At 46.4% G+C, this 70,968-nt stretch overlaps 1 protein-coding gene across 1 annotated transcript; it reads right to left on the reverse strand.

The window, feature by feature from the left end:
• Positions 1 to 13,966: 13,966 nt before the first annotated feature.
• On the reverse strand, positions 13,967 to 50,752 carry GLRA1 (glycine receptor alpha 1). The gene is made up of 9 exons (XM_035559753.1): positions 50,697 to 50,752; positions 33,660 to 33,790; positions 30,855 to 30,922; positions 22,167 to 22,390; positions 20,515 to 20,597; positions 19,399 to 19,536; positions 18,666 to 18,880; positions 17,830 to 17,976; positions 13,967 to 14,281 (listed from the first exon to the last, which is right to left on the reverse strand). The coding sequence occupies exons 1-9, from the start codon at positions 50,750 to 50,752 to the stop codon at positions 13,967 to 13,969; spliced, it is 1,377 nt and encodes a 458-aa protein (XP_035415646.1).
• Positions 50,753 to 70,968: the final 20,216 nt, after the last annotated feature.

The following is a 70,968-nucleotide window of genomic DNA, read 5'->3' on the forward strand; positions in this document are numbered from 1 at the left end:
ACACGTTGCACTTCAGACTATGAAGTGCTATTAATAAAAATTTCTTTAGCTTAAAATCTGTGAAAGCATCCATAAACCTGAAAAAACACTTCTGGACAACTCTGGCTTATTGGCATCTGGGTTGAGAAAGGTCTGAGGATTGTCAGCGAAGAACTGAAAAGCCCCTAAGGTGAAGTGTGCGCTTGTTTTCATATTACTCATGCTCAGTATGTTAAATAGTAAGACCCAGCAAGTTATAATCTTATGAGAAGATGACAGATAAAATATATACAGAAACTGTTCTTGGGATATCTTGTGCAGAAATACTTTTCAGAAGTAAGTTATGTTGACAGCATCTCAAAATACAGGCTGACTTAGATGGTTTTTGTCTTCTTATGGTTCTGTGACTATCTAGTAACCAGCTCTGCTGAAACAGCCTTCTGTAAAATGTCGTATTGGCTTTTTTGTTTAAAGTTTAGTAGCCTTGGGCCCTTTCTGGTTTGCGCTTTGACTGTGTTGTTAAAACCTCAATACCTATTGTTTGAGGTCTTCAGTGGTGTATGTTGTAATGGTGAAGTCTCTGAAGAAGGTGTGATTTGGTTTGCCTCAGCTGGCTGCAGTGGGCTGGAGCACCTGCAAGAAGGATAACCTCTAATACGAAAAATTGTAGCAACTGTTCTTGAACAGAAAATGCTGCGGGGAGTCTTCAAGTGAACAGGACGCCTTGCTAGTGCCTCCGCTTTAATGCAGGTAGTGAAACTTTGTTCTGTGACGTGTTCTCTGCAATATAGGAAATTTTAGAAAAGTTGGTCAAACTTCTCTTTAGGCCGCTTTCACACCCACGCAATCATGTGCCCAGTGCAAGGACCACCTCGTGATCCGTACCTTAATGGTCTGCCCTTCTGAGGCCACGGGGCTCTTCAGTTTATGACTAGTGTGATCTGGCCTCTTAGGACTGTTCTTAATAGTATAAGATGAGCAGAAAGAAGAGTTTAATGTTCAGCCATACTTAATACTACCCAAAGCAGAACTGAAAGCTATGCTACCTTTGCATTTTCGTAGGTTAATTGTGCAAGGCCCTTAACTGGGTTTAGTTAATCCCTTTTGCTTGTGCAGAGGGAAGCTGCTTTTGAGTCCTTTTAACTGTCAGCTGACTTGCATGGGGCCGTTGTATAAAGCTGAACTGAAATTTGTGTTTGGGACTGTGTCCTGCCATGAGATTCAGGTTGGGAAGTGGGGCTTTGCAAAGAGAACTTCCTACTGGAGTAAGAAACAGCCTGTGCGCGAGATGCTGTGTGGTAACAGCAAGCTCTGACTTGAATCTGAAGGAGGAACTGTCTTCAGCAGCGGTATACAGAAGGGATGCCCTTTACACTTGATCCACTTTACACCTGAGTTTGCTTTCCTTGGTGAAAAGGATGGTTCTGGGTGCAAGTAGGAAGATCCAGAGGTGACCTCCGGAGCTGCTGATACTGTACCTGACTGACAATCTTTGTGAACAAAACGTGGTTCTTAGTTCCTCTTTCTTTACACATTGCTGCCTGGGGCTAAGAGCAGATGACACACTGGCAGTTTCCCTAATTACTTCCTGCTAAAGCATGCACAAATTATCTCGGTGATTATTTCACTTCCAAGCAGCACCGTTCTTACTCTGGCCAGTAACTTGAAAAACTACTCTGAGATCTTGATAATCTTGTTTGTGTGTTGTGCGGAAGATGAGGTAAGGGGGTGTGTGTGTTTGGGGGGGATGTTAATGGCTTGTTTTGAGATACAAAACAATAATTGAGTGAAGTGCTTTCAGACTATTTTTTGAAGATAACCGTTTGAGTGCTGGTGTGTTCTCAGAATGGATGTAAAGAGCAGAATGTTGCCCTTCCATCCTGGCATAGAAGGCACCTTGCCATGCCCAGTGGGATCTGCTGCTCCGTCAATGATATTTCAGACTTGACAAAGCACCTGACTGTTGAAAAATACTTTTGTCTGTTAGATTTGATGCGAGTGGCGGTCCTTTAACACTTCAAGAAATCCTTTTGGGTGTCTGCATCAAGGTCAGCTCCTTTCCCAAAGGCTTTAAGGCTATGTATAAATAATGCTGTACCCAAACATGCAGAAAAGCATGTGAAGTACACCCTCCTTCCCCTTGTATGAGAATTTAAGGCCTAGTTTGGGTCTGCAGGAAGTACCACCAGTCTTCTGAGACTGAAATCCAGGGTACTGTAAACATATCGACAACAGAACTTTGTGTTTGGGTAACTGTCAGTGCTGTTTGAAAGACCAGAGCAATGTCTTACACAGGCTGGAAATGTGAGACATTCATCTTGACACTGCTGCTGCCCAGACTTGATCTTCAGTCCTTCAGGAATTCCTGTGTGGGGTGGAGCTCAGGAGGTCACAGATGGGAGAGATTATTCAGAATAAAAGGTTTAACAGTAAAACTGGTCCTTTGCCTTGTTTTCATGAAGTGTTGTATTAGCACAAATGCACCAGCAGTGTGGGCTGTAGCCTTGAATCTCTGGCACTAAAAACTATAGGGAGAGAATTTGAGAAAAATCTTTATTTTTTTTAAAATTGGCATTAGCATGAATGTATGATTCAATAAACATCTTATGTACATGTAACAGCAGAAACTTTACATTTTACTTTCATACTGCTGAAATAAACTTTAAAATAGAAATCCTACAAGCAAGAAAAATAACCTGCCACTCTGTGTGGCAATGCAAACTGTAAGGTACGGGTTTATTTCCTCATGGCTTAAAAACGCTGCTTCTAAAGAAGCAGATGCTTTGTGCCCTGACCAATGTAGCAAAATGTCCTTAGTTGAATTGTGAGGTCTGCCAATTTTGTTTTATTTATATAATATAACCACTCCCTGTAGAAAAGGGAGGCTTATTTTAAAGGTAGGTAGGCAGGAAAGTACTTCATGATTAAGCTAACTTATTCTTCAAAAAAAAATCTGTCTTAGGTTTTAAGTGGGGGGTACCATGCATTGTCTGTATTTCTCTACTCTTCCCTCTGTTCTTGAGGGGAGAGGAGCATGAAAACTACTAAGCATTGACTTCTTTCTCCGTTATACCTCTTGAAAACTGCTGGTAATGATCCAGTAGAGTTCAAGAGCACATGAGTATTGCCTCCTCTTTCTCTTCCTTTTCTCCTAAACTTGAGTGTTTAATTTTTACTCTGAATATTTTTCCGATGATCCCCTGTGAGAAGCTGATATTTTAGCAGCCGCCTTGCAAGGAAGCAAACTAAAGCAGGCGAATGTGAACTGTTTCTATCCCTCTTTTATAGAAGCTTACTGGAAGTTAAAGGAAGTTGAATTTTATTCTCTTAGCAGCAGCTACCTCTCTTTTCTGTGCTTAAAAGATGATTAAAATAGAGTAGCTTTAATGCCATGACTTCATTCTTAGATTCCGGTAAGACTGGGGAATGAAAGGAAAAGGCTCCAGCCTTGTTGCCACTTGTATTCTGTATGAACAGTGTCCTAATCTGTGTCCTAATTTTCAAACAAATTGCAGAAGTAGCTTAGATTTTTTTATTCACAAAAGCCCATTGGTAAAGGGGCGCTGATGGATGGGTTTGTCAGGAGGGATATAATGCTGTTACCTGCCCTGCCCCTCTGCAGGAGGCTCTCTCCTACAGCTGAGGTCTCTCTTGGCAAGTGCTGTGTTTGCTCCCTGAGCTCCACCTGAGAGTGGCGGGTGACTGGTATTGCCCTCTCTGGGGGCACAGTGACTGCTGGCACGGGGACGGGACGGCCAGTAACATCTTAGGCAGCAGCTGCTAAATGCAGCCCGGCTCATCTGTCACAGCCCTTGGCTGTCCCCGGTATAAACAGTATCAAGGCGCTGTTGTATTTTGGAACAAATGAGCTTTTAAGTCAAGCTTTTGAAACAAAGATTTTCTTCATACAAATGGCTTACAGATGGGAGAGATACGGGCAAGAGAACAAAATGCAACTTGGGAGAAAAAGGAAACCTAAAGTTTTTGGGAGGTACCCCGAGATACAAGATTCTTTGGGGTTTTTGACAGATGAGGAGGATACTTTAAGAAAACTTCAGGAAACTGAGGTGGTGTTTATTAAGGACACAAAGAAAATCCCCTTTGTGCTGAAATGTTCCCACTTCTATTTGTTTCATATGTTTTCAATTAGAAAGTATTCCTGCTGCGTATTTTTATCTCCCCTTGAAAGTAAAACCAGATGTGCAATGGTTGTTTTGAACAGAAATATCTTAAGTATTTTTATTTTTCTTCTAAAGATAAATTCATTTACAAAACAACGTAAATGGATGTGCGTTTGTAGTTGGAAGGGAGAAATTCCTGGGTCCTCCCCTCCTTTTTATATCACTTATGCATAAGTTTTTTTCACTACTCCTCATCTCAGTTTTAATATAATAAGCGTGATATGCTGTACACCATGGTGGGATGTGAGTAGACAACACAGTCCATAAAATGTCACTATCCACAAGGATGTTATGCCTGCTTATGGCTGTTTGATCTCGCATGGGTTGCTACGAACAGCTGCTTGGGACAGGTTTGTGCATCTTTCAGGATTCAAAGGCTGCTTCCAGGATGGTGTTCACCAATGCTGCAGGGATGGTAATCTGCGATGAAATGCGCTGTGACCTTTGCATGTCAGGCCATTTTCAGGTGAAGTCCTTGGTGTGTCGCTTCTTCAGATCTCTCTATAAATCTCTTAATTCACTCAAAGTTTTGCTGTAGCTCAAATGCACGTGTGAATGGCTTTTAGCACAGTTGCCTTCTGTTTCAGTTGTTGAAACAAATTCATCTCTCTCCTGCAGCTCGGTAAGTCCCTGAAAGAAGAGGTGAGCTCTGGCAGCCGTGGTTGCTCTCGGTGTACTGCAGCCAGGCTCAGGAAACACAAGCTTCTATCTCCCACATATGAACTCCATTTCACAGCAGGGTTGAGATGCTCCAGGCGGTGCATTTCAGATAATTTATTCCACATGCGTGTGCTGAGTTAAGTCACTTGGCCTTTGTGCCTTAATGTCCATGGCTGTCACTTGATGCAGCTCTGGAGCTGGCCCATCTCTCCTGACTTACTGCGCCCGTTGCAGGGAGTGCAGTGCTGACTGTACAGCGAGACTCTGACCCTGCACTCAGCAGCAGGACCAAGCTCAGAGGCAGAGTTCAAGCATAACAGATCACTCTTCTCAGTGAGGAAAAGGTGGCTTACATACCCACCATTCAAATTCTCATGGAACATCACTGTTTTAACTTTATTTCCAGGAAAAAAAAAATCCGGTTTGGACACTTCCAAAGCTGACAGATCCCTGAATTAACCTCCTGCCTCAAACTAAGCTAAGGACGGATGTACCAACCATGTGTTTGAAACGCACGCATCTTTCACTGGCCCTGATGAGTTTAGTAACCCAGCTCAGAATCCTGCTCAGTGCTGGAGGACTGCAAAGGAGGCTGGAGATGCTGCTGTTAGTCCTCCACTTCAAGTAGGCTACTCTAGGGATTTGTCAGCTTGGGGTATGCTGCTTCTGAGCTTCTTTTCCCTGCTTGCTTCTTACTGAAGCCTGGCATTGGAAGAACACAAGCATTTTGGACAGAAACATACTCAGGTTTGGGAACAGCATGACAGGAAGGAAACAGCGCAAGTTCAGTGTAGGCAAAGGCAGAGAAGAGTTTCAAAACCCTTGTTCAGTTGTTTCCCCAGCCTAGGTCAGCACAAAGCCACAGGTGTTGTGCTCCCTTCCCATTTTATTTTTTATCAGAAAACAAACACCTGTGGGCCTGAGGGAAAGTGGGTGTGTACATCTGAACAAGGACTTGCTAAGAGATCTCATGATATTCCTGCCCATGAAGGACGTACCAGTGTCCCTCACATTAGGGTGCAGTTACTCAGGGAGATGTGCTTCCAGCACCACTCTTACGTTATGGCTCTTGCCCCTTCTCCTCCACTTCCCTTTGTTATGTGCTGTTTTTTTCAAGGGTTGGTTTCAGAGATGACAGTGCCCAGGATTATCCTACCTCTTCCCCCCATGGGACAAGTCAAGCCTCATGAATTCTCATCCTAGCCCCTTGAGGAACAAGCACCTGTAAAGTACTGTAAAGCCCCAGCCCACACAAGGACTGCATGGACTGGGGTTGCGAGCCTGCCTGCACTTAATGAGTAGTAACTATTAGAAGCTCCTGTCTGTTGTTTGGGTCCTGATCTGCTCGTCCTTTCATCCTCATGCTCCCTGCCCTTGCCTTGCTCTTTGGTACTGAGCTGAACTTAGGCTGCCTCTGCCCGCTTCTCACTGCAGCCTCAGGAGCAGAGCTGGCCTAGAAGCAGTGGTCACAATGCGTTTGTGTCCAGCTCTGGCATGTCACAAGCTCCAGAGCTAGTCCTACTCCTTAGGGCCTCGTGTTGCTTCTTTACCCCTTGACAAGTACCTGTGATTACGATGCTTTAAAAAAATTGTAAATGCATATGCAGGAGAGGGGCTAAGGTACTGCCCTTGGACGCAATCTGTTTAACATTGCATAGTTTTAGTTCAGTAAAGGTCATTGTGTGTGGATTAGGTATCAAGCAAGAAACCCTGAAGCCCAAGCCCTGCTGCTGCCAGCGCTGGAAGTCGTGGCCTGTTGGTCTCCGCAGGGCTACAACAGGGTCGGGCAGGGCCACTATCAGGCCTCCAATGTTGTTGTCACTGTGAGGGTGTTTTCACTGCCAGGTTGATCCAGGCTCTTAGCTGCTCCCTTAGCTGCTCCGTACCTGGAGCTGTAATTTAGTGCCCAAATTCTGCGGTGTGCTCAACCCAGGCCAGCTGGCTCAGCTGGTCTGCAGCCTACAGCTGGATTCGTGCTCGTGGCAGACAGGAACCCCTGCACGCTCTGCAGAGAGGACACGGCCTAACCCACGGGGGAACCGGCGATGCCCTAAGTGCCTAGAAAAGCCAGATATCCTTCCACAGACCCATCATGGCAGGTGATTCCAACCTGCTACAGCACTGCTGTGGCAGCAGCTCCCCAGAGCCCTAGCCCCACAAGTCACTGAGCTCTGTGCCCTTCAGACTGGGGAGCTGCGGGCCGGCTCTGCCTGTCCCTGCCCGTGCCAAGCCTGACTCACCTGCAGGAGCGCTGACACGCTCGCGGTGCTGAGCAGGTGCTGAGCAGGAGCACGTAGTCAGTGGTGCTGCCTCGTGCCCCAGCCGGGCGTAGCCAAGGTCCCTCTGCAGGTCAAGAGCGTGCCCTTGTTTGCCGTAAGCTACTTATACGCTTGCCACTAAAATTGTATAAATAAGAACTAATTTCCAGGCAGGCTGATGTTTTATTCGTGGTGGTATCATCCCACACCCAGTAAAAGATGGATGATTTCATACTGGAAGTGCCAACCTATTTGAACCTGAGGCTGGGAACTGGTGGTAGGATTTTTATCCCCTCCCCTCACTGTGAACTTCCGCTGCAGGGAAGTAGCTGAATTCCCTCTCCCTTGTGCTTTTTTTTTTTTTTTTTTTTCCTTTTTGTGACTGGTTTCTCACTGCTAGTAGCAGCAGAGCAGTGACAGCACTAAGCACAGCCTTCAAGCCCCACCAGTGATGCTTTGACTGTTGGAGGGATTGCTAAACTGCTATGAAGCCATCCCTGTCTTCCCCCAAAATGGTATCACTCCCTTGTGCTGAACCTGTTCCCAGTGCATGCACTTTCCCTGTGCATGTCCTGGGTCAAGCCCCGGCTTCTTCATCTCCACCGCTGCCAGGAGCTGGCCCTATCCCAGGATGGGCTTCAGGGCCCTCTCTGCGATATTCCCAGGAGCAGGAATACTGCAGGGATGAGCCCATCATTTCTACTTGAAGCCTGACTCTAAAGTGCATGAGGGCTGCAGCCCAGGCTTGCTTGACTCGATGGCCGCTTATTAAACACAATTTAATTCCTGTTAATAGCTTCGACTATTGCTCATACACATTGGCACTTTCTACCTTGAATGCCAGGAGAAGACAGTGTTGAGGCATACAAACAAATCTCCTATTGCATTCTGCTTCCTTCCTCTTCTCTCCTAATCTACACCAGGATCCTCGTTCGACAAGTGAACCCGTAATTTCCTTCGCTAGATGCTGAAATCCTCCCCCTTTGAAGACTGCCTTGCAACTCCTGTCCTCCACCAGGGTACGGTACCAGGAGCTGGCAGCACGACGCTGGGACAACGTGACACGGTCAGCGAGGACAGAAAAGAGCCGGCAGGGAGGCAGACCCTACAGATCAGGACGCCTGCTGCAAGGAAGAGCCCGGGTTGGGATTTCTCACCTGGCTCAGCCTGGGCATCCCATTTCCAAGCTAACTCCAGCATCACCCAGTCCAGGCTGCACACATCAGTGCTCCTCAGCATGGGAGCACCCGAGGGCTGCTCATCCCAGCGCTTCCCAGCGGGAATGGCCCCGTGCAACAGCTCCCCATGCAGTGCCTGCTTCACGGCAGCCTGTTCCTTCTGGGGCCATCTGCTGCACGCCGTGGTGGCAGGGTTCTGGGAACACGACAACCCCGTTGCCCATAAACTGCTGCCACACAGCTGGGGCACTGAAACACATGGAGCTATACAGGGAAAACGGCCCCAAAGTGTGCCTGCTCTCCAGCTTGTACACAACTTGCTTTCACACAGTGCAGACTCATAGAGGAGGTCGCTGGCCCACCCTTGCGTTCCCCAGGGGTGCTTTTCACGCACGCTTTGCTATGGGAGCGCTTTCCTGGTCACCGTTACCCTGCCTGCTTTGGGGGAATAGTTATTCTCCGATTTCTTTGTGTTTCCCAAGACACCTATCCCTGCCAGGCCCTTCAGAAGTCGCAGAGCTGAGGAACATAACCTCACAGAAATGAAAGTTCAGGAGGAAGAAGGGGGATGAATGCAGAAAAAAATGCTTTTTTTTTTTTTTTTGGTTACCTCAATTTGAGTGAGGTAACGGACTCCTGGCCTAGATCCATTTGAGCAAAAGAGGTGTGATGAAACTGCCAGTAAGAGAGAATTGTTCAGAAGGAGAGAGGGGCTGAGAAAACTTAAAGGACCTGAAGTAATTTTGAAGGTGTCATTCATTAATTTTGCTATTCATTAACTTCATTAGCTTCTGCTTTGGTGCTCATTTCCTCACCCTGAAGAACAATCAAGCGCTTAATTTTCTACTTAAATAGTGTGCTGTCTCCAGAGAAATGATGGGAATCTATCGAGAAGCGGGAGCATCGTAACATACCCTTCACAACTCCCTTAGAGAAGATGGGAGTGCAGGGTGCCTTCCAGCAGGGATCAAATACTTTTCTTACTGAACTGAGCTTTTTGGGACACTACTGTGAGGCCAGACCAGCCACTTGCAGCCCCTGGATGGGAGATGTGCAGTGTCCAGCTGGCAGGCAGTGACCCCAAACCTACAGCCCCCCATAGGGCCTGCTGTGGGGCAGGCAAGGCTCAGCCTGCGTTACTCACTGCTGCTGGAAGCGAGTCTTGGAGTGATGGATATTGAAAGAGATTGCGTTGTCTTTATTTGGCATAACGATAAGATCTGTGTTTTATTAAGGAATGGTAGCACAGTACAAAAATATGATTGTATAAAATCTGTGAAAAATGATACCGTTTAAAATATCTTTTTCTCCTATCACATGTTCCTTTCTTTTTAAAAATCTCTATATTGTAAACGCTTGCAATCTTTTTCTACCAGCACTAGGAAGCCAAGAATGGTCCTCCTTGGTCCTTGGATTTGCCTCAGAAATAAAGATCTTCAGAAGTGGCAGAAGAAACAAAACAAAATAAAAACCTTCCAGAAAAGTCTGTGGAAAAAAGAAAAAAAAAAAAACACACACAAAAACCCCACATTGTTTCTATTCACAGGACATGAGAACATCCAGCATTTGGTATTGTTTGATGCTTGTAGGAGTAAAGTCCCCCAGCCCTGACCAGCAAAGGCTTCTAGGACAGGAGGGGTGCGGGCACTAGGAGACCCATGAAATGAATGGCCCTGCCGCGTATTTAAAGGCAAGCTGATGCTGTGCCAGTGTCAAGGCAAAGCCTTGCAGTCTGCAGCACACCACTTGCTTACTGGTCTGTCCTGGACCCTTTTCAGCACCTCTCATGGATGTCCATGGGATTGGGATTGGGATCCTAGCTGGAAACCTGCTTTGGTCAGAAATTAAACAGTGAAGGACCCATCTACCTGACTGAAAAAGTAAATTTATCCTACCTTATATTTCTTTTCCACAGTTAGCAAAAATAATTCCTGCTCACGAAGTGATACATTTTCAGCAACATCTGGAAATAATGCTTTTTTTGGCATGAGGCTATGTTTTTCCAAAGAGTCCAAGCAAATTAGGACCTTATTTTCTTTCTACCGCCAGCCCGACCACTGATTTTATTCAGAGGTTTTGTTTCTGAGCCTGGTTTTTACAGAAAGCTAACAAGTACTGAGTTAAATTCCATCAACATGCCTGGAAGCTACCCTGCAATATCAAATCCTGTACGTTTACTAATAAATATAGTTGTTGGCACTGCTGAAGCAGCCTACTTAGGAGATAGATTATCAAAGCAAGTTCTGTTGCAATGCTGCGACTAAACAGGGAAGTACAGATGGGGAAAAATGTTTGATTTTGAAAACTTCACAGACTTTCCAGGGGCTCCTAGGACAACCTAAGGTCTTGTCTACGTGGTGAAGTGATCTGGCAGAACATTTGTGGGCCAGCTATCAGCAGCATCTGACCTTTGCCAAAACCCTGCATGTTTCACGTTGGGCTGTACGAGTGCTGCTCCCTTTCACCATGTGGGCAGCCCTGGGGCTGGAAAATGGCCCGAGTGGAAGCTGGCTGCTTAATGAAGAGAAAACAGTATTATGGTGAGCATAAAACATGCCTAGGGGTTGGCAGAGTTGCAGTGGATGCGGAGGCAGGCTGGTAAGTGTGCAATTCTCGTTTCTGTCCCTGAATTCCCATGGACTCCACTAGCAGCCAGAGTGCTTGTATATGAGCAGGAGATACAAGCACCTTTCTGACAATTCCAGTCCCTAATTTGCCTTCCTTTGGCCTTACCCAGTGCCAAGAAGTGACACCGGAGCTCCAGTGAAGCAGTAACCACGAGATTATCTATGTCTCCTGCCCCCCCTCCTAGCCAGAGCAGAGCGAGATGAGATGGGAACATACGAGATGGACGAGGCAGGAGGTTCCTCCTCCTTGCTCTGGTCTTACCCTTGGGCTGTAGGATCAAGACCTAAATGGGTGGGAGCACAGTGCATGGGATCTGTTAACAACCGACAGACAACTCCTTGCAGCAGCTCCAGCTAGGCAGAGGGTGGGCACAGAGACGTGCTGGGGTGAAGTCACCCTGCGAGGAAACCTGGAGCTGGCTGTGCCCTGAGGCCCTGGGGACACCCAGGCATAGCGTGAAGCACAACCACACTGCTGACTCCTGCGTGCAAGGCTTGGACACAGAGGCAAGGACCGCTTTTGTCCAAATAACAGTGAATTGTGGTCATTCCCCTGCTGCCGGGCAGGGGCAGGTAGCGGAACTCCTCGGTTTTGCTCGTTGTCTCAGCCAAGGACGAGCTGGTTAAAGCGATTGCACAACCCACGGCTGGCACGACCGTCTCTCGCGCATGCAGGAGGGGCTCAATAATTCAGTGAGCAAACCCCGAGCCGGCAGCAGGCTTGGGCTCCAGCCAAGGCTCAGAAAGTTGTCCTAGCATCAAATAACAGCTCTGCTCAACAGCTTGTGGTCTCCCTCCTCGGGAAAGCACAGTCTGCCAGGGGAAGGAGAAATCCCCAGCCCACAGGTTTTCTGCTGCTCGAATAGAGGAAAGAGGGGCAGGGGCTGATGTACTGGGTCATACTGGTATCGTGTGACCTTTCCCTGTCCCAGCAGTGCTAATGGAGACAGAAAGCTAGGTGGCCTTTGCCAAAACATTAGGAAATATTGCCATTTGCCCTAGTCCACACAGTGACCATCATGATTTTTTTTCCTTCTTCTTCTTTTATTTCTTTTTTTATTATTTTTAAATAAAGTGTATTTAGTGCTGGTGAAAGGTGCTGAATTGGCAGCATTGGGGATGGGTGTCCCTCTGCCTGGCCATGGTGGTTTCTCCCCTCGGCACCGAGCCCGTGCTAGCACCCAGGTCTCCCGGAGCTGCCTGGACCACCGGCGGCTGAGGGGGGGCTCCCACCTCCCGTCCCAGGCTCTGAGGCTGATGACCTGGGCCAGGCTGGAGCTGCAGTGCCGGGGTTGGCACATCACCATGAGCTGCTCCAGCTGCTGTGGGGACACAACTTCTGCAAGCAGGAGCCTGTCTGCTCCTGATGAACCCGTCTGCTCCTGAGGAAGGCATCAGGACCGCAGCCCAGGTCAGCGGGCCTGAGCATGAGATGGAGGGAGAGTGCAAGCCCCCCGGGTGCCGCTCATCTCTCTGTCTTTCTGTAGTGCCTAGTCCAGACCCCACGCCAAGTGCTTCAGTGCAGACTGATTGTCTCTTCCTTCCCACTCCCTTTTACCCGCCTTGCTAAAGTGCAAACGGACGCAACTGAATCGCCCCGGGTGCTGCAGCCCGGCTCACGAGCATGGTCCCACAGAACCAAGGGGGGCCTCAAGCCCCCCACTCACCCATGCCAGACCTGAGCCAGCCTTTCAAATAATACCCCTGCAATAAATGGCGTGTCCCCCCCACCCCAAACGCTGGCGCCAACCCATGCCACCACTTGGCCAAAGGGAGACCCCTTTGCTCCCCCGTCAGTGGGCACCCACCGCCCGCATCCCACCCTCCCTCCCCTCCTTCCCTATCCCCAGCACTCCGTGCCAGCCACCCCGGGGCTCTGCCGGGTGGCAGAGAGGGGCAAAGCAGCCTGCTCCAGCCTCCCATCCACGTTAAAGCTAAATGCAGCACCAAAATAGTTACAAAAATAGAGTTTCGGGTCCATTGGCCCGACTTCACTATTAATACTACTGCTATGAAATGTCTGAAAATAACAGCCTCTCTCTCTGTACACACCTTCCCCCCCACCCCGTACCGAGAATATTGCCTTTCGCCCGTTCCTGTTGTGACAAGGCATGAATATGCCTGTTTTCCCTACATTTTAAATATAATTTATGCTTTAACTCACCCCACACTTCTATCCCCCCATATTGTAAACAAACATGGCAGAAAGGGGTTTGGGAAAAGGAAAAAAAAAGGGCTGTTTTAAAAAACCTTCATCATCGAGTGGTCTGAACAGTATTTCTGACTCCTGGGAGTCAAATCTTTCCAGGTCGTTTAAAAGGACAGAAGGTACCTGTGACTTCTGATGAAGGCTCTGATGTCCTTCTCGAGTTTCCCATTGGATGCTCTCTGATGGGGATGAGAGACAGAATGTATTTGCTTTCCTCTGTCCAAAAGTCACAAAATGTTTGATCGGCAAACCCGTGACTAAAAAAAGTAAATATAGAAAATAAACAACAACCCACAGCCTCTTTCTTAAGTTTCCCCGTCTATCCAGTTTTCAAAGTGCAAAACCTAGAGAAGCATAGAATGATTTTCTTGCTTTTTTTTTTCTTTTGTTAGGGCTTTTTTTCCCCACGTGCTTAACTAGTATGGCCTTTCTATAGCAAAAGTCAGATAAAGCGTAATTGCAATCATTTCTGCACATGGAATTATGGATCATTCCAGTGACTTGAGAATCTAAGCTGTTAATAGGCTAAAAAAAGGATTTTTTTATCTTTTTTTTTGATTGTTTTCTCTTTGCATTATAATTAAGCATGAATATATATTAATATATTACACTGCTTGGATTGCAGCTGGAGCAATCCAAACCTTCCTATGCTGTAAAACTAATCCCGCCCTTGCACTCCCCAGATCAAGAGCTGTTTTTTCTCCTCCCCGTGCCGCTTATCGTCAGTTCCCACGATTAAAAGTCCCTCCCAGCCCCCCTCCCCCCCCCTCTTTTTTTTAGTAGATATTGCCACATTCTTAAATTCATGCATTGCTGCATTGCTATTGCACATATATAAAGGATTGCTCTCTCCCTCCCAGCTGCTCCCCTTCCCTCACTGGTTGTGCACATCCTCCCTGCGGACGATCTTGTAGATGATCCAGTAGAAAATGTTGAAGATGAGGAACGCCATGGGGAAACCGATGCGCGAGATCTTGTCGATCTTCTTGGCTCGCTGAATGAAGAGCTTCCGCATCTCCTCGGGGGAGCGGGATGGCGGGGGGACGGGGTTGGCCGTGTTGTTGTTGTTGGCGCCCTTGACGGAGATGCCGTCCTTGGCTTGCAGGCACGCTGGCCCCATCCCGTAGGCGGTGAAGTTGAACCTGCCTTCGCTGGCTTCGTCCTCCTGAAACAGATTGAGCATGGGACTCTACTTAAAATGAGATATAGACAGTGCACCCTTGCTATAAGGCTCTCCACTGGCAGCACCCTGCTCTCGAGGGGGAGACGCCTCCGTCGAGCCCCGACCTCGACACTGGTGGGCAAACCCAAAACCCTCTGCTCCTGGGAGGTCAGCCTTATAGAGGGGTGCCAGCTGGGTGATGCGCAGAGGCAAAGCAGGGGATCCAGGCACCCCGTGGAGAGCAGAACGACTCCAGCCTCCTTGGTATCTTTGACATACTCGAACAGTTTACGGTACCGCGTTTCTTTTTTCCAGTTGCATCCCCTGTTTTGCTTCTGTCCCTCCCTCCCCCCGCTCCTAGCAGCACCTTCTTTGCTTTGCCTGCGGGGTACAGCTCGCCCAGAAGGAGGGGGCTCCATGGAACTCACGCAGTCGAAGCCACACCAGGAGGCTTCCTACAGAGTTACATGGACGTGCGGGCGGCACGGCCTGTCCAGGAAAAGACCTCTGCAGGCAGCACGGGGCCAGCCCTCAGCTCGTCTGCCTGTGGGATATCCCCGAGCCCCTCAGCCCCTGTCCCATGAGCCCTCTGCCAGGTGAGCAGCAGAAGTGTCCCTTCCGTGTGCCAATGCTAAGACACGGCTCCTTGTGCTAATTCCAATTAATGAGCAGAAAAAAATCCCTTATTTGCCAATCTCAAAGCAAGTGTTGTTACTGTTTTTCCTGGCAGAGGCCTTGCAGCCCTATTCTCTTGCACACAAGGATGCAATCATGGAATCACGGGGAAATTTCCCGTCCTTATTTCTTTGCAGAGTGTCTTTTCTGGATGGCCCCCATACCGAGCGGGTAGCTGCGTGGGATGGATGGACTGTGCTTGCTTGGGGGTGGGGAAGCAGAGGGAAGAGCACACTGGTGTTATCTAAGCAAAAATAAACAACCCAAACAAAATCAAGCATTTTATTTCTTTCTTTCTTTTTTTTTTTTTTTTTTTTTAAACATGGAGGCAAACTGTCGAGCTGTATGACCTAGCAGCAGGCCTATTTGTTTCAGAGACCTGGCTGAGCCTGATTAGCTGATGATGGGTGATGCAGGCATTGCCAGGTGGCCACAACCTGCGCTGCTGGTGGGGAAGGGGTACCTGGCCCCCCTGCTGCCCGCAGCAGCTCTGGCTGTGCTGCCATCAGCCCGTGCATCTCTGGCTGGTGGCACAGGGTGGATGCAGGAGGCCCTGGGCTGCTGCTCTTCTTCCTGCAGTGCTGGGGTTGGTAGCAGTGACTGGCATCACTTGGCCCTGGGGAATCAGGGAGAGCTTTCAATCACTATCAGGAGAGCTTTCACATCGCTAGCCAGGCTGGGCTGGCATCCTTGGCCTGGCTCTCCAAAAACACAAACACTCAAAGAGAGATTTGTCTAGTCAGACTTTCTGGTCTATTTCTCCCTCTCTTTCCAGGCAGAAGGACGTAAGAGGTGGAAAGGGCCAATCAAACCCTGGCAGCAGCTATTTAGCTATTTTTTTAATAAATATATATTTAGCTATTAGCTTTTTTAATTATTATTTTTGTTTTTTAGAGAGGAAAAAAAAGAGTCTTTCTGACAAGAATGAGCTAGCATCTTGCATCTAACTCTCAGGAAAGCAAGAAACAGATGTATCTGGATTCACTTGTGTTAGTGCCAGACTGTTCATTGTGCTACTGCCAGACTGTGACACATGGTCTGGGGTGCTGAGCTGTGAAGAACAGCTAGTAGATTTTGGTTTGGGCAGGCCTATTAATGTGAGTCTGACCCAGCTTCTTCAACCAGGACAGATCACTGCAACATATAATTTGTTTTCAGCCTCACGCATCACGTCTGAACCAGGCAGAGCTACCCAGACACATCAGGACATTGGGACAGAGCAATTAGGTTCTGTGGCAGCTGTACTAATCCATTTACATATTTGCAATCAGCTCCTAGCTTTCTGATGAGCCTGCAAACCTTGTTCATATTGCTTTTTCAAGTGTTTTTGTTTATGCTTTGTTCCAATTAAAATTGCTGTGAGATTAGGCAGGGATTGTAATAACAGCCTTGTGTTCAACGGAACGTCTCTGGCAAATATCTTTTAAACTCATCAGTATATTAATGTGTGGTTTTTTTTTTTCTCCTTATTGTTTTATCAACACTAGTCCAGAGTGATCTGCGTACAACAGCACAACTTCAGAGAGGATGCTTAAATCTGGATATATGGATACAAGCACTATGAGGCACCCAGGTTGAGTGGTTTTAGCTTTGGTTCTATTAATCAGGACACATTTTCTGAAACAAAAATAGCCTCAGTTGACTATGAGATGGCAGGGTCTCACTCTGCTCTGACAAAATTAACGGGTGCTGATGGTCCCATCTGTTACTTCTTTTCCTCTGCATTTGTGCAATACTCTTTATCCCAGGTCCTGGCTGGACTAAGGAAAACTGAACAGTCACCTCCTGTTTTGCAGACAGAGGCAAATCTACAAAAAGCCAGGGAATCAGGCATGCTGATACCGTGCCCTTTAGCCAACGCTGCCTCCTGGAATGCTGCTAGTTCTCCAGGCAGGCATTGTGAACTGCTGTATGATGGGTTAGACCCTGGGAAAGGTTTCCAATGGCTGAGACAGAGAAGTTCTGGAATGAGTGGTCTCTGTATGGGATTGTTCAAAGGGGGCTCTCTAAAACATGGGCTAGACAAATATTTATAAGAAATATTTTAGGCAGGGTAGCTTCAACCTTGGTGATCTCCTAGGAGCTATCCTGAGATCCTCCTCAGCTCAATCTTCAGTGTTTCTTTCTAAAAATTACACTGTTTTGTCATGTTAGCTTGAGGGCAGTGTCTCAGACCTGGTGATAAGAACTGATACTGCCACCTGATTCTGCTAGTTAATTAAGGGCAGTTGTTAATTGATCACAGTCACCTTTATGTTTCCTTCTAGTGCATCCTTCGAGATGTGATCTCAGCTGCAGTACCTCAGCCTAAAAGCTAGTAGAGTCCAGGCTGCAGGGGGCACAATCTATGTGACAAGTGCATGCTCAGGTTGGCATCAGTCATGGCAATGAGCACGGAGCGAGGCTAAGGCTGTGCAGAATGTTCTTTCCTTCCGAGAGGAATTTGCAGTCAGTTTGAGCAGCAGATGCTTTCGAACACAGAGATGACAGAAACAAAAGAGGTGTCACTTACCTCCGGGCTAATGTAGGCTGACTTTCAGGGGGATGCTGTTCTCTGACAAGCATCCCTCCCAGCTCCCTGCCTGCCTCCCCCCAAGCCCTCACTGTGTCTTCTGAAGAGGAGAACTCAGACCAGAACATCTCTCTGTGTGAAAATTGTTCTGATGAGAACAACCCTTTTGGCTTAAAATGCTTGGCTAGCTAACAAAAAACAGCTTGCTAGACCCCTGTGGTCAGCAGACTGTTAAAAGAGACACAATTCATCAAGTTTGCCCTCCTTTTTGATGCATGACTCCCTTTACTATCTGACCATGTGCTGAGGACTTCCCTGGCCAGCTGACCATGTAGTGATGTTCTGCTGGGACAGATTCCAGCCGTGTCCTTCATGCCTTATGTATTACCTTGTGATGCCTCCTCTTCCTTCTGAACCTGAGCAGCTCTTTGTGCTGCCGGGACACAAAGTTGACGGCAGCATACTCTAGAAGTGCAGAGAACACAAACAGCAAGCACACGGCCATCCAGATATCTATGGCCTTCACGTAGGACACCTAGGAGTCAGAGGGAGAGAGAGGGATGTGATGGCATGTTCATCCAAATGCCTTTTTGTTTGTCATTGTTCATGTTACTTCCAGGTCTTTGGAAGAATTTGAGCAAGCCATGGTATGGTTGACATCTGCTCTTGGATAATAAAATCTACCTCATTTAACACGAATGTACTAATAGGTCAGTGAAACTTCTTGTGGACTAATTAGTAGCAATAATTTCACAGTTTAAAATTTATCCACGTCTTCACTGTAATGGTTTACACACAGGGAAAATAGAAATCTAAACTGACTACACCAGAAGCCCTTCATAGCAGCCAAATTTAGAGCTATTATGAAAGTATGAGGGACAAAAAAAAAAAAAAAAAAAAGTGGATAAAAGCTGAACTGTATGGTGCATATCCCTGTCTGCTTGTTGCAGGTGTTTGTAAAGTGCAGAGCTCCTGGCTTCTGGGAGCTGAAGTGGATCTTGGGATGAGCACTTAGGGAAAGTTTTACTGCTTGTCATGGAAACTAAGCTAAATTATATGTAGGAGGAGGCTGGAATTTGCTCTGCTTGCCCTTAAAGTGGAATAGTGCAATGGCAGCAGAATACCTCTTGTGTTGAGCAGGAGGATCCGTGTTGTGGCTTACACATATTCTGTCCCCAGAGAGTGATCGTTTTGCCCCTCAGTGAAGTTAAGGGTGTTCCTTACCTTGGGCAGTGACGCTCGGGAGCCTGAGCTCTGAGTGGTCATAGTGAGCACCGTGGTGATCCCCAGGCCAACTCGAGCTGGTGCAGCGTCCATATTGATCCAGAAGGAGATCCAGGACAGGATGACAATAAGGAGGCTGGGGATGTACATCTGGATCAAATAATAGCCCATCTGCCGCTCCAGGTGGAAACGAGCTTCTATACAGGTGAATTTGCCTGAGAATGACAGGAGATAAATGTAAAGTTACTGGTAAGGTACGGTGAGCCTCTTGGTTTCAGCTGTTGTCTGGGGACTTTCCTCACACTGCCTAGAACCAGAATCTTGTGAGATGAGGACATACACATCATCTGACCAGTTCAGAAATATGTACATAAATCATCATAGCAAAGCAAGCTTTTGACAGTATGTCCTTTGTCAGTTAAATTTTACCTGCTCCCTTGCATCAAAGGAAGATGGAGGGAGAAAAGGTCCAAGCCAAACTCCCTTGAACTGATGCAGATGTTATGGGGACAAGATGGTTCCAATTTTTGTGTCTATTAGCTTTTTATTGTCTATATACGTATATATTTACTGGCAACATATCTACGTGTGTTTCTAGTTATGTTGTTCCTGGCTGGGTAGAACAAGGCTTATGTCACCAGACTGCCATCAGACCTAGCAAGAGATTCTGGCAAATGCATGGTCTTGAATTCATCTCTGATGAATATAGGGGCTAAGGGTGAAGAGTACTGACCTGTGTTGTAGTGCTTTGTGCAGTATCTCAAGTCTTTTTCTTCTTTGAGGATAAACTGAGGCAATGTCAGCCCATCAGCAACTTGCACGGCTCCTTTTTCTTGCCACTCAAATATTAGATCATTCATTGTGTAGCCAACTGTTGAGAGGATGGAACAAACAGCATGTGAAATAAATACTAAATACTGACATGGGAAGGGACAGACTTGTAGAAGAGAGTTATGCTTGGAGGCAGAGGCTGAACCTGGTGTTCCCAGGCAATGCTGTAATGGGTGGGATTTCGGTTGAAGCAGAACTGCTTATGCATGTGGTAAAAGCTAGGGCAATGACCTCTGCTGGGGCAGTGATGGTGTTCAGTGAATAGTCTGACATTTTTACTTGAAATGAACTGGTTGAGCTATTTATGTTTTCAAACCTGACCTCTTTCTCTGAATGAAGTTATTCATCTTCTTTTCCTCCTTTGGGATAAGCAGCATGTGCAGGGGGCAAATATTCAGCTAGAGAGAAAAACGTCCCATTTGCAGCTGAGAGCACTTTCACCTTTCTCCTCCAAAGTGAAAGGCCAATGTAAATACAAGCAAGCCAGGGTTTCTATCACGGGACCTTCTGAGGTTTAGCTTCTCTAGGAAATGTCACATGTGCTGAATGAATGGAAATCCTGAGCAAATACTTCTTGGGATGGGGCAAAGAGTGATGAACCCCTGAGTGGGGGGTCTCTAACCACACACTGGCTTGAAGCAGTTTAGAGGCTGGTTCTTGTTTTGGTGACATCTGAACTGACTTTGCCCTCATTTGTTCTAAGAGCTTTGCTGTCTCTGATGGCAAACATTATTGCTGGCGTTGGCCAAAGATGTAGGTGCAGATGATTGTGTGGGGTTTGCAGAGGGCATGCCAGCAGGGAGGAGCAGCAGAAACAAGGCTGGAAGAGAGGTGCCCCAGGCACACACAGCAGAGCAAGCCTGTCCCAGCTGTCCATCCTCTGCTCTCTTCCATGCTGGGAGAGCCCAGTGAAGGCTGATCTGGGAAGGAGCTGCAGCTGGGGAGGGAGATGGCAGAGGAGAGGGAGAGGGGAAACACATTGTCTCCTCTCTGAGATGGAGACATGCGCAGGACTCACAGCTTTCTAACTGCATGATGCACGTCTGTACATCCATGGGGAAGTTCTTCAGGTCCATGGGGCAGGCCAGAGTCAGCGTGATCCTGAGGACAGAAGAGAGCACAGGGGAGTGCCAAGCAGTCTGGGGTATGGATGAAGGGGTGAACCCTCTCAGACACCCAGCATTGCATACAGGCTGGTACCTTGCCCAAGACACACTGGCGTGCTGGAAGTAATGACTGATTATTTACCCCTTCCCTGTCCGAGCTTTCACACATGGTGTTGGAAAGAAATGTCAAGAATTGTGTCTGTGAAATAATTTCCATCCGAGTTGCCTGCTGCAGGTGGTGTTTCATTGTAATACTGCTTTGGACAGTGCAGAACAGAGAGCTCCCACATCAGACAGTTTTGCTGCTTCTATCTTCATTTCTTGCCTCAGGCTCAAAACAGTCTGGATTAACAGCAAGCCCAGACTTATCCTACGGACCCCCCAGATACATTTCTAGAGACTGGGACTGTTTGGAAATCTTTGAACAGAACATTTCTGTGTCAGGGAAAAAAAAAAAAAAAGGAAGTTTGGTCAAGTTCACAGGTTTCTGTGGGGGAAAACGGAGACTTTGGTAGGATTTTATGCAAGGAAAATGCCCTTTGGTAAGTCAGTAGGAATCTCTGTATCTTCCTGAATTCCTGCTGTACTTCTTGAGACCTTTAGTTTTGCCTTTCAAGCTCCATTTTCCACTAGGTGCTGGCTGCATTTCCTGTGGTATGTTGCTGCGCTGCCCTATACGATGATCTGTGCTCAAATTGTTTGTTTTGTTCTACAAGCTGATATTAAATGATTTGATTCAGATAGCTAGACTTGTGTTATTTGGTTTGATAATGCTGAAAATGCTGTTCGCTAGAGTGTTCAAATTTTTCAGCTTTTTGCCTTCATCTAGAAATAGCAGAATTTCCTGGGGGACAGGAATTGAATTTTTCTATCAGACCTACAGGGCATGTTGTGACAGAAGATGTTGTGAAAGAAGACAGAATTGACCTGTTCAAATGTTCTTTTTATGAAAGCAACAGCATTTTCTGTATTTAAACAAGCACCTGAGCAGAAAAGAGCCACCACTAGCTTTTGTCCACTTTGTTTTTCTCATTGCATCTTTGGCAGGGGACTCCATCTCTGACCAATCAGAGAGATAAGCCTTCAATTATGTCTTTAAACAAGCCCCTTGGGAAGAATTCATGTTAAATATCTGCCAGATGTGACACAGGGTTGACTGTGGCTGCAGCTATGCCATGAGACAGACAGCACACACATGCTGGACAAGTGTGTGCTGAGAAGGGATCAGGGAGCAAAATCCTTGGGGGTGTTTTTGGGTGAACCTAGGGCTAAGACTGCTGAGCTTTGGGTCCATGAGACAAAGTCCACCTTCTTGTGAGAGCCTTAACTAAGGTTTGACTATTGCATATAACCATAGCCCCAGCAGGAGGACCTCCAGAGGTCCCTTTCCACCACATGGCTATGACTGTTAATGGAATGCTCCCCCACCTAAAAAAATACAACTCAATTCCTTTTATCCAGTGGCATGCTCCAAGTCTCCATTTCCTCATGTTAGGCATATACAGGAGGATCTCAGCTCCACCCTCCTCCATTTGGTGGAGCCCTCCCCAGTCAGTCACCTCACCTGATGCTGTAGAGGACGTTTCCATTTCTGGAGATCCTCAGCAGCTTGTTGTCTGTGGTAATCTCATGGAAGTGGGCTCCTTTCTCATTAGCAAAGAACAAGTCAGGCTTCCAGATGGAGTCCAGCATGGAGGGGTCCAGGTCCAGAGAATCATCAGGGTATTCATTGTATGCCAGCCGTGGGTCATTCCATTGCTGTCGCAAGAAGATGTTCACCCGGTAATCCTGCATGGTGTAAGCAGGGAGCAAAGAAACACAGTCAGTGCTCAGGGCAGGTTGAAAGTGCTGAGAAATGGTGGGCATGTGCTAAAATTGCTCTCAAAACCAAACAGCTAAACCTATGTTCCCAAGTTATGGCAAGCCTTCTGACATTATTTCTCAAGGAGCTGTTGTTATTTTTAGCCCTGTAGCTTACAGCTATCTCATAGCATGTGCAGTTGTCTATCTTTGCATCCTTCCATCACAGCAATCTTCAGCTGTGTGTGAAGTGTCAAGACCTCTAGTCCAGACCCCGGGGCTGGAGAAGCAACGCTCAGTTGCAGATGTCATAAGGGCTGGTATCAGCAAGACAGCTGTGGCAGAGAATTGAGAGGAAAGGGACATGGAAGCCAGCTTCCTTTCAGTGTTGAACCATCCCATTTTCTGACTATTTGTGGTTCCTTCAGACTTGAAAAAAAAAAAAGGTAGAGTGACAAAGGCAGTCCACGGAAGGGAGACCTGTGTGTGCACTAATGTAAGGGTAACTCAGCTGAACTGATGGGACCAGATGCCCTTAATGAGAGTATGAACACGGAAGGGATGCGCATAGAGTCTCCTCTTCTAACCATAAGCAGGTGTTCTGTTTTCCCCTCTCCCAAGTTAAAATGTCATAAATGTTACAGATTTTGTAGGCTAGACATCTTTAATTGTAGGTAGCCCCCCAGCACCACACTAAGTGATATCTGCTTCATAACCTTCTGTCTTACAGCTCCCCTGAGCTCTCCTGGACAAGACTGGCTGCTGAGGTCTAGCCCAAACGTCCCAGATGCTCTCCTGAACAATTAAAGATAGTTTCTTCTCTCCCAGGGTGATCTGGTGATCTGCATGCCTCTTTTCTGCCGAATTTCACATAGGAAAGTTAGCCAGCAAATCTAAATGGGGAGAGGACCTGGCAGCTATCAGGAGAGGGATAAAAGCTCGACGTCCATAAATTAATCGACATTTCTAAGTATAGATGCAAGCTGTGTCTAAAAAGCAGCAGATAATAAACCAATTCCACTGCCCTGGCCCAAGTTAATAGTTACTATCATGATTAAGGGTTTCTCTGGTGCCTTTCTAATACTGATGTACTTTGAAGACTTTTATTAAGTGACAGGTAATGGAGGGACTCTGATGTGCTTGCCAGTAACTAATACCTCCTGCAGGCACCAGGACCTTTTTTCAGTGAGACAATACTTGGATCCTCTGAAGGGCTCCCCCAGACTCCACCAACAGATCTGTTCTTTCCATCTGGAGAACACAAGGCTCTGGAGTGGAAGGGTTCATTTAGAGGACAGTCTGACTCTGCTGCCTCAAGTGCTTACTTGACTAGGAACCTACAGCCTCTTGTTCGGAGGATATGACTCTTTCATGGTCCGGTCATACTGGAGGGTTGCGAGAGGATTGTGTCTTGGATGCTTCATGGTTTTGGTCAGGGAAGTTCATAGCTTATGTTCTACAATTTTATTTTATTTTATTTTATTTTATTTTATTTTATTTTATTTTTTCAGGCAACTTAGTGCCATCTGCATCCTTGGAGCAGAGAAGCTGCTAATGACATTCGTGATTATGACAACAGCAAATGGACCAAGGACTTGACGCTAAAATGAGCAGACTTCTGAACATGAATAAGAGTTGCAACACTCTCTCCTTCTGCTGATATTCCAGATGTCACCTTCATGAGTCCTAGTGGGTCCCTCTGACTTAATTGTTCATCTCCGTCCCCTCCAGATAATGTGTTTGCAGAAAATGTAAATAGCTGCAGACAGCTAGGATAGAGGATCTTAGTGCAATCATGCAAACCTGACAGAGGAAAACAACCCTGAATTTCCACTTCCTATTGGCACACAGCAGCTCCTGGAACAACTCATATACTTTCAGTTCTCCCTTGTCTGTGTGTAAAGATCTGCAGTCATTGCAGTCAGGGGAAATCAGTGTCACTGACCTAATAGGTAGAAAGCAAAAGGTTGTTTTGCTTATTCAGCTACAAATAAGCTGGATGCTAGCAGGTCAGCTCTAGATGGGGGCTTATGTCATGTACAACACAAATTAAACTCATGTTTGGAAGAAACTTCAGGGGTAGCTGCCCAGAAGTGTTCTCAGCCTGATGGAGTGTTGGAAGGTGGGGAATGGAGCCAATCTCTCTACAGTGGTCTGTGATACCGCAGGCAAGCTTTGCTGCAGGAGGAAATTCACTCATTTTATTCCTCATACTGCATGTGTTTGTGTAGAAGCACTTCAAATGTGCCTCATTGCATGCAGCACCTCGTGGAGCAGACTGAAAGACCTCACTAGCACACAGTCCCTCTGATTCTAGCATGCCATCCCTTAGCTTATCACCGGCAGGCTTGGTTTTATCCCTTTCCCCTCTCAACTCTAGTTTAAAGCCCTATCTATCAGCCCTGCCAACGCCTGAGCAAAAATCCTTTTCCCCCTCTGAGAGAGGTGCATCCCATCTGGTGCCAGCAGGCCCGGTGTCGTGTAGACCTTCCCGTGATCAACAAACCCAAAGTTCTTCTGGTCGCACCAGTCTCGAAGCCATGTGTTAATAAGATGAGTCTGCTTGTCAGCATTGATCCCCCCTGTCAGAAGGACAGAGACAAACACAACCTGTACCCCTGGTCATTTAACTAGCCTCCCCAAAGCCCTAAAGTCCCTTTTAATCACTCTCGGACTTCTCCTTACTACTTCATCATTACCAGCCTGAAAAACTAGTAGCGGGTAGTAGTCGGTGGGCTGTACCAGGCGGGTGACTTTCCTGGCAATGTCTCTCCCCTGAGCCCCGGGGAGGCAGCAGACTTCCCTGTGGGTGGGTCCAGACAGCATATCAGGCCATCTGTCCCTTTCAGAAGGCAGTCCCCCATGACGATAACCCTTCTTTCTGTCATGACAAAAGATGTAGCGATGCAGGGGGTAGATTGCCTTGCCATAGGCACCCCTTCCAACTGGGATGGGCTTTTGTCTACATCGCTGTTTTGACTGTCGTGTTCTAGAGCCTCATACCTGTTATGTAAGGGCAGATGGGAAGGGGAGGTGGGCAGGGACAGGGCTTGCCTACCACCCTGAGCAGCAACCTGCTTCCATTCCACCCCTAGGCCTAGGTCCCCTCCTACTGCCTGGCAGGATGGGGGCACTTTTGTCCTCTGTGTAGCAGAAGAAACTTGTGCTGTAGCAGGCTGGCGAGGACACTGCCGCCTCACGCCATGGCTGAGGCACCAAGGCCTGCTCGCCGCGCTCCCCAGGGGCTGCGATTGCCCGGCCGGGACGGGGGCGCTGCTGGTTCCGCCCACGCCTCCTCAGCTGCCCTCATGAGGGCCACCGGGCCATGGTGGCTCTCTCGCCTGCCTCGAGGAGCCACCACAAGGCCTGGAGAGCATGTCTGTGGACATGGCATAGCCAAAAGTATGGACTGCAGATTTCTGGACTAGCTAAAGGATCCTGTGTATTGAAAACTTTGTGCCTAGGTACTGCAGTCAAGCTGAGAGGCAATGAGTTGGATAACACTCATTTGTAGGCTACCTGGAGTCTTATAGTGTTTCTTCTGGATACAGTTGTATGAGATCTTACTTAGCATCACCAAGAAGTCCACGGTTAGTGCTACGTGATGGACAGAACAGAGCAATTCTGATGTGAACACTCAAGGAAAAAAGAAAAAAAAAGTACTGGGTCTGCTAACTCAGCAAAAATAAATAAATAAATAAAAATCTTTCTCCATTTCCTTCTTATCGCTTGAGATCCTCATTTGTGTGCTGATCACATCCAGGCATTGATTATCTCATGCAGCCTGCTCCTCTGGCTGGCTGGGGAGCAGCAAGCACCAAGCCCGTGTTATGGCATTCAGGAGCTTTGCAATTTGGCACTAAGACCTTTTGCTCCCAAGGGGGAAATGATGCAGGGCAGGAAGAAAATAATTGAAGTGATCAAAGTGTTCAATTTGATAATGCTGAAATGAAATTCTGCGTAGTGGCCTCACGAGGAGCCAAGGAAGGCCTCACGAGGCCTCACGAGGCTTCACAAGGCCTCACAAGGCCTCACGAGGAGCCACTCTCTCCCAAGACACAGCGGCCTTGGCACCCGATGAGCAGTGTGGTGATGAAAGCAGTGGCAGGCTGGGGTAGGACTGTGAAGAAAGTGGAGAGAGGCTGCCAGGAAACCCAAAAGGCTTCAGTCCCTGCCTCAGCAGTTCCCTAAGAGCTGTCTCCACAATGTACAGGGGGTGAAAGCCTTCACATTTTGCTGATGGAAGAAAGAAAGCAGAAAGTGGCCTCCCTCAGGTGGGGATCCCACCTGGGTGGCAGAGCACAAGGGCCTGTATTCACACTGAGTTCATTCTCTAGAAAGAGATCAAACAAAGGTTTTTACTTTTAATTCCTGGCTTGGGCACAGGTTATCACCCCACAGGGGAACTCTGCCACCAACTGATTACAGACACATGCAGGAGCAACCCTTGTTAGGGTTAATAAGGGACCTGTAACCTCACCTCAGCTGTAGCCAGTCTGCCTATTTGAGGCCTGGCACGCAGGCTTCTCTTGGCCTGGGGAGGAAGCATGCTGCTTGAGGAAGGTAGGTGCCTGGGGTCTTTTGTTGCAGGCTTTGGGTGCTGGTATTCATAACTTCTGCTGATCTTGGGGTGAGTGGGCCCTGTATTAAATGCATGACCTGTATACTGCATCAGTTACGTCTGCTACTTGCTGTGCTGTGGCTTGTGAGGCTGGAGTGAATTGCTCAGTCTGTTTTGCAGGAATGGTTTGCTATCTGATTGGAAAACTCTTGCACAGATGTCTATAAGCAAGTATTTTGTATTTGGACAGTTGCAGCCTCTAGCTTCTCCTCTCCTTAGGAGGTGCTGGGAGAGCAAATGTGACTGTGCTGCAGCTGTCGGGAAGGTTACATTTGGTTTGCTTTTTTCAGCTGGCATGACAATGGCATGGAATCAGTGGGGATAAATTTGCACATATCCCTGTGTCTGGGGGAGCCTGTACTAGTAGCTTTGTAGTTCTCTATCTTAGACTTGTTTGCTGCTTGTGAGCCCTTTAAAAATACGGGATTGGGACAGGTCACCTTGAGCGCTGAGTCAAGTTCCTGGCAACTTTAGGTGATGATATTCAAGAATATTCCTCCTTTGCTGTATACAAAATGCTCCCAGCTGCCTAAGCCAGTTAGATATCAATAAACAAAACTGAGCTTCTACAGGAAGAGAGATCAAGGGCCTCACTTTATTCCGAGAGTTTTGTTATAGCAGGGAGTTTGTTAGATGAAGTACTCAGATAATCCTAGCATTGTCTCACGCTAGGAGATTCAGTTTATTCACTGAAGAACAGGACTGCATTCCCTAGGTGCTTGATCTCTATTTCACTTCGAATGAAGTATTTGTAGCTTTGCTATAGTTTCCTACTCTGATAAGGCTGGGGGGCGAGTGTGTGTTTGTTTTCTTTTTTAAAGAGCAAAGCAGGGATTTAACAGCTTGTGAGTTTTCTGTTTAACTCTTTAATAAAAGTAAGACAGTAGAGCGGATGCATCATGTTTGTCATCTGGACTCCTCTGCTGTTGGATGCGCTCTTGTAGTAATGTTTTGGGACAGAAGGAGGCTGTCTGAACCTGTCTGGCTGGTAGTGTCTCCTCTTGAGGCACTTGTTGGGTTCACAAGGATGTTCCCAACTGTGTGTTCCCTTGTCCTTAGAGTTAACTACAAGCAAGGTTGATGAGTGTACTATACGAACCACAATCTAATATAAATGTCCCATTAATTATGGGCACCACTAAAGGCTTTTATGATGGGTCTCTAGCTCTGCAGGATGCTGAAAGGAGTTGACTTTCCTCACCTTAATTCATCCCTGCTTTAGGGAATTCAGTTTGGAGGATCACTGTCTCTTTTATTTTTATTTGATGTGTTTATTTTTTGCCCCTCTCCCTGCCAGAGTTTTCAGGCCTCCGCTGCTTGCCTTGCTCCTTCTGAACTTTTTGTGGCAGAGATGCCAGCTTTCTGCCTGCTCTGTGAGGTCTGTGCCTTCTCTCAGCACTAACTCTCCCTCTTTTCTGAGGTCTGTAGACCTCAGTGACTGTATCAACTATTTGTTTCATTCTCTTTTCCAGTATTTTACACTCTTCCTGCCATGATACCTCAAGCTGTAAGTGAACCTTCAACTCCAGTCCTCTGCATGGTGACCTCATGATTTATGCTGATTTGTGAGATGCAGTCAACGTAAACTCAAATGTCGGTGGTGTCTTCTGTACAAACTAACAGTCCCATTGCAGTTATATTTTTAAAAACTTTTCTAATTGCACTTTTAGTGTCTATAAAAATCTGTTATCTCTCTTCCTTTGGCTGCTAGTGAAATAGTTACCAACTGCAGGATTCTGCAGTACTCCAGGACCTGAATGTGGTCAGGCTTTGGGTGCCTAATGGCTGTGATTTACACCACAGTGTTGTTCTCTCTCGTGGCCGGTGAAGCAGCTGGTGGAGCATTATGGTAATCAGTCCTGTGGGTCAGTGATGGACTATGGCCTTCTTGGCCATGTGGTGAAAGGCTGAATCACCTCTGCTGCACTCAAACCTTTCTCCCTCAACATAATTAGATCACTTGTTCCAATTGAAAGTAGTCAGGTCGTAGTGTCAAAATCCTTCCACAACAGGACCTTCTTTCCTTCCCAGAAACTGTTGGGGAGCTGACACTGCCTGTTTGACCTGCTGCAAAGAGAGCCCGGCTTCTCTGCAGAGTAAATCCCAAATTAGCCTGTCCCACAGACTGCTCTCGCTTACTGGGTTCTCCTTTTTAAATGCTTCAGTATCTGTGTTGCCTGTGTCTTTGTCAGCATTTACAAGCAGAAACGCAGTCCCCAAAGAAGCACGTTATATTAGGTTGTGTGCAATGCTGTGTCAGCCTGACATCTGGAGTAGCTTGTCAGAGCTGGCTAGGGTATTTCTAGACAAAGCAATGTGCCTAGAGGGTGTTCTTGGGTTCCCATGGGAATTTATTCTTTTTTTTAAATGAAAGATAGAATATGTAATGGGGGGCATCTGGAGAGGATAGCAAGTCCCTGCAGCATGTCTTGGAGGTGAGCTACATTTCTTGCTCTTGTGCTAGTCTATGCTAATTTTATGGAGCATTCTGTTTACTGGGATCCTGTGGCGTGTTCCTATGATGCATCTTGTGGTATAGGGCATATTTTGAAAAACATGTCACTGTGTAACATGCTCTGTATGTTGCATAGGGATCCCTTGTGGGCCTGCCCCTCTCTTTTGCAGGCTGTGGATCTTGTCTGCTGAATTTTTGTAGGATTGCCTGTAACACCATAGGAGGTGTCCAATAAAACAGTACATTAGGAACAGATGTGTATTTCAGTTCTAGCTCTCTCTTTTACACTATATACAAATGAATCCATGAATGCACTTCTCATCTATAAACTCAGACAAATTCTGCAATCCAACTGTGAAATATATTTTTGTGCTTGGACAGAGTTGCAGCCATTTTCTACTACTGGAACTGAATAACCCCCCACCCCAAGCACTTCCAGAAGCAAGGTATGAGGAGTAGTGTTAGAAGGGACTTATAACCGTAGGTATATGGCTGCTGATCTCCTCTGACAGCGGTGTGCATGACAAGAAACTCATTGAAGTTGCTGGGTGCAACCCATACATCAAGTCTATGACATCCTGGCTGAATGCACAAAACACCTGAAGCTGGAATCTTGTAACCTTCATTCACCATCTTTCTAGAAAAAGAATTACCAGAGTAATTCAACACCATATTTCTGGATTATCCTTAATTAGCATGGAGGTAAAGCACTGCACCTCCAGAGCTTTCCTTTGCTGTTCACTGATCATGTCACAACCAATCTTTAATAGGTTTTAGATAGAGCAATTATCTCCTGCTCTCCCGATTCTCTCCTCCTAGTGCCCTGCCAGTTAGATCCAGCCTTTAGCCATGTTCACTAATTTTGTCTGAAGTTGGCCTTAACTTGCAAATATTGATTTTTTTTTTTGTTAGGTAATGATTTTTTTAACATCTTCCAGAAAACCCATTTCTGATCTTTGGGAACATGAAATCTGGTGCAGACTGGATTTGAATTCAGCTGGCTTCCCTTCACTTAAGAGGTTTCAATCAACGCTTATCTAAATGCACTTAATACAAAGCAGCTGCAAATGTCTCTGAGCTTTGGAGCCTTTGTCAAGTCTTTAGGAAAATGTTCATTTGTTCCCTTTTGTGACCTTTAAACTTTGCCTTTATGGCATTTTCATAGAATTGCAGATGGATAGAGGCTGTGTGATCTTAGGTTACATGCAGTGAGAGTCTTGTGTGTTGGCCATGAACTTACTCAAACCCAAGGTAAACTTGGGAACACGCAAATCCTTTCCTCTGGTCACACTAAAGCAGAGGCGGCTGCTGCATTTGCTGGGGGTGCAATGAGGCTGAGCCGGTAGCTGAACAGCTGTGCTGTGATTTTTACTTACCATAGTTGTTTCTGCAATCGAACCGAAGCTGTTGATGAAAATGTTGCAGCTGACATTCACTGGTGGGCCTGCATGACAAATACAGATTGGAACAGTACTTCGTGTGCTCATAAGCCAAAATGTTTCCATTCTGCAATATTAAAACCTGTTGTGACAACAGCATAGCTGAGGGCTGAGGATGGGAATGAGGTCTGGATGACCCAGCTTAGTCTAGCCTTGGGTCTGATGCCAGCTTGATGTCAGGCAGTACTCTTGCTTCACTTCTGTTCCTCTGCTTGGCTGAATGTTTATATACCACTTCTGTAAACTGTTTCTATAAAAAAGAATAAATCACAGCCAGGAAGGGTAGCTTTTTAGATATCTCCACATTGCTGTATAGGTGCCAAACTCACCTTGAACATGATGGCAATGGAAAGGGCCAGGAGAGAGATGAGAGAGAAAGGGGGCTCCTACCCTGGGGGCTCCCAAGGGAGCTGCTACTGGTGTTGCCCAGCACGGGGTGGAAAAGGGCGCAGAGAGCAGAGGACACCTCAGGAACCAAGGTCGCCCTTTAACTTTAGGGGAATTAATCTCACATCATCCCTGAGACATCCTTCTGGGAAGAAATAGATCTCTGGAAACAGCAAGTGTGGATTTTTAGATAATTCCTCCACGCTTATGGGGACCAGGATAGTGTCTGCATTTCAATTGCTGCCTGATGGCTCAGCCTTGCTCAGGGAGCGATGCTTGCCTGTTGAGGCCACATCTGCAGTCTGGCAGCTGCCTTGAGATGAAATACTGGGGGGGGGGAGCTTTAACGAGAAGCTTGTGCCTGCAATCAGTGCAGTCTTCCTCCTGTGTTGGAAATTAATGGGATGTTTGGAGCTTGGTTTGCTCCTATCAGCTTCCCTTCCCTCCTCTCCTGCTTTGGACTCTTCTGAAACTTTTTGCCTGTCCTCTGTGGGAGTAAGGCTGCAGTCATGTTACAGCAGTGCTTTCCATGGCCCAGGATTTTCTTGGTACGGATCCCAGGCAATTTGAGTAGGTTTCTGTCTGACCAGCTTCCAGACAGCCCCTTGCCAGCTCAGCAGCAGCTCACAGACTGTTCAGTCTGCACAGCTCCTTCTCCAGATGGGTAAGCGCAAGCATGGGCTAACATCAGCTACAAAATGGTGCCTTTTTGTTCCCCTCCCCTCTTATCCCACAGGCTTGTGGCTGGCAGGCCCAGTGTTAACAAATCCGTGTAACAGAGATCTGAGCTCATCAGCCCCTGTGCTGCAGTCTATCCAGCAGCTGTAAGTGCACATTTGATCAGGGTTTAGCAGTGGGTTTATGCTATCCATAATCCTCGGGAGGAAGAGGATGCTTCTCTGGATTCTGTGGACCACGTAGGTAGTCTACGTACATGTGGCTTCCCCTCCCAAGGGACACAGAAGAAAAACTCTGCACTAACATCCTGGGTGACAGCATGAGCTCGTGCCTCTGGCGTGCATGGAAGATTTTGGCCCTGCTCATCCTGCCCCTGTGCTGGTGTGCTGAGCGAAGCTGAGTCTGGGCTCAGCGCAGTGCACCCTCGGGACAGCCCAGCTTACCCTGAGGGTGGAAAAGCTGCAGTCCTCTTTCTGTTAATCTCCCCTTCCCCCCAAATCAATCTGATAGGGGTCTTTGGTATTATTTTCATTTAGATCTAAGCCATTAAAATGCCCCCTATGAATTAGTGCCAGTTAATTCCAATGACTTGCTTTGGGAGCTACAACCCCAAGCTCCGTAACGCACCTCCTGTACCTCCCATATAAATTGGAGCCTGATTTACGTGTGGGAGGCTAAGCCAGCAAAACTGCCCTGTGGGGAAGGTGTAGTTCATTGAAACAAAACTGAAATTAAATTATCTTGAATAAAATTACAATAGAGCTGCCTTCAGCAAGAAGATAATGTACACATTTCATTAAATATTTAAGTTTAATTTCTTTGTGTGTGCGCATAATTTAGCAGTAGGACAGTTTACAGGGTATTTTTAACTCTGTGTGATCCGGATGAAAAGGCAATGTTTTGTGTTGCCTAGTTGATTATTAGGGCATGAGCAGCCCCCCCAGCTTTGGGTTGAAGAGCCCAGCGCAGGGCTCGTTGCAGGAAGCTGGATGGCAGGTGCTGTCACCATGATTAATGGTTCCTGGGAGTCCTGTGTTAGCCTTGCCAGGGGCTCTGCGAGGGAGGAGGGGGATTCACTGGTAAGAAACAAAGGAAATGAATGAAATGAGCGTTGAAGAAGGCTGCACAGTGGCTGAAAGGGGCCTGAAACTGTTGTGATGGAGTGGTGCTGAGCCCCAGCCTGGGAGACCTCTGCTGAGGGGACAGGGCTGGGTTGGCTGGAGCTGCCCCTGGCATCCTGCTGAATTCCTTCCCGAGCTGCTGGGAGAGCTTCCTCTGGGCTTCAGTGGGCGCAAGGAGGGAGCGTTACCCACTGCCAGAGGGTGCTGTGGGCAGCGATGTAAGGGAAAATCCAAGTTTTCCTCCTAACCTGCAAGAGGTTCAGCTCCTGCCAGTCCAATCAGTGACCAGCAGGGATCCCCGACCCCTCGCTGTGTCGATGTCAAAGTGCTGGCTGCATGCGAAGTTGGTACAAGGTTGTTTTCATTCTGAATGGAAATGAGATGTCTTTCCAGACATCTACAGGGCATCCGTGTGCCAAATCTCTCATTATCATACATATTTCATATGAAAACAAGGATTGTTTGTATTCCTTGTACAATTAGGGAGGTATTCATGCAGTCTTCAGTCATAAAAGGAAACAGCCTCAAAAGCAGTGTTTCTTTTTTTTTTGCATACCTTTGAAATTTGGCCTGATCCTGGCGTCGTATCCTGAAGTCCTCCCCATCAGCTTATCCAAGAAATCAGAAGGAGACATGGGTTTGGGGGCAGATCGTGCTGCTGCTTCAGCTTCTTTGGAGGCTGCCAGGCTGTGTGAGTAGAAAAAGAAGAGATTTTAATTCATATCCCATGCTGGGGAGAGTTTGGGGTCCAGAAACAGAGCAATCAACATCTCATTCCCACTGTGAGGCAGGATGGGTACTCATGTGGATTCCTAATGAGGCTGGTCTCTGCTAATTTGTTTGCCCAGCCCAAACATCTCTGAATGCAGAATCCCAGCTGCCACCGAAGTGGAAGAGAAATGATGAGTGGAGAAAATCCTTTTGTGAGTTTAGGTACAGCTCCTTGGCATGCCACTAAATTACAAATGTGAACTCTGGCGCTGGGTTCTGCAGGAAAAATACACTCTGAGATTAGCCTTGGACAGCAATTACTGCTTAATTACACTGCAAATAGCAAGGAGCATATTTGTTACCCAGCCTAATCTACCAAAAGGCAGGTGGGATCAGAGCAATTTGGAATTTGAAGCTTAAATGAATGTCATGTGAAGCCATAGCTGCTGTGGAACATTTGGGACTGTAGGGGATGGATGTGTGCTTGCTCCCTGCTCGCTGGTCAGACCAGCGCTTGCTGCTGGTACCTGCAATGCAGGGGGCTGAGCTCGATACAGCAACATGGACTCTGGACTGCGAGGTGTCTGGAGTGTGATCCTGAAATGGGACTTGTGTTGGGCTGAGATGAAAGGAAACAAAATCTTTTGAGAACCTATATGGCCTGTGGGGCAGAAAAAGTGAAGCTACTGACTGATCTGCAAAAGACAAAAATCTTCTCCTTCAGCAGCCTGATTAAGGTTGGCAACGTGCCTTCTGAGTCCGTGGGAGTCTGCAGGATCTGCAGGGCAGTGACTTTGGCTTAGGAAGCCTCTGATGGTGCTATCTGTGCAGGAACAAGTGACCCCTGGTACCGGGTGCTTGTTCCCAGTTTTGCAGGAAGCTTTGACTTCCAGGACAGGAGCAGACACCGTTCAGTTCCTGCCCTGTGGTTATGTGGTTTCTGTGTTAACAGATTCTCATCCCCGGCTGAAACTGCGGTATAAAATTGCCTAGATTAGCAAGCAAACAAATAATAATTTAAAAAAACAAAAAACTAACCAACCACCACCAGCGACAACCATAGGTGACTTGCCAGGTGCTGAAGACAAGAGCAGTCTCTGCTTGTGGGTTCAGAAGCCTGATGTTGGCTGGAGCCTCCAGGCAGTATTGCAATGCAAATACGTAATAAGGCAAAGAAAGCCCTCAGGAGGAGGTGGGGTTCGTTGCTTCACCCTTCGCAAAGCTCTTGACTTTAGGAGTACAAGGGCTGTGTGGGAACTGCAAGGAACTGCTGTGGCTGAGCATCTGAGAGGCTTAAGCATGTTTACAAGAGGCACAAGGTGTTTGGCTGCCTGTGCAGTCACAAATGATGCTGTGCAGTCTTCTTACAGCACGAGAACAACATTTTGAGAAATTTTGAATTTTCTCATTGACGCGGAAGACTCTGCAGAAGTTAAACCCTGCGTCTTTCAGAAGAGACACAGCATTGACACGAGATCCACCAGGAAGAATTTGGGTATAGTTACCATGCACAACATTAATGTGACTCAGCTCTCAGATCTATTGATACAGAACAAGTTTGAGCTGAGACTCGGGAGACAAACATTATCTGCACAAGGCCTTGACAAGAGTGTTTTGAAGCGCTGAATTCTCCAGGGACTTTAAAAGCAGGTGGGGTTGAAAAGGTCTTGGGTGCCATAATTTCTAAGTCAGGAGTCAGTGACAACGCGTGTTGCATTGACTCTCCTCTCTGGTGTTAGCAGGTCACAGCTTGCCAAGCCTTGGTTTTCAGCCCTGCAAACTCACAACTGCAGGCTGGCTTCAAGCTGCAACTCTATTAGGGTGCTGTGCTTGTTAGCTTATTTTTTACAGCAAAAAAAAATCTTTAATTTCTGCAACAGAGGGGAGATAAATTCCAGGTAATTTCCAGTGAGAACATAAAGCTAGGATTTCATTTACCCTTTGTATCTTCACAGTCTGCTCCCAGCCTGAACCTTATCAGAACCAGCTGATGCACGCTCATGCTGACAAAATGTGGGTCTAGCTTTTACTATAGCCACTTGGCACTTCTTGTCTCATCCTACCCCTGCTCTAAGAAGGGGTAAATAGGGTTGTGGAGTGGGTGAGTTATTTACTTGTTTATTTATTGAAGGAAAACAACATGGTGCAATTGACTTGCAAACTCAGAATAGGAAAGCTGGGAGTGGGAGGGCAATCAATACTGGGCTCCAACGCTGCATTCCAATAGAGTGTCTGCATGGCAATGAATCCAGAGAAAAGATTTCAATTAAGCAGCAAATGACTTGGTAACGAAAGACTCCTGCCACTTCAGCAGCAAGATGCCAGAAAGTGCAATACGCTGATTTCTTCTCATTAACTGTCGACTGGAGGAAGTGTATGGGAGTGGAAGAGTGGGGGGTGGGAAGGAGATGGAGGCAATACAAATCTAATAAGCTTTAAGTGCAAAAAGATAATTAAAAACTACAATTCCCCTGGCATTCCCTTTAAAAATGAGGTGGAAGGGCACAGATATGGTCTTCAGCTTTCCTGTAAGTGCTGTAGGAGAGCCCATGCTGAATGTGTTGGCGCTACTTCCAAAGAGCGACTCTGCTGGTGTTTTCTGGATGCCATTTTCTGTTTGTCTGCTTCGAAGCTGCAAGTAGAATAAATTTCACAGGCTCACTTCCTACATGGAAGTATACAGCTAGTAAAAATGATGTCTGTGAGCGTCTGGGGGAGGAACACCCTCTTACAGCCCCGCTGCTTTTTGCAGCTTCGTGCCCACCCTCCCGAGCAGCTTCTGTTGAGCACCTTTGGGATTATGCTGAAACTGCTGAGGATGGTTTCATGCCTCCTGGTGTGTGTTTTAGGAGCTCTGGTGACTTCTGTGTGTTGTACCTGGGTGGCTTAGGAATGATTAAGCCCTGACTTTCCTCCTGGTTACTACATATTTTTCTAAAACTAGCTTGTAACAACTTCCCCCCGAGACTTGGCAAGAAAGTTGGGGATGAGGAAACAGCAAAACCTTTCCAGCAACAGGCTCTGTGGGCAGCAGGCAGGTATGTCTATTTTCTAGGTCAGAATAATAATATAAAGCATCCCTGGGGACAGCAGGGAGGCTGGTCCACCCTGCCATGCTTTGGAGGGATGGGCTGTGTCTAACACAGCACTAAGATGTTTGCTCTGGGTGTGACAACCAAGCTTTGCCTTAACAGCCCAGCTCAGCACCCAAACAGCTATCAACTTCTGTTCTCATCCAGGATCATCTCATCTTGGCCAGTGCACTGTGCGCTCCCTTGGGAGCTTTCTGGGGTTTTCTCCCTGTGTTATTTTATACAGGAGCACCCTTGAAAGTCCCCCAGGACTGCTCATCTCCTGGCCCAGCAGAGACAAGGAGGGGGAAGTCACCAAGTGAGTTGAAAAATACTGATGATAAGAGAACTGTAGCTTTAGAGTGGGTTGTTTTCAGGGAGAAAACTTATTCTCCGAATAAATAGAGGCAAAACATGTAACAAACACAGAGGATGTAGTTTGCATTGGCACAAGAGTGTTGCCTGAGCTGAGAGCGTCCTGGTGCATTTTAATAGCAGCCAGACAGCGGATTATGTTATTTACACTGGTGCAATCCCTGGTGGATCTGGCTGAGAAAGTGCCATCGTGCAATCATCACTGTAACAACAACGGGAAGGATTGCATCAAAGGACTGAACTAGCATAATCTTCTGTGGTATTAACGCTGGTGTGTGAGCAGACACCAGCCAGCCCCTGGGAGCTCTGGCCCACCAGCAGGCACGTGAATGTGAGAGCAGGTGGAGACGAAGAGCCCAGCTGCTCAGGCCACTGAAAAATTCCATTCCTTAAAACGGAGAAGCCAAGCTTTGCAGGACACCCGGTACGGGTTTCTCCCAGCCTATGCAAGTGCTGTTTTGCTTTGTGTCTCGTTGTTTTGTTTCAGCCAGCCAGATGAAATATAAACAGGTATTTGGTTTAGGAGGTGAACCCTCTGCTGTCTGGGCACACCAGCTTGCTCAGTTCCCAGCTCCCAGTTGGTCGTTTCCTTCTTTCCACACAACCTTTGTATGGCCTTCGAGAAATATTATTTTTTCTTTTTTTTTTTGGCTGTGCCCATGGCTGCCCGTTTAATTAACTCCAACATCACAAACTGCCCTGTTCTGGTCGAATGCTGATACTGAGAGCTATTTTTTTTTCCTCTGCAAAGAGGAGAGACCAAGGAATTTAATTAGCACTGGGCCTCTATTCCCCTGTCAAATAATTTAATTGTTAATCTTTAGTTCTGAGAGGGGAAAAATGAATGTCTGGCCGCAAAAGCACATTGTGAAATGAGTGTTTGCAGAGGAAGTGTATCTCTGAAAAGCATGGAAGGATCAGGTGCCTGTGAAGGGAAGCTGGTGCGATGTCAGTGGCTCAAGAGACCGGCACTGGGTTTATTCCTCTGGTTGGGCTCTCTGCGGGCTGATGAAATGGAAGATACCTGATCTATCCATATAAAGCAAGCCAGAAAGCTTGGCTGTCATGTGTTGACAGTAATGTTCAGGGTAGCTGGCTCATGCATTTGTCCTTCAGATGTGCTGTTTTCTGTGAACAGGTATTAAAGGGGGAATATCAGACCAGGTCTTTGGGGCAGGCTCAGGTGACCAGTATAACTGTTTGCCACATTGCCTTCGAAGCTAGGCCTGCGTCGAATGGTGTGGGGTCCTGGGGACGTGGGGAGGACAAATTCCAGCTTGTTTCCATGCCCTGGGCTTGTCCCTGGCCTCGGCCCTTCAGGGCACAGCACAGCTCTCATGGGGGCTACTCGTGCCTCTAGTCGCTGCAGCTGGGTTTAGGTCTGGATGCCACCGACCTCGCTTAGTGCAGCTGAATTTCAGTCCGGAATATCCACTTCACAATATGAGCGTTATGGCAAACCCTGCTTCCACGAATGGAGGGGTTTGGGATGCAGCAGAAGGAAATTGCTGCCTGAGCTTGATAGCTCATGCACAGCACCACCAGCGATGCAGCTGCGTAACTTAGGGGCCGGAGTTGGCCTTTGACTTGCTCACCTGGATGTGCACGGAGGTTGGCACTGTTTGGGCCTGCGGTACCGGCACCCCGCAAGCTTCCTCCCAGGCGGGAGGCTGGAGAACACCTCAGTTTGTCCCTGGGTGTGTTTGGTTTGATCCTGAGCACTGGGATGGGAACGTCTGGTTTTCCTCCCCGCTCCTCTGAGGACGAGGGGGAGCTTATTCACACTGAGCATGAGGCTGTCCCCAGCCCGGTCATCAGAGAAGAAAAAGAGAAGTGGGACAGGGAGACTGCACCAGCCAAGCTGTGCAGCCAGGAGGGGGAACGAGGCCTCTGTCTGCTGAGGAGCCATGTGCTGCCTGTGTTGGTTTTCCTTTTTTTTGGCTGCTTCACATGTGAGCAGTAGCAGTGGCTCCCATCTGCAAGCCAAGATAGCTGAGTTTGGCTAGCTGAGCTCCTGGTGGAAACTGTTCTCTCCTGGCTTTAATTGCAGGAGCAGTAACCGCTTTGCAGGGTAATTTCCCTCTGTGCTTGAATTGCTGCTGCACCTTGGCACGGTCCCTGCGCCACGGCAGACGAAGCTGGCTGTGAGACGCAAGAGCAGGCTGCACCCCACTACCCCAGGGGGCAAAGGTGTGTGTCGGGGGGAAGTACATTGCTGATGGTTTGGATGCATTTAGCCTTTAGAAGAAAATTTGGGCCGTCCTGCGCCTGCCTGCTGAGCCCTGGAACTGCTAGGTGCTCGGATGGAGCGCTGCGGGGAGGCCAGCAACCTCCCCGCCTGCAGCACGGGCCAGGGATTCGGGACTTTTATTGACTCTAGCAGGCTCTGACAGGAGCCACGGTCGCAAAGAGAACATCGGCCGTTTGGGCAGAGGGAAGCACCATGTTGTCCACGATTAACTAGCAGAGCTGCGGTACCCATGGCAACTCTCCCGCGGGAAGGGGCTGTGTGGGAACGCGCCGAGGCCAGACGTGAGCGTGGCCACCGGTGCTCCCAGTCCTGCTCCCTGCTCCGCTCTCCTGGCTCCCCCCCCCAGCCCCCCCCCCCCCCAGCAGAGACTGGAGCCCAGCATGGCCCAGCCCCTGTTCAGCCTGACTCCGGGGCTGCCTGTCTCCATCTTGTCCTCAGCAGCCACGGAGAGGACAGACAGACGGACAGACAGATGAGAGCTTTCCCTGCAGGGAGGGACAGGGAGAGTCCCAAACCCCGCAGCGAGCCTGCTGCTCCTGACTGCACGTCAGCATGTTATCTGGAGGGGAATGCTGCCAGGCGCTGGCCTGGGGATGCTTGGCAGAGACTGCAAGCAGACTTTTTTTAAAAAAAAAAAAAAAAATAATTAGATCTACTATCAAAATGAATAGCACAATCAATATTGATATACAATTCAATTAAAAAGGATGAAACTTATTTTCTGCGTGTTTTTCTCTGTCACGTTGTCCCTGAATTCCTCGCCTGCAGCAGCAGAAGTGGCCAGGAGGGACAGAGAGGAGGTGCACGGGGAGAAGGGAGCCCTGGTGCCGTGTTTCTGGCCTGGCCTGGTGCAGAGCAGAAGGAGCTCTGAGTGGTATGGGTGTGCTTGTTGCACGCTGTGTGCTCATGCTCAGCTGCAGGAGGTTACACCATGCAGCGTGGATGTGGGGCGGATTACAGGCATGAATTCATGAAGTTAATTTTTGTGATGGGTTTTTGGGGGGAGGAATTACAACTTAGGTTTTGGCTTAGGGTTTTTGGTTGTGCTGTTGCTCATCTGAGAGCTTGAGCAGTAGAGCATGGAGTAGAGCTGGACCTTGGGAAAGGATAGGGAGATAGCTGTGTACAGCAAGGCTGGTGAGATGTGGAATTGAAGAACATTTGAGGAAGGAGTTTTCACCCTGAGGAAGAACTGGACAGCAAGCTATGCAGTGATCTACTCAGTTATTCTTATTGTGTTTTATTACTATTACTCACAGGGGGAGGAGGGGGGGGCGGGTAGGAAGGTAAAAGGAGGCTTGTAAATACTGCTGTCTCTGGCCTGGGTGGCTGTGTTCAGTTGCTGTGAGCTGCTTAAACCAATTCTAGCTCTTGCACCACAAGTAACTGCATTGCAGTAGCCGCAGGATGTAATCAGTTAAAGTTTTGAGAGCATTTGGGGATCCTTTGGGTTAAAGGTCCTGCACACCATTTTCCAGCCCCAGGGACCAGCAGTACAGCAGGAGAGGAGCTGGGAGGCACTTTTCCACAGCCCCTGGGGAATTAACCCTCTGCGACCATTCCCAGCCCAGGGAAGCTGCCACAACTTCGCTGGACTGAGAAAATCTTTTCAGACTGCAGCATTCAGATGTCTCCATTTTCCACTGCCATGTTCCTGAAGCCCATGGCTCCTACCCCATATGGCAAAACATCCTGTCTGGAGCTATAAAGCATCCCAATTACACTGATTAACTCTATGGAAAGGCACCAGCACTCGGAACAATTGCTGACTCTGCCTGGACAGAGCAATATGGAAATAATAAATGACTGGGCAAAAGGTTAGGGGGCAGAAGAAATCTGCACTGTGTGTAGCTGGGAGGGGAGGAGCCCAAGGAGACCAAGAAATTGCAGGAGAACAATGTGTGGGTGCATGCACAATCCCTCCTCTTCCCAGGACCGTTGTTCAAACTGTTCCCGCTGCCAGGCATCCCTCCTGTCCTCGCTGTGCCTCCTGCAGTGCCACTGCCACCGCTCTCCCTGCTGCCTCCAGATATGCCCCAGGGAGCTGGAGGGAAGGCTTATTCCGGCTTTTGATTTCTTTGGGTGTGTTACAGATAAAGCTTTCAGTGCCTGATATTGTGAGCTAAGCCCATTTGCTTCTTAATACTACTTGATGGAGGCGCTTTTTGTCTCCACCCCGAGAAGCGAGTTAAATTCAGAGTTTTGAAGCCAGAATTCTTTCTGGTGGCATTCTCGACTAAACCTTCCTCCAGAAGAGGCTACAGCTCTTGCAGCACAAGTAGTGACTTTCTAGAGGTTTATAATCCGAAACCACTGAGACAGGTTAGAAACCATAGTTCATGAACAGTGAAGAATTGCAAGTCAATGCTCAGATTTTAACCATTTGTGAAATAAATCCAGCAAATGCCAGCATTGGATCTTGCGTTTCCATATACTGAAGGGTTTAAAAAAAGACAATTCTATTTTCATAGAAAAACAAATGAAAAAAGACCTTGCGAAGACAAAAGCATGTGTCTAGCTTTCTGCATGCTGAATATTCCCTTTAAAGTCAAGGGGACTAGGCAGATGTTTAAAGTTATGCATAAACCACCTTCCTGAGTGCAGTAAATAAAGGGGAAAAATGTCTTTACAAGACAAGGTTTCACATTTTAGGTAATAATATTTTCTTCGTTGATGCATTCTTGATTTAGTGTTTGCGTGGAGAGCTGCCGTGGGAACCTCTGTTGACGTCAGAAGGTTTTAGATCACAGACCAGACAAGTGTCAGAGTTACGAGAAATCGCGGGTGCTCTTCTATCTATAGCTCTGCAGTCACACCAGCAGTCGCGTTTTCATCAGTTCAAATAGTTTGCCACGGCAGCTTTTTAAAAATTAGTTTTAGTTTAAGGATTTATGCTGCTTGTTAAGAGTGAGTAGGGATATTGCAAGTGCTTTATTCTTTTTTTTATGAATCAGGTGGTTTGAATAGAACTCTTTTAGAACGGATTTAACATCCAGCGCTGAGTGGTGGTGGCTTTTATCTTCTGAAACTGTGCTATGGATCCTTTGCAAAGGGAATCTGAGCTAGCACACAACCTACCTGGAAAGTTGTGGGCCCCGTTGTAAAGCTGGGGTTCTCTGACATGCATATTTTGTATTGTGTGCGATGAGTGGTAAAAGAACTTTTGTTGTTTTCTGATAGAATTGTTGTCGTCGTGTCCAACAGCATTGCAGGCAAAGTGCGGTTTAATTGGTGTAGGTCTGGGTACACAAACATGAGGCAAATGCCCTGCCTCACAAAGGCAGCAGGAGGTGAGTGTTCCCCATGTGCTGCCTTTGATTTCTGGTGTTATTTATCTGCTTATTCATGAACTATAAAGAGACGTAACTTTCGGGACAAATGGCCAAGCTCTGGCACCCCTGCTGAGGGCAGCTCTTCTCCTCCCTGCCTGGCTGCCCTCTGACTTCCATCTCCTCAGCTCCCTGACAAAAACCCCGTGTTTTCAGTCCTGGCAGTGCTGCAGGGCCCACGCTGATGTGGGAGAGCAAGTCGGGTCTGACAGGGCTCGTGTTTTGTCAGCCACACCGACAGCAGGTGATTTCTGAGCCCCCAGCCTTGTGTCAGGGTGCGATGGAAGGGGCTGGGAGCTGGAGGATGCTTGTGATTCTCAGGTGCACAGGGCAGCAGGAGGGGTGGGATGCTCACATTTGGGTTTGTGGATCAGATCTGCGGAGCTCTGGTGCAAGAAAATGATCTCTTTGTGTGTGAGGGGGGATATTTTGTGAACAATAGCCCTGCTCAACAGCATTTCCAGCAGGTAAAAGCAGTGGGAGTGACCAGAGAGACAAGATAGTAAAGATAACGTGAAAAGTCACTTTCTTGTCCACAGGCTGTCTTTGCAGTTGTTAGGAGATAAGGCTGCCTCACCCAGGAATTCAGAGCATCTTCCTTCCTGCTCCCACCTGCAGTAATGCCTGTGTTGCACAGCTCCTGCTGTAACAAGGGACCCTACCCATCCTGTGTAGGGGTTCTTGGCACCAACGAGGATGCTTGGAGCTAAGGATTTGTTAAAGAGTGCTGATGACGGCTGACCCTTACGTGGTTTTGGGTTTATACCTTCCTCTGTTAGTGAAGAGAGGAGGTGCCTATGCTCCCTGGGGCTCTGCACAAAGCATCTTTTTACTCACACCATCCAAAATGGAAGAACAAACCAAAATCCAAAGGAAAATGGGTAAAGGTGAGAAGTGATAGATTTTGTTGGATTTCCTGCACGGTTCCTGGCTCACTGCATTTTGCCACTGACAGATGCAATAGCGATCCGATCCACCACTGACCACAGCTGCTGTCTGTTGATTCATGTGCTTATTTGCTCCGATCCCACCTGGGCTGGGGGTCAGGATCCGCAGCCTGGGCTGGGGTCGGAGGGGCAGGAATCGCTCTGGGGGTAGGTGTGGGGGGAGCTGCAGGCGGCAGCTTTCATCTGCCGGCAGCGCGTGCGATGATTGATGGCACTGCAAGCCCCGCTGCTCCGTGCATGCGGCACTCCTCATCCTGGCAGCCTCTTGGCAGGCTTTCCCCTTTTTTAACCCACCCCACAATGAGCTGCTGATAAAAACAACAGAGTTCCCTGGCTCTCTGCTAAGGCATTTCTTTTTTTCTTTTTTTTTTCTTTTTTCCCCCACTAGTGGGCTGTGAGCCACAGTGGCAAGATGAAGAGGGAGAAATCAAAAGGAAAGCAGGTGCAAAAGTGTGCTGGTTTTGTTTCCTCCCCTCCCTCTCAAAATCCAAATTTCATGAGGGTTTGGTAAATTAAGATTTCTCCTGTTTTTCTCAGCTGGCACTTAAATCCAGCAGAGATGTATTTACAGGATGCCAACTGTGTCTATGTACCAGCCAGATGTGTTGCAGTCCCCAGATCAGCAGCTTACCATGGTGCATTATATGGATGAAATAATTGTCTGCGTAATGGGGTGTGCTCAGCGCGTGTAAATGACGGGCGCATCTGTCTCCATCTATTTTTGTTCCCTGCAAGCCTTCTCTAGGCTTTGGCCCTACAGAGGGGCCCAAAAGCCACATTTCTTTTGTTGGTTTTCTGAGCGTTGGTTTCCTGAAGGGTCAGCAGAGATTCAGCAGCACCTCGGAGGTGTGTACCCGATCTGTGACACCACCGGGATCGAAAGATGCCGAGCTCTGGGACCAGATCAGCCAGAGCAAACCGGCAGCTTTCCAAGAGGTTAAGGGGACTCTGTTATTTTGCACCCAGCAGTGAGCATGGCTGAGAGATACCGTTGTAAACCTTCTTCCCTCAAGGGAAATGTTCTCTGTTGTCTGGCTTGTAAATACAAATGTAAATTGTTTGAGGTAATCTGGGGGAAGGGAGAGGGAAAGAGATAAGTGATTTTTTCTCCTTTAAGAAGAACTGACCTGCTGAGTTAGCAATACTTTATTAAGTTGAGTGAAATGCAAAAGTTGCTGTTTTCTGGGCTGTGCAAGTGTCTAGAAGGCAGCAGCCAGACAGCCTGGTGATGAGGTGTCTGCTCATGGCTGCTACTGGTCCCTCCAGTGCCTCGTGTCGGAGCAGCAAGAAGAATTCCTGCCTCTCTCGCTGCTTTCTTTGTGCTCCATTTATCCCAAGACCCTGGTGTTAGGAGCTTCCCCCCTCTCTGCAAACTGAAGTTGTCAAAAGTATTTCAACTGATTTTTTTTTTTGTTAGAGCTGGTGAATCAAGCCATGATGGGGAGGATTTGCTGGAATTATTTTTTTGTAGTTTATGACAAAATGTGATAAGCCATTTTTCTTGAAAGGTGCAGGATGCAGAAGTGTAACCACACAATAAGAATAGAAGTCATTCCACCTTTGCTGATGGGCAAAGGTCAATAGAAAGCATGCAAGGTAACAATAGCCAATCAAAGGGGTAATTTACTGGAATTAGTGAGAGCCTGATCTAATGTGCCACAACAGTGAGAGCAGATACAGACAAAATAAGCTGATATAGGGCCTTCTGATTTCTGTCGTCTTAGTACTAGTCACTTTGGCATTCTCAGGGAAGCTCTAGAGTTGCAGAAAATGAGTGAATGGAACTCCATGAATAGATTTAGATGATCTGACATATCTAGATGTTGTGCTTTTGATTTAGATGTTGTGATTTTAAAGCAGGATTTGTTTCTCAAAACCCTTGTCTTCCATCAGTAACTAAATAGCAATTATATTCATTAGGTGGTCAGACATCTTGTTCCTAATACTGAAATTTGGAGAGCCCTTTTCACCTGCATGCTAGGATGAAATGAGAACAGACTTCTCTGCTGGTTTTCTATCACAGATGAATGATCATTGGTCGCCACTGGGATAATGAAGTAATTTAATTCTGGACATTGATTAACATCCTCATTCAGATACTGGGATCATTTTCTACCCAGATCATTTCATGGGGATGTGTTGGCTTATGAAATTTATGTCACCAAGGGAAGTGTTTCTCTAAGAACAGGAGAATTGCAGTGTGCTGCTGCTTACAAGTGCTTTCCTCCTTAATGTGGGTCACTTGGTGGGTAGCAGAATGAACTTCAGTCTTTATTCTCCGCTATTAAATCTGAGACACTTAAAACAGGCCCTTTGCTGACTTGCTCCATACAAGCAAGGTGTCTCCAATACCTTCTTGAGAGGAGTAAGGGGGGGGATGACCAAATTCATATACCTGAAGTCTCCTCCTTGAAAGAAGTCTTTGTAGAAAGCTCGTATTATGCAGTGCCCCTGTATGTAGGGGCAGGATCCTACCACTCCCGCCATGTATTGATCTCTTTCCAGAAGCAGCTTCCTTTGGGTATTTGAGGAGTAAGTGTGTGTTCTGGCAGTGGGTCCTGCAGAAGAGGGTCACGTTCAGTGGGAGCAGAGGTGGACAGCCTAAAACCTGCAAAGCACCAGTGTCCTCAGAGATGTAGGCCACTTTGTTAGTGCATTTGAGACAGCAGCTTTGTTAGTAATGTTTGTTATTCATCTTGCCTATTGTTCTCCGGCTCTTTGCACTCAACAGAAAGGGGGAAAATGGTTTCAGTTCGGATGTGTGGAACCTTTCTTTTGTTCTGGCCTATACAGAGAGCTGGTCTGGAGTTGCTTAAGGCAGTTTATTAGAGATGAAGGTTAAGATTAGATTGCAAGTTAGAAAATGTTTTACTTACTTCACATTAATTTGTCTTAATTGCCTGAGATGTGAGTGAATTATTAGGGGTGGAAGGAAGCGTGTATAAAATTCCTGCAGAAGGCAGGGTCCCAAACACTTTGCACCTCTGGTGGGATGACAACAAATTAATCTATCTTTGAATGATTTATAAGGGCTTCTAGGTAGAATCGTCTACCTCATCACATTTTCAAACCTCGAATGGACAGCGCTGTCAGCAGGGTCTCTAATGGGCCTATCATAGGTTGCAGACCAAAGAAGCTAAAGAGTATCCTCAGAGCTGCCTAGTGCAAGGCTTTGCCAAATCATTCGTATTTCACAGAGGAGCTGACAGCCTCGGAGCAGAGGCACAACAGGTCATAAGGCACAACTTCTGGTAGATTTCAGTTATCGTGAGTAAACCGCTCTATCTGCTGAGAATACCTGCTACGTTGCTTAGCTTGTGACTCTAGAAGTCTCTGGTTAGTGTTTCACTCGGGGTACCTCTGCAGTGCTGTTTAGCACTGCGGAGGTATAGCAGAGGGTTTGGAGATGCATATGCTTACTGTCCTTTTCCTTCCCCTGCCTTTTGTTTTGTTGTATTTTCAAGGAGCTGAAATCAGGAGCCCTCCAATCACCTATTTTACTTAAAAGTTTGTTTCAGGAAAAAAAGTCTCTTGTTTTAAGAGACATCATATTCACAATGGTATTTTTTTTTTTTAAATCTGGAACTGAAGAGCTTTTGTCTGTCTCTGACAGAAGAGAATAGAAAAAAGCCAGTTAGCGTGATCCAGTAGGGTCTGAGGCTGGTAGCAATTTTCAGGCTGTGGACTGCTCAGAGCAGTAGCCTGGAATCTGACAGATTCCTGCTCAGAAGGGGCCAACTCATCTTGATTAGGTGAAGGTCATACTGGTGATTCCTGACATACAGAAGTGTAATTAGGATAAGAATCAGACCCAGACCACTTCAAAGCCTCACGGGACAGTGTCCACTTGGGTAAGGTGCCAATTCAAAGCTATCTTTTATTTCCTAACCTGTACAGGGTGCATTCCTACCCCCAGGCTTCTGCAGTGGTGTTTGTTTATCACCACAGATATTAAAATGCTATCGTACAACAAAAAGCTGAGGCAAGATCATCACAGGGCAGGGGCAGTGTTTTACTCTACATGAAGGAATTCAAAACTGAGCTGGGTTATGAACATACAGTTAGACTTTGGGAGAACATTCATCTGTGTCTCCATGGATATAAGCAAGGCGTATGGAAGACCCTGTGTAAATATTGTCTAATTCATTATTATTTTCAAGAAATATCATTTTGCTTTACAGAGATGGGTAAGGAAGGATTGGTCAAGCAGTCTGGCTGTCAGAAGACCCCTTTCACCTTCCCACCCCAACCCAATTTCCATCCCCACCTCTACCCAGGTTCTCAGTAAACATCTTAGTCACAGCAAAGTGACTGCAGTCCAGGAAGGCAGGTAGCAAAAAGGGAAATGCTCTTCCAGAAAGAAAAGGCATGTCAGAATAAGCTGCTTATGGCAAATTCCTTCTAAAACATCCCAACTGTAACAGAAACAAATATTATATTGGCAATACCATAATGTTTGTGTTCACACACCAGCTGTTACTCTTTCCCACAGGGTCTTATTTTTTAAAAGGCTGGTTAAGGACGTTTTTGTTAACCAACAGATCTAGTCTTACTTTTATATTGACTATACCAAATTTCCCTTTGGGACTTTGGATTTTTTTTTTTCTTTTTTTTTTTTGTAGTGTATGTGCTAACATAGATTCACTTTCCAGAATATTTTAAACAGGCTGACAATGAAGTGTGGTACACCCCGTAATTTGAAGCAATGTATACTTCTATTATGGATTATTGGATTATCAGCTTGAGGTTTTTTTCAACATTATGCATGACTGAGTGCTTGAGTAATTGGCACGCTAAGTTTATGAATGACTGTTAATGAATAAACTTCTCTTAGTGAAACTGAAATAGCAAAGCTATTCCTGGACTAGAAAGGCTGGTAGATTTTTGGCATGCAGTAAATTGAAGGCATAATATGAAGAGGGGGGAAGAAGAGAAAAACATTGCTCAGAGTCAGTTCTGAGCAGGAATTACTGAACTGTTTCTTGTTTAGAAAATGATAGCTGTACAGAGAACAAATTGGTTTCAATATCTCCCTGCAACTGAATTAAAACACTTTCAAATTTTCTTAAATATTAATTTCAAGAAAACTAGACTTCCTTTAGTATGCAATATGACATACACGTATCTGCTGTATTTGGGTATGTATGCGTATATATAATTCGTAACATTGTAAACATTTACACTAGAACATGAAGGGACTGTGTTACCGAGGCTTTGCATGCCTTGGACTTTAATTGATGTGCTGAGAATCTGTAAGTGCTCGTGTGTTGTGCGATGCATAACCGTGTGCATCATAAAACAAGATTGACAAGACAAGTGAGTACCAATTTCACTTGTGCAGGTGGTTCAGAGGAGAGCCTCTCAGGTTCTTTAGTACTATGGCCATAGGAAGCTCATGCCTGGGAATACACTCTTCCTCCCACCCCTCCCCACTTTCCCCCTTTTGTCTTCTAAGCTTTTCTGGAGAGTATTTGAGAGTATTTGTGTTGTTTAACCTTGCTTTTTATCTGCTTCAATGTTTGTTATACTAGAGGTTTTATTGTGCATAGATATGCTTCTTTTCAGTCTGCCCTGCTATATTGTGCAGTTCTGCCTGAAAGAGACAAGAAAGGATGGCTCTGAAATACTGAGTGTTGTAAATTGCTTTTCAGATATTAGTTATTTCCAGAAGTTCTTTCATGGTTTACCAAACAGATAAACCTTTTTAAGTGCTCTGAGGTCATGCTGTCTTTGTTTATCTGTGGAACTGCAAGAAAAGTAGAGAGACCCTGATTTTTATACCCAGAAAGACTTTAGTGTTCTTAAGAGACTGCTAGCTAGACAGCTCTGTCCAGTGTCAGCAGGTATGTTACAGTGATTCATACAAAAACAAAAAACTGGTATTACTCCAGTGATGTATATGTAAATAACATCTGTCTTTTCACATTAAACTGCAATATGACAACTGCAATATGACATCTTCACATAAACATGAAACTTTGATAAAACCCAGAAACGTAGAAGAGTAGCGGAACTGAAATGAAGTCTAAGACTGATGAGGAGTTCAGGTCATAAAAGCTTTTTTTTTTTTCCAATTCCATCTATCTGGCACCTATCACTTGCTACAGGAGGCTGCATTATTCATGCAGGCAGAGAAGAGCAGCTTCTTTCTATTATTTTCCTTTGTTTATTTAATAAAACCGTTGGAAGGAGAGATGGAACAAACAATTCTTGAAGAGTAAAACTGCTCCTTCTCCTACCTTAGCTCTTAATAAAACACTGAGCACATCTAACAGAGTCAAACTACAGCTAGTCAGTAATAGATATAATTGCAAAAAGCTCACAATGTCCCCCCTACCTTTCATTTAGATTCTATAAGGGAAGGTTGTTGAAAACAACATGAAAGAAAAACAAAGTTGGGGAAGGAAGATGATTATTTCTTTGCATTCAGTGGCTGTAGGCATAGCAAGCTGCGGTGACAGGGTGAGCTCTCCTTGGAAAGGAAGCCCATGCTTTCTCAAGATAACAGAGCTGAGCAGTGAAAGCCTCCTCCAGAACTCACCTTAACCTGCAATCTTAGGACGGGGAGGGGGGAATTGGGGATATTTACCCGGGCAAATTCAAGTGCAGCATTCCCAGCCGCCACTAGTTGTCACTTTGCAACCAGCCGGGGTCGGTGTTTTCAGCACTGCGGTTAGCGAGATTGCGGTGCTAATTAAACGGAGTAACTCCCAAAGCCGCGGAAAGTCCCGAGACTGGGGCTGGGAGATAGCCAGGCTCGGGGAACCGAGCGAAGGCGAAAAAGCAGCTCGAGAACGGCGGAACGCCGCTGTCCTAGGGCCGGGGCCGCGCAGGGGTCTGTGCCCCCAGCTCGGATGAGCACGGCAGCCCAACCCGTTGCTCACCCACTCCCGAAAAGCCGAACCTTACCTGAAGAAAACGATCGTCTCCCACACGTAGACTCCGAGCGCGTTGACGTTGCACATCTTTCCAGCTCTCGCCGCGTTGTTGTTGGTTGTTTGTTGTTGTGTTGTTTTTTTTTTTTTTGTACTCCGCGAGGGGTGGGCCGGCGGGCTTGGCCAATAAAGTAACCAGCACTTGGGGAGAATTGGCAGGGGAGGCGAACCTCCCTTTCTCGGGCTGGGGGGAGCCAGGGGCGGCTCGGTTCAGCACGGCGGACAGCGCCAGGTGCTGGAGCGGTTCAGCACCGCGGACAGCGCCCGGTTCAGCACCACGGACAGCTCCTGGGGGCCGGCCCGGTTCAGCACCACGGACAGCGCCCGGGGCTGGCCCCGCTCAGCACCGAGGACGGCGGTGGCTCGGCTCGGCTCGTCCCGCCTCTCCGCTGTGCCACCGCCACTGCAGTGGTGCTCGGGGCCGGAGGAGCCGGGCTTCCCGCACCGCTCCCTCCCTTCAGCGGGATCCCGCTCCGGACATCAGGCTGGCGAGCGGGGCAGAGGCAGGGGGTGTCGGGTTGCCATCGGGGTGGTGGGGTTGGGTGGGAGGGGGGCGACCCGCGGCACGCCGGGATTTTAATCTCCGCCGCTAGCCGGGGTGTCTTCCTAATTACATCCACAGGAATTTCAGCGTGAAGCCGTGCTGCAGTCCCGGTTGTGTCGCTTTCCTGCTCGCCGTTTGGCTGCTGTTGATTCCGGCTTCCTGGGTTATTTTCCTCCCAAATAAGTTATTGCTGCTGCAGGGAAGGTGTCCCATTGCTCAGGGCTAGAGCGGAGGGAAGCGAAAGGGAAGTTTCTTGGGAAGCACTCCCATCGCGCTCGGAAAGAAAGTGGCTCAGTGTCCTCCTAATGCATCTCATTTCCCCTCTGCCCTCTCCCCCTGCTAGGACTCGCCAGATCTTGGGAGTTTCTTGCTGCATTAATTTACTAAACTAAAAAAAAAAAAAAAAAAGGGTGGTGGTGGTGGAGAAGAGGGAAAGCAGAGGGGAGGGGGAAACTCAGCCTCTCCACCATCCCAAGGCCCTCCTCTTAGCTGTGCTCATTGGTCTCAGGGCTGAAAAAAATACTCTAGGATGTGGTTGGATAAACGCATATTGTTCAGCAGAGGCTGTTAACCTTTAAAGCGCTGATACGTTTTGTTTTATTTCAGCTTTTTAAACTCAAATCGCTGTCTTTTTAAGAACTCTCTGAAATCGTCTCCCTTGACATGGCAAGCGTAATGTGCCTTAAGTCTCCATCTCGTGGAAGATCTGCTTGACTAGCATTTGCTATGTGTTGCTGTTGGCTTTTAAGGAGCATCTGTGTTGTTTCTCTTTTTTTTTTCCCTCTCTTCTTTTCCTTTCTCTCTTTTTCTTTTTTTTTCTTTTTTTTTTTTTTTTCCTTTTTATTACCCCATTTTGCAAAGAGGTTTGGCAAATACCAGAGCCACCAAGGCTGGGGCAGGTAAGGAGCATGTAGCAGTTTCCTATCGCAGCTCCAGGACCCTGTGCTCGGGCTGTGCTCACAGGGGGCTGATTGTGGTTGTTGGGGAGGGGGAGGAATGGGCTCCTTAGCCACTGTGCCAGTCAGCCACTCTGCTTTGCTTCTCAACTTCTGAAAATTGAAACAAAAACTTAACTCTCCTGAGTCACCTAAGATTTTCTTTTAATTCTCTTCTGTCCTGGTGTAATGGGACATTTCTTCTTTAAGTTCAGCTTTATTTACTTGTCCAGTGCTTTGTAAAACTCCCCACAGAACAGAAAGAGTCACTTTTAACCCCTTTTTAGCTGCCTGGTTTTTTTTTTTTTTGTCTGTTCAAAGAATCTTCCTATCCCTACGTTGGGGGGAGTGGTGGGGAGAAGGGGGGTGAAATGGAGTGCGTACTTCACCAGTACCGCAGTCCCCCTGGGCTAGGAATTAGCCAAATCTTTCTTCTTGCTTCGGGTTTTATCTCAAAGGACCTTGCTGCAATGCCAAAACTGACCTGATGTTTTTGATCTCCTGTTTTTATTTGTTTTAAACCAATATGTTTTTTTAGCCAAGCAGACAGAAATATCCTTTTGGTTGTCATTCAAAAGAAAAGAGGAAGAAAGACCTGCTTGGCTTCTATCCATTAAAGAGAAGGAGTTTAATCTGATTTACCCCAGCTACTGGGTCTCGGTGTCTAGCTAGATTAATAACAGGCTCTGATTTCAGTCCATGGTGACTCCTGGGGACATGGTTCCACGCAGGGCATCCTCCCTGCTGCTTGCTGGCTCCTTGCTGTAATTCCTCTCCTGAAATTTGTCCTCACATGGATGAGCCTCTTGATGTTGTTCTTTTCCAGCCCCCAGTGAGCTGACGGCCCAGAGGAGGAGCTCCAGACTGGGAGTGCTAATAGGACCCAAACAGCAGGAAGGGAAATGGTGTTTCTCTGTATTTTTTTTTTTTTTTTTTTTTTTTTTACCAGGAAACAGGTCCAAGGGCAGAAGGCAGAATCATCCCTTGGCACCTGTGGCTTAAATCTAGAGGTTATTCAGCCTTTAGAAATCAGCTCTGTGAGAGAGATGACCATCTCATGTGATTTCTCCCTTGGTTGTAAATTTGATCGTCTTTATACCAAAGGAATTCAGACTTGCCTTTTCTCCCCACCACCTGCTCTCCTTGTGCTGCCTCAGCTTAGGGGAGGAGGGTGGCTGTGCATAAGATCGAGGAAGCAGATGCGTGTGTGTATAACACAGCGATGCTTCACAGCTGTTCCCTTTGAAGGGAAGCTTTCCCCTTTTTCCAGTGGAAGCATTTACCTTCTTTGCTGTCCTCTGTCGTGGTGATGTTAGTTGGCAGGCTGAGTGATTGGTGTGGGCCTGGGGATTCCTCTGCTTTGAATGTGCCTTGTTACTGAGAGAAATAAGAGCCATATTTGTCTTTTATGACATTAGAGGAAATGGGCAAAAAAAGTTGCAACAGATGCTTGGAGCAGGTCTAGGCATTCAGGCAATTTAAATTAGACAGTAAAAGAAAGAGATGTGAATTTAAGAGAGATGAGTTTTATATGTCTTATTATGAGGGTCCCAAATGTACCTGCAATTTCATTATATTTTGCTGTGTTGAACATACTCTGGATAAAAAAATTCATTGTTTTTGTTTGTTTGTTTTGTTTTGTTTTTGGCTGGGATATCTACCCCCACAATATATGCTCTTGTATATCCTCCTGGTGCCAAAGCAGTTATTGCTCACTTGTCTTGGTACAGTGCCTGCATGTATGGGACCTTGCTCATGGTTGGCTTCAGCTCCCTGGAGTTCCCATTGTGATTTAACCTAGGTGATTAAAGAAACAGCCAACCAACCCCCACTGAAACCCTTCTGTAGGGATCTCAGAATAATAAGGAAGTCACCCAAGCTGGTTCTGGACAATGCCAGGTTTAGTATCCTTCCTCTCTCTTGAGAAGCTATGCAAGATCTAACAAAGGCTGGAAGTCAGTTTTATCACCTTTACTGTAAGTAACCCTCGTCATCAGGTATGGGTTGGCAGGACTCTTCTCCTAGGATGGGACCTGGCTTGTTCATAGGCTAGGGTTTAGCTCTCCTTTTGGTTTTGCTACTGTGTTTTGTGATGTTTGGGAGGGTTTACTTGCCCTTATTTTGCCTGCTTATTTTTCAAGCAGAGTCCAAATGGTTTTGAAAAACACTTATAAGATACCTTTCCATGGTGGAACTTGTAGAAATAACAGGATAGAAGATAACTCATTGTAATATCAATGAGGCTCCTAAAATCAGAATTACCTATCGTGTGTTCACCTTGTTATTTATTTATTTTTTTAGTTTGCTCCAAAATAGAACAATCTTGTAAAACTCATGGTGGGCAAGGTTGTCTGGGAAACTTCTGTGTCATTTTCTTTCTGACTGTGACTGATGGATTCTTTTCATCATAAGATACCATAGAGATGGTTATTGTGGGGCAAGTGTTGGAGTGTAGGATGGAATATCTTCTCATTTAGGAGGTCAATATTCACAGGATTTTCAGGAGTGGCTTAACATTTTAAATGTTGTAGCTGACAGCAGAATGTCACCAGTGCAACAATCAACAGGTGGGACTGAGTTCTGCATTTCTAGGGCTACCTCAATGAAAAGGAAGTTGCTGGGGCTGCTGGATTGTGGCTGAGAATGCTTGTTGTACAGCAGAGGGCTAGATCTTAATTCTGTCTTATCATAATAATCTTGTGACTGTCTTCACTGCAGGTGAATGTGATTGTTATCCTTCCTTTTGGTGATTCAAACCTTTCAGTTAGTCTTGATGACTGAGGACTCTGTAGTGACTCAGTCCAGGCAATGTAGCTGGCAGTTTTTCTGTTTCTCTCCATTTGATCATTAGTGTTTCAGATAGATGGACAACTGGCTTCCTGTTTTTTCAGGGATCACTAGCTTCTGATGCTCATTTTCTATATGAAATCCTAATCTTCAGTGTTATGGTTGGCCATTCTACAAGTGGTGATTACCAGGAAGAGGAAATGACTGTAATCAAGTGTGGGCTATCATGACTGGTGAGATGAACAGCAGCTGTTGAGGGAGGTGGAAACAGGGACACGGCAAAGAATTCATGAAATAATGCTTTTGCCTTCTCTGGACACTGAACAAAGGGACAAGTTGGAGTCAAGGTGATTAGGTCAATTGTATAAGGCAATCGTACAAGAAAACATCTGGCCTATCTCCTCTCCCAGAAGCTCAGTTGCTTGCTGCGTCAGAAATTTTCAGAATTTTATTTGTCATAGAGAGGTTGGCAATAAACAAACACCACTAAATTATTCTTTGCTATATAGTAAGTATCGATGAAAGACTGAGTCTGACCCAGAACGGGGTTACTGAAATGCACCTGTAGCCATAAGGCTTTCAACATCTCTGCTCTCAATTCCCTGTACAGTAGGAGCAGATCAGAACTTTTTGGTAGAAAGGATCGAATCAGACACTTGGAGAACACAACAGGAGCTATGGGAAATGTGCAGAATGCTTTTAACTTCTTTTCCTCTTAGCTAAAATTTGTTACTCCACAAATGCACACGTGCAGAAAAGTGCGTGTGGAATAATTCAAATGACACGTCCGTCAGGAGATCCAAGCCTTTCATGGCTGGAAACAAACAAAAACTTTCTAATTATCTGCTTCTCCTTCTTAATTATTTTTCTAGCTCTGAGAGTCAGGGAATACCTATTCCCTCAGCTTCCTTTGCAGTTTATTCTTCTTTCATATGGCTCATCCCTGATCCTTTCTCCCTGAAGTCCGTAAGTGAATTTCTTCTCTTCTCTGTGGGGAAAAATGAATCTTTCAGTGTTGCTGGCAGTCTGAGAGTATCAACGGATAGTTGATCCTAAGTATCATTTAAGGGAAAGGGGAACCCAGAAGGCCTTGGAAATTGCACTGTGACTAAATGAACTTGCACCCTGTTGGAGAATTCACCTAAAGCCTCCTTCACAACAGCAAGTTGTTTGTGTTCAAGATCTGATTTTCATCTCTGGATTTAATAGTAGAGCCATTTGCAGTTTCTCTTCTTTCCTTTTTAAAATTAAAATTTTAATGAAAAAGCTCAGATATAGGGTTAAACTCCTTCAAGTTGAAAACAAAACATGCACACGCACTGCCTTCTTTTCCCAGATAAATCATAGGATTTTCAATGAAGAAGTGGCTAGCACAGAAGTAAAGTACACTCAGTGTACTAAATCCATTATTGTCAGTTTGTTCTTTGGAGAATGGCTGATGAGGAAACAGTGCCCAAACAACTTGGATTGTGCTCCCCAAGACAGAGATTCAAATTGCTCCAGCAGCAATGCTTACTTTTCCGATACTGAAAAATAAAACCAGATTTGAAACTCAAGTTCAGAGAATTTTACAAAGAATTCTATGAAAAATATTCGTATTCAGTTAATTTCCATGTATAATAAACTATTTTTGTGTAAGACAGTTCAACTAAATACTGTTTTCCTAGAAACTCAAGAGCCTGTGACTTTTTTTTTCTCCCCACAATTACTGCTAAAATAACACCCTAAAATGTTCTTGCGGTGTTTTCTAAAGTAGTTGGCCAAGATTTTCCTGAAGAGATACCCAGATGAAAGAATCCACTGGAACTAATTTAAAAGTCCATTTTATCCATATTTTTAAAATATGTTTAAAATTGAATGCTGATGGAATGTTTGATAAGCTCTGTTTTTCTACGAAGTGGATCTGTGGAAAACAACCAGTGGAGACCTTTGCATAGGAAATTCAACAGAATTTGCAGAGTAAGCTTAGAAGGCCATCAGGTGTGGAGCTGAGGGATTTGTGGTGTAGATGATTGATTTGGGATGAAATTCAGACCAAATATCATTGACAATCTTTTGCCCCATTTGTTTAAAAATTATAGGTCTAATCATAGAAACAGAACTTGTCTTAGAAAAAGTAACGAAGATGAATTCTGTCAATACGCTGGAGTTTATTGGTTATGAAGTACTCCATTGTGCATGGTGAGTCCTTAGAAAAGTACCTCCTCGTTTCTTTATGGACCCTTTCTTAGGAGCTGCACCCAAGATGAGAGATTCTCATAGCTGCAATGTGTTTAATGAGTTTAAGCGTAGCCGATTTGTGATCATAGATTCCTGGGAAGTGGTGTGAAGCCCTGCGCTAAGGTGACTTCCTGGCAGACTGTATGCTTGCAGAAGGCTGGCTGAAGAGCTTGCTGAGTGAAGCATTCAGGTTTTCTTGTGAATGTGTTTGCCTCCTTTGTCAGGTGCATGAATCAGGTTAAGGCAGTAATCCCCGCAGAAGAGGAATTAAGAAAGAATGGATGGTCATTTTTCCTCCAGTAGTGCTGATTTATTAACATTTTTCAATGTCTCATATTTCATATAATGGCACCTGACTTGAGCTGTGAGCCATTTTGCTGCATATCACGGGCTTGTCGCTGTTATAATTTATGTAGTATGTGGAGGGGAGCTATTAAGAAAGCAGCACGGACCTTATAGCACTAGAGAAAAGACATTGCTACTTCCATAAGAAGTTTGAGTTGCAGGTCACAAGTTAATATCTTCTGAGCTGTACAGAATAATTACTAGGCAATCCCTGAGAACCCAGAACTACCCTTTCTTTCCAAGATCTTGGCCAACAAAAGTTTTTGGGCTACAGTATCATGTGAACGGAAAATAAGCCAAAGTTGCTTTTACAGTCAGTCTTGCCAGAACTTTTCTTTCCAGGTGTCAAATATTATGCAGCCGTTGGAAATATTACCTTAGCTTTTAGTTTTGTGAAGCCCACTGCTCTTGCCTCAGCAGCCCTCAAGGTGTGCAGGAAATAAAACTTTTCTAGCCCATGCCTTGCTTGTAAAAGACAGGAGTCATCTGTATATTTTGAGGTGAGAGGGCACTGAGTTTTGGAAGAAACTTACACAGAAATGTACAGGACAGACCAAGAGCTGTTCACCCTCTTCATTCCTCTTGTCATGGTTTAAAAATAAATGACTAACAAAAGAAAGAGGGAAACAAGTGTTACTTCTTTTTTTTTTTCATTTGTTTGTGGGGGGTGACACCAAGAAGTAGAACCCTTTAGAGGAAAATCTTGACTGCAAGCAACAGGCTTAGAAAGCAAATTAAGAGATCAGTCAACAATGCTGCAGTGGCCCCTCAGTGTGCATGTGTTTAGAAGTTGAAACATCCTCTTACATGCCCCAATTCACTCATAGGACCAAGTAGCATGATTTATCTTCTGGAGTGAAAGAAACAAGCTGCGGCTCTTTTTTTTCTTAAGGCTTTTGGCAATGGAAATATTTGCACGTCAGACATGTGAACGATAAAATGAAGCCCTGTAGGATCGCTCTTCTGTTAGCAAATAAGAGGTCTGATCCTTCCTCCACTTTAATGAAACTCTTTGACTCTGAAGGGAAGTAAGGAACTGCTCTTGCTAATGACCTCCAAGCACCAGAAAATGCTGATAACAGGGTAGGTTTTCACATTGAATTAACAGAAGAGACAGCTTTCCACCCCTCTGAGATGCTTTGAGGTTTGATTGCACTGCTGAGATGTAATGTATTGGTAGGGGCCTCGTTCTGGTAGAATATGTTTCTTATTTCAGTATTGGAGTTTCCTTGAATTGTCCAAGTTGTTGGATACGCTATAAGATTATTTCATTCACGTGGACTGGCAGCTTCCCTGCCATCCAAAGCAGCCATTACCTAAAGTGACTGGCAGTGATTTTTGAGAGGTCATTAGGCAAAAGGCTGATTACACAGCTGTATTTTATTTTGTTGTTCAAAACTGGTCCTGTGGATTTGCGGAAATTTACTTGAGCACTACTGACTTAACCTGGTTGTTTGGTAGCTCATCATGTTTCATAAAAGCACCTTGCTTTTACCCCTCTATTTCACAGGGAGGTCTGATGTTGTAGTGTTGGGTTCCTATGGGTGCTTCTGCACTACGATTGCAGATAACTGTTTCTGGAAACCCTACCACAGGTGAAAGGTGCCATTTGAAAGTCTCAGCTGGGTTGTGAGCAAGTCAAGATGCCTACCTCACCTAAAATCCTTGCCTCAGGTGTGGTACCTCATGCCTCAGGTGCGTCTGTCAGAAAGCCTGGGAAGAACAGGGATTTTAACATTTTTGACAAGTAGCTTGTTGTTGCCTTAGGCTATATTTTTTCTTGCAGCTTGCTGAGTTAAATCCTATGACAGATACAAGTCCTCTTTCATGCCATCTCTCAGCTTGCCGCTTGTCCCAGACTCAGGCAGAATTTGCCTCCATAGGATGCCTGTGAATTTTGCTCAGTGTGCTGTTTTCTACTTTTTGTGTGATGCTATCGATTCACCACGTGGGGAAGGCTATCAGACAAGGTGGACCATTCATTGGATTCAGCAAAGGGAATTTGGCATAGTCATCTTTACTGACTTGTTCTCTGCTAAATATGAACAGAGGGAGCACTCCTCTTTGACACAAGCTTGTGCATGCTCTGTTGGATCACAGCAGCTGATGAAGCTCCTCCTCCAAATGACTGCCATCCTTAAAGAATGGGATGTCTTGATTTTCCTAAGATGCTAATCATTAATGACCTTTTTTTTACATGGTGAATATTCTTAAAGTCATATCCTGGGGTCACCAATTTCCCTATATCACAATTCTTTTTTGCCTTAACTACAAGATTATTTATTATGCTAGAATTAAAATTGTCATCCCTTTTCAAAATATTTAAATAATTGTGTTTTGTAGAAACTCAAGGCAGGCAGCTTCTGCATCTAGAATTCAGCTAAGGCATAGGCACTAACGTGCTATCGACTATGAGTTTTGCAGTACTGTTCTCTGCTGCCTTTACCTGCTGCATGCATGACAAAGAGCTAAAGTTGCAAAGCCTGTGCAAATTCCTGATAAGCATCAGTGGCCAGTATTTATTAAAAGGAATGGATGCATTAAAAAAAATGGGTTGTAAACAGAATGGATTTCTTGGGGGGGTGTGGGGAGATATGCTAGCTCTGAATTTTTCCAAGTGTCAGTATAATTCTTTATGGTAAAATGGGAGCCTTATCATGCATTTCCTTTGGACAAGTCAGAGAAAAGAAATTGCAGCCTATTCATGATGTTGCACCATGCCAGCATTTTTCTTTTATATAGCTTTCCCTCCCCATGAAAATAGTTCACTACCAAGGCAATTGAATTAGACAAAAGTGATTTATGTAGGCTGTGCAGAGAGAAAAGGCTTTGTTAGGTTTCAGGGAAGATTTGGAACACTGAGGGTGAGAAACAGCTTGGCTGAGACATGGGGAATCACAATCCTCTCATTAAATTTCCATGCCTATGACCAGACGTGGCCTCACTTTGCATTTGCTGCTTGATTACTGAATCTATGAAGCTGTTGTCTGGAAACAAAAGGCAGTAAATCAAATCAATGGGCATCTTTCAATGGGAGCCCAAGAAGCTTGTGAGGCCGTATTCTCCTTTGGCTTGTTGTCTGAATGTAGCAGATGCTAAAACATATCTATGCACATTTCTGCTTGCACGTGGACTTGTAAATATAACTCAACTTTTTAACTTTCATGTAATGCATTATGGTCAAGGAGCGACTTCTCCCCCCCTCTTCCCAGATAACACATCCATGGGAAAAATCAGCCCTTTCAACTGGTGGAGAATTTTATTTGATAGCATCCTAACTTCTGCTTAAACTCTCTTGGGCTGTGATGGTGAGAGTAAAGCAGGAAGTAGAGTTGGTTTGAAGCAGTGTAATTCAGTGTCAGAGAGAAACAGAACATTGACTATCGCCTGATTTCTATCTCCAACACATTAGAGATATTTCCGATGTCTTTGTATTCATATTATTTGAAGTGGAAGAACTCTGTCAGAGGGCTAGAACCTAGGTACTGAATTCAAATTTTACGAGAGCTTTCTTCTCTGTACACAAGCTATTATAATGCACTTTTCTTGGTATTTGAGAGCAGGCAGATTTGTCTGTGAAGGAATAACCAACCTACTACAACAGCTGCATGGGGTTTCTGGGTGGGAAATACGAGCCAAAACCCTAACATCTTTTGACTTCCTGAGATTTGTTGTGGAAACCTGGCAGAGCATAATAGCTCCCAAAGCCTTGTTAGCATGGTATGTAACTCATAAATATCATCACACAGCATGCAGTATGATACGTAACCCACGGGACAGGTCCTTAGGTGGAAACTTTCCTGTGCAGGTTTAGTACAAGTTTTCCCTTTGTAAACTTCCACCAAAAGCGAGTTGACCTTTCTTCCTTTCCAGAAAGGTATTTTGTGGTACCTCCAAGCTATCTGGTGGAGTCTTTCTCACTGAGGCTTTCCAAGGGTTCATAACTTGGCTGAAGTTGGGCAGTTCTTCCTGGGAAGTACAATGGACACATCCTCTGGCCCTACTGAATCTAAATCTTCACTGAGAATTGCTGGGAAGAGGTTAGTGCCTATAAAAAAATTCTACAGAGGGATGCTTTTTAGCATTGGTGAAACAACATATTTTCCTCTAAAAGTCTGTGCTACTCTGTTGGAAAGTTAAAGAGAAATCCAGTATAGAAAATGCTGGATCTACTAGCAGAAAGTGGACAAAGTAATAAACAAATGACACAGGGCGTTATAATGGACTCCAGGCAGTCTGTGCTCCTGGCACCGATGTATTGTCTCATAAATTCCAGTTAACATGACATCAGCTTTCTACAGAGGGTGTGTCTATGCTCCTGCAAAAACCAGAGACCTCAGGGACCTTGTCTGTTAAACAGTTTGTTGGCCCAATAAAATGGCTCACGTGGCAGAGCTGTAGATTAGAAATCAATACAGCTGCACTTTCCTTTTCCCAGCAGGAGAAGGGAAAGCTCAAGGGACCGATTAAGTTCTCTTTGCTGAAAAAGCTGCTGCATCCTGAAACATCTTAAATAAATGCCACATGTGTACAGGTAGTTCTGCATTGAACTCAGACCTTGTATGGGGCTTGTATGCTAAATAATGTATCTTGATTATAAATAGCTTGTTCGCTTTAAGCATGCATCTTACTTCGTAGATGTTAAATCTCATGATAATGTTGGTTTTCAATTAATATGATGAGTTATCATAGTGAATTCTCATTGCCCAGGTTTTCTTGGTGACACCATAAGTGTCAAAATTCAGTTATCCATTTACCGTGACAGACGAGGAAATAGTAATTCATTTGTGGAGTGTTCTAATAAACTGAATAACACATGCTCCTCTTCGCTTGGCTTGAAAGACTCACAATTCTGCTTTCTGCCTAAAGCCCCCAGAGACACCGGCTGGTCAGAGTCTCCCCTGGGGCTGGTGTTTTTGGGAAGGAGAACATCAGCTGTCCCCCAGCTGTCTCTGGGAAAGCAAAAATGATGTGGGTGTGGGGTATGTTTCGCAGATCACCACGTTTACAGGTGGCCAAAGGTTTCGGCAGTGAATGGGGGTTTGTATTAGGGACCAATACTTGCTCTTTTGGTCTTGAGGTGTCTCTGGACGCTACTGTTAGCAAGGACTCAGCATGAGGATTTGGAAAAGTCTGGCTGTGGTGATACATGGGTTTTAGTGTGGTGGGCTGCGTGCTGCTGGTGGAAATATGGTACTTGCTGCCAAGCCTTGTGATGCTGCATGCAGGTAATGCTGTCTGATGAGTCAGGTTTGTCCCGGAATGCCCCTTAAAAATTCAGGGCTAAAATACCAGTAAGGACCTAGCTGGGAAAGGAACTAGAGCTGCCTCAGGGCCAACATGCGTTACAAAACTGGAGGAATCATGGGGAATTCCTGTACACCCCCACACTCGCATCCATATACATACTCATATGCTCAAGTATTTTACATGCATTTATTTCTTGTTGAGCAACAACCTTCCTCCCTTGCCCTGCCTCCCTAGCCACAAAAATAAATAAATAAATAAATAAATACATAAAATAGAGAGGGAGTGAAAGAAAGGAAGTCTGCTGATTAGGTGGAACTCTGCACATGATTTGGGTGATTCCCAGTTGTCATTCCCATAGGAGGAGCAGGAGGAGGAAGAGAAGGGGAACCTGCCTTGTTGGCAAAATGGGAGTTAATCATCAGTTTAATTCACAATCTCCAGCTCTTCAAAGTAGTTGTTAATAAGTGTTTGTATTCTTTTTCCCTCCCACTCCTTTCCCGTAGGAGCTAGTGAGAGACACAGACAGCACTGATCACAGAAGCAAAATTGTTAAGGAGGGGAGAAATCCCTAGTGGAAACTCTTTAATCTGCCTCTGGAAAGGGCAATCTGTGTTAATAGAACAAAACTGTAATGTTTAATATTAATTATAGGGAACTGGGGAGGAGAGTGCGAAGGATGGAGGCAGAGAAGAGGCTGGAGGGAATGAGAGATCTGCGTGTAACAGTCTCCTGCTGCAGAAGGAAGTGGAGCAGCCAGGGGAGCCCCGTCCCTTTGATCGGTGTGAGGGAGTTTATCTGGACCTCCTACCCCTTGAATTTTGGCAGCAGAGAAGCTTCCCTGGTTGTAGACAGATCCAGGGCCTCTGTGTATTCCTGATGGGGACAGCAGAGAGTTCAGTTAGCAGAGAATAGGGTGTATGACAGATGGGGAAAAGTTTATGGGTTGGATATCACGGCTTGGAAGCCCCTGTTTACTTGGGACCTAGAGTATCTCAACACATAACACCTTAGCACATTGGCAGCACTGTAGCAAGTCCAACTTTAGCCTAGTCTTCAGTGGCAGCCAACAGTGGATGCTGAGGCAGGGGAGTGTGAAGAAGGCAAGCAACTTGAGGTACTGCCTGATTCCTCCTGTAGGATTCCTGGGGAAATGTGTGAGCTTACTCCTGTTGTGCAAATTTGCTTCTGCTGCTGTGCAGACATGCCCTTTGATATAGCTTGTCCCATACTGTGAAAATGGAGAAGAGTTCTGGTAACCTGTACAACATAGAGAACTTGGTTTCAAGGCCAAGATTCAGTCCATGTGGCTTGTGGATCCAATAGCAAACAAAAATGTGGCATGGGCAGCTGGGCTGAGCTGGCAAGGAGGGGCACAGAGCAAAGGGGGAGGAATGTGACTGAGTGTGGCAGCAACTTGTCTCCTTACATGCTTGAGTTAATGCAGCCCGATCTGTTTCAGCTCTTCTTTCTGCTGCTCATGTGGATGCTGCATTTGGTTCCCATTTCCTTCTTCCAAAGTGTGATTAAAAAAAAAGATAGGAGATTTAATTTCCAGGAAGGGACACCCAGGCGGGCAGCAGGATGCCAGCTGTTAGGTAGATTAATGTGGGAAGGTTTCCTATCAGGCATTCAGTGTCTCTGTTACAGATAAGCAATTTTTCTGAAAAAAAAAAATAAAAAATACATATAAATGCTCCTTTGCCGATGAAGTATCTTGGTGATGTTCCATTATAAGGCAGGATGAACACGAGCTGGATTTCATCTGACCTTTAAATTACCTCCATTTTATCAGTTCCATTTTATCAGCAGCTCTTTAGAGAATGAGCCCTTACTTGGAATTAATAGATTCCTCCAGTGCAGGAAGCTGATGCGGGCTGTGAATAGCCCAGCCAGGGTGTGCTGCTCCAGGAAAGGTTGCATCTGGAGCAAGGGCACACGGCTGTGTGAGTGTGCTCAGCAGGATGGGTTTGGTCCAGTTTCTGCCTGTGTTCCTTACAGAGGAAACCTTGTCTCAGCTGGCCAGCGACAAGGAGGTAGAAACCCAATTCTTTCTTCCCTCTGTACTGTGGGGGCAGAAGATGCCCCACCTCCTTAGCATCCAGGAATGAAAGAAAATCACTTCCTTGGCTCTAGAGATAGAAATCAGATGGCGCTGGCTGACTTGTGTTGCGCCCCACCAAGGCTGCCTTTTGCAGTGAAGGTGGTGGGATGTGGGAGGGAAGGCAAGCAGGCCAGCGCAGCCCTGGCAGTGATGTAGTTCCCTGGAGTGGAACACGGGGATGTGCACAGGCGCTCTCCTCTCTGGCTTCTGCCTGGGACCGGTTCTGGAGCCATCAGCAGCCTGCAGGAAACACTGGGGCTTTTCCACTATTGTACAGTAGACTTACCCTAGGTGTTGCAGGAAGTGCAATTTTAATTTCATGAAAAGAGAGGTGGCAGCCAGGGGGTGAAGTGATGCGGAGGAACTTGCAGGAAGCAAACGTGCTCGGCCACAGTGGCGCTGAGGATGCGTTCTGTGCTCGTGCCAGCGCTGACTTTCAGTGCTCTCATGAGGGACAGTTCTCAGGACCTGGAGGACACAGAAATTCTATGGGAGGCTGGCCTGGGTTTCCAGCAGAAAGCTGCTTCACATTTGGTTTGAATGTTCTTCCTGACTGACCTTTTGTAGTGTGATTAATCGCTGGGGTATGCGTGAAGAGATGGTTTCTATTACCTAGGCAGTGCTTTGTCACGTCAGCTCCTGGAAGCCTCATTTATACACGAGTGAATCTTCTTCATTTCTTTTAATTGTTCTGTTGGAAAGCTCCAGACTGAATCATGCCTATAACGCCCTGTGTTTTCTTTCCCAGTCACTTTTAGATTGGTCCGTATGTTTACATAGCAGGGTGTCACCTGGCTGTCCCTCCTGCCTCACCTCATCTTAGGGCTTCTTTAAACAGTGCTGCTCCTGCATCTGCTGAGGAAGATGGAGCTTTATAATGGAGAAATATCCTGTTGATAGTAGTTAATCTCCTTGTTTAAAAAATATAGCCCTATTTCATCTTCTAATTTAATGATAAATTGCATTCGTTCATCAGGGAATGAAGGTTTATTAATAGAGAGGATAATAAATGGGCTGCTGAGAGGTATGAGAAAATAGTTTTGTCAAATAAGGGGCTTAGGGGAAAAACTGCAGAGCATGGAGGCAGAGCTGAAATCTCCAGAATTGTTGGTATCTCTGTACCCCGCACATCACCACGATGACCTCTCCTTGTCTCAGACTTGGTGCTTTAGTTCAGGTTTATACTGTAAAAGATCTAAGAAGAGAAATGCCTAGGGACATGCTGTGCGCTCTCAGGTCAGTGGGCATGTCTTCAGAGGCAGAGCAGGCATGATAATATCCTGAGAATATTCTGAGTGAGGGCAACGGAAACCATCAGTGAATTTGAGTGGGATTTATGGAATGGTTTCTGACAAAACCTTGAAAGTATAAGCTGAAAAATATTGAATGCTTCATTTTTCATATGGAAAATGGAATCTGGAATTCCAGGGTCTGTAATCTATTCTGCAGAGTCGGTGCAGGCAAGGTCACCCATGCAGCCATTTCCCTTCAATATTTTGGGTGATTCCTCTTAGAGCTGAATTAATAATAAATCATCATCTCTAACACCTATCCCTGGAAATTCTGATTTAAATTCCTAGGAACAACAATTGCGGGTGAGACTTTCACAGGGCCACTGATAAAAGCCTTGTTAGGAAATTTTGGTTAGGTGTGAAGGGAGAGTTCATATTTCTCTGTGTGTGTTAGGGAAGGGAATCTGCATCTCCCCTTTTCTTGGGTAGCTTTTATTGAATAAAGGACAGGAGGAAGCTGTTATTTTTTGAGAACGTCTGCTGCTTCGAATCCTTTGCCTCTCTCAGGAGTGAGAGGTGGAATTTTTTTCTTGTAGGCCATCAGCAATATTTCCTGTGATGTGAATGAAATGTTTCGAAGTTGTGTGTGTTTGGTTTGTTTTGAATGAAGCAGCTAAGTTGTGATAGGCACCATGTGCCATCTTTCCGCTGCTCGGGCTAGCAGCTAACCTGCCTCCCCAGCGCTCCGCTGCTTTCCCAGTCCCGGTGTCAGTTCTGACCTGCCCAGCGTTTGTCTGCCGCGCTTGTGAACTGGTGAGTGATCCTCCTGGTGCTAGTTAGCAATCAGTTATTAATTGTGCTTGCTTTCCATCTCCTTTGCCAGGAGGAAAAGGCTGGGAGGCGCATCGCTCTGCTTCTCTTGCTGTCGGGGAGTGGAGAAGATGGGTTAGGGAGAGGCAGCACCTGCAGCCGTATGGGAAAGCTACCAATGTGTGTGATGCTATTTAAGGAAATATAGATTAGGAGAGGGGAGGGAGAGGGAAAATCCTCTATTAACTAACTCATTAGTACGGGGAAGAGTCAAACCAAATTGCTCTTCAGAAAAGCGCTGTCTAGCTGGATTTATTATTCTCTGTAATTAGGGCCAAAATGGGATGGAGTGATATAAGCAGGGGTTGAGAGGGGAAAAAGCAGTCTATTCACAGCCTAATTACTCAAGTCAAGAAGTGACATTTGCACCAAAGAGGGAATAACAGCACAACGCTACCGCCTCACCGAAAGAGCCTGTGCTGTCCTTGTGGGCTCTCTGTAGACACCGGGATAGTGGGGAGAGGTGGGGGAAGGTTTAGAGGGATTTGAGCCCAACAGATGGAGCTGGGATGCCCTGATGTGTTTGTACAGTCACTCAGTTCGCATCTGGAATCCAGCGCCCGGTGCCCTCTGGCACTGCCCTGGGGTGGAGCAGCGAGCTGGGGAGCAGAGCACAGCCTCAGTTCACAGGGAATGTGTCTGGGTTGTGTTTGGCCAAGCTTCAGAGCCCTGCCTGAGCTGCCCACACAGCTGTCCTCGGTAGAAACTGGTGCGGGAGGCAGAAGAAATGGGTTCCCCAGGGAAATCTGCGGTTAGTCGCAAGCCCCCGAGAGCCCGCGAAGCCCGTGCTAGTTGCAAAAGCTTTTGTCTCTGCTTCTTCAAACGCGGCCGCCCGGAGGGGTTTCTTTGAAAAAGGCTTTTCGGTGTGTTCCTTTCAAGTGGCAGGAGCTGTGTGTTTGAGCCGCAGGTGGCCTGCCTGGAGACTGAGCGGAGTGTTTGGAGGGGCTGGATGATTTTAAACGCCCTGAGTAGAGGGGAGACATCAGAGGCATCGAAGACTTACCTGCCCCAGGATGGGGCCCAGACTTCGAAGCCACTGGGCACGTTTAAACTGCTTTTGTCAAAAAAGTACAAGCCTCTCTGTGGAGGTTCACAGCTGGCTTTAAACGTGACTTTTTTCAAAATTTAAGTTATTGATTGCAGTGTAATTGGCTTAGTTTAGTGTAAGTCTTCCTGGGTTTAGCAGTGTCTGTTTAAAATGTATTTAAAGCAAATGAGGTAATAAAAACCTCAGCTGGAATAATTCCTGTTCTCCTACCCCTCCCATCAGCATGCAGTTGCACTCTTCACCTTGCAAATCCCGCTCACGCTGTCCTTCTGTGGAAATTTTTACGCAGTCTTGCATATTGGGCAAGGGACAAAGCCCGTCTCTCCGGCACCTGTGGTGAAGGTTTATGTGGGGAGTTAGGACGGCCTGCTGCGACCTTTCATCTGCCCATTCTTCGTCACTGAGACCGCAGATGTACTTCTCCGCGGAGCCTCAGGCCAATGCGTAATGATGGGTGCCGTGTTTTGCGAGCTCTCCCTGACCTGTCTGGACATCAGTAGTTGCCCTGAGACTGGTTTGAGATCCCCTGAGGAGCTCTGGTGCTTTCCGTTCCTCTGCTGATCCTCCAGTAGCAGGTCTGGGGCACAGGAAGGTCCGGCTATGAAATGGTGCTCAGCAGCCACATCAGAAACGCCTGCTTGTGGGAGAGCTGGAAGGGCAGGGCGAGGATTTCCAGCAGCTTGCAGCTTAGCGGCTGCTTGAACCAGAACTAACATCGGTGTCTTGATGGGACTTTTCTTCCCTGAACTTGTCCAGCTGCTCTCCAAATTGAGGTAGGCACTTGGTGTCCTGAGCCTCCTGTGGGGAGGAGTTTCAAAGCTTAACAAAGCGGTGTGAGGTGCTCCTTCTCTGCTCTGCTTTTACCTGCTGCCTGCTAGTGCATTTGATGCCACTTTGTACACTGGGCAAGAGAGCAAACAATTTCCCTCTTCATGTTGCTCAGCATTATAAATCTCTTCTTCCCCTGCTCAGCTGTTTCTTTTCCACTCTTCTGAGTGCTTGGCTGCTTAGGTATTTTTTATGCAGGGGCTCTGCGACCCAGTAACACTGCAGAAAGTAGGCTGGAAAATGGGGTTTGGCCAGAGCCAGCGTACGCAATGCTGTGTGTAGTGGCTGGGGATTTTGGTCTTGCATTTCCTTCTCTTCTTGACCCCCCTCACCGGGAGGCAGCTGCTGCCTCAGCTGCACAGAGCCTGCGTGGCAGTAACCGGCCCTGATGGACTCGTTGGAAAGGATAGGGATAATTCCTGTCCAGATGTCACACTGATCTGCATGGAGGGGAGGGAAGGGAAGGTCTCCGTGCTGCAAGGTGAAATGAATTCTCTTCCAACCCATTAAAACTCACTTTCCCATGAAATGCCAGACACACGCGTGCACTCATTCAGTCACTCACATGTCTGGCAAAGTCCCCACGCTGCTCTCCTGGCACGGTGACCTGGTGTGACACCCTTGCTAAGAGCCTTGTGGGCATTTATGGATAACACAAAAACCCATAAGGCTACTTAATTAGCTCTCTGTCTCCTGCTCATGCAGCTCCCGTCGCTGTCACAGCTGAATGCCTCCCGCAACATCTCACGGCAGCGTCTGCCACAGCCTCCGCGTTACCACAGCTTTCAGAGCAGCTCCGGAGGGACCCCCACCCGGCGGCTAACAGAGTGCTTGGTGCTCTTAGAGGTGTGGCTGAGCTTGGCAGGGGTTGTCTTGCTCACACTCTTTTTCCAGGGATGCGGAATATGTTTGTGGTATAGATGCGCTGTCTCCTAGCTCCCTTCTTTGGGGGCATCAAACCTCCCAAATCAGCGTGGTGTCTGAAAAGTGCCCTTGCTCTGTGTGACAGAGATGCTCCTCGTACAGGTAAAGAAATGTTATAGAGCAGCTGTAAACATCAGCAGAGGTGTTGGTGTGCAGCTGGGCTCCCAGCACCCCCGAAACACCTTATTTCTTCACTTGATAAATGCACAATTCTACTAAAGAGAGGGGCATGGATTCAAGCTGGCTGGCAAACCCCTGTTTAGCCTTATTGCTCATTCTAGGGAAGTTGTTTTCCTGGTGTCACGCCCATGGAACCTGTGTGTATGAGGCAGCAGACACAGCTCAGTGGCTGCTCCTTCATGCATTGTGCTTGGGGACACTGGCCTTTGCACAGTCCTATCCCCATGGAAGTGAGCTTGGAGGATATTGCCCTGGCACTTAAACCTCAAGTGTGACTTGAAAGTGCTGCAGAGAGAGCCTCTCAGAAGAATTGATAAATGATTTCTGGATATTTTTTTGTGTGTCTCATTGCAGTCTTCTCATAAGCTATGGTTCTGGTGGGCTTTGGGGAGGAATTTGGGGTGTAAATATGGAATAGGGGTTTGTTGAAACATCCCATGGTAACCTTGCTGAACACCCACATTTGAAAGCATGCTTTTTCCTACCATCCTTGAGAATATGCTCCTGGCCTCCGAGCACCTAGGCACCTTCTAGAGGATTTGGATTGCTGTCAGCACTGCATTTTGCTCTCTATCCTGCTGGATCTACAGAAGACTTGATGCTGCCTCTGACATGCTGCCAGCACCAGTTGCTCTTGGCCCTATCCCCCATCTTAGTGCACGTATGAAAACCTGGTTTGACCATAGATACTCCCTCTAGCTCCCTCCCCTTCCAAGCTAGAGGTAAGGGGAGGTTGCATTTGAGCCAGAACCATCTGTTTGGCCAAAAGGGCCTGGAGAAGATGCTGGTGATGTGCAGGCTGCAGATAAATTGGCAGCAGCGAGGACATGCAGTCTCACGCTTTGCCATTTGTGTGAATTCTGCTTTTGAGTCCCAGACCTGCACAGAAATGGGACAGCTACTTCACCCTTTGCTGTCCCACTGGCTGGTGTCAGCGCTGTGTGCGTTTCCCCGCGGAGCTGTTTCTCTGGAGACGTCCGTG

The sequence above is a fragment of the Cygnus atratus genome, chromosome 14 (assembly GCF_013377495.2).
Source record: "Cygnus atratus isolate AKBS03 ecotype Queensland, Australia chromosome 14, CAtr_DNAZoo_HiC_assembly, whole genome shotgun sequence".
Lineage (NCBI taxonomy): Eukaryota > Metazoa > Chordata > Aves > Anseriformes > Anatidae > Cygnus > Cygnus atratus.

Bases quoted from the DNA above. Each gene is read 5' to 3' on its own strand.
- GLRA1 (XM_035559753.1), bottom strand. From the start codon at position 50,752: ATGTGCAACGTCAACGCGCTCGGAGTCTACGTGTGGGAGACGATCGTT. The intron at 20,598-22,166 runs GTGAGGTGACTG...TTCTGTCCTCAG, and splicing joins AACGTCCTCTACAGCATCAG to GATCACGCTGACTCTGGCCT. The intron at 17,977-18,665 runs GTAAGGAACACC...TCTGACTCCTAG, and splicing joins CCCGAGCGTCACTGCCCAAG to GTGTCCTACGTGAAGGCCAT.